Source organism: Phacochoerus africanus, chromosome 4 (assembly GCF_016906955.1).
Source record: "Phacochoerus africanus isolate WHEZ1 chromosome 4, ROS_Pafr_v1, whole genome shotgun sequence".
NCBI classification, from domain to species: Eukaryota; Metazoa; Chordata; class Mammalia; order Artiodactyla; family Suidae; genus Phacochoerus; species Phacochoerus africanus.
Window position 1 is genome coordinate 12,139,863 of NC_062547.1, and position 66,261 is coordinate 12,206,123.

The following is a 66,261-nucleotide window of genomic DNA, read 5'->3' on the forward strand; positions in this document are numbered from 1 at the left end:
AATATAATTTCTTAGAATTAATTAGAAGTCAAGGCCCGGAGATTTTAAGTAATTTTCCCAAGGCATATTGGACAGCCCAGTTTTCAGATTAATTCAAAATTCTTTCTGGCTGTTTTAAAAGGGTTTTCATGGGGAAGGCATGTGACAGAAAAGGAGATTGTGTGTCAATGTGAAAGAGGGGAAGGGAGAAAATGAGGAAATAAATGTTTTGGAAAAGAAGCCAAATGGAAGGAGAAAAGAGAAATGAAAGTCCATGTTTAAAGCTGTTGTGAGCTCACCTGGAATTTTCATGTGGAAAATAAGCAATGACAGAAAAGAGCTGGGCTGCACAAAAATCAAAAGGGAACAGGAAAAAAACCTCTTTTTTTCCTACCTGTGTCCAAATTTAGCCTGATTTCTTTTTGTCTTTTGTCTTTTTTTTAGGGCCTCACCCGCAGCATATGGAGGTTCCTTCGCTAGGGGTCGAATCAGAGCTGTAACTGCTGGCTTATGCCAGAGCCACAGCGACGTGGGATCCGAGCATGGTCTGCAACCTTCACCGCAGTTCATTGCAATAGCGGATCCTCAACCCACTGAGAAAGGCCAGAGATTGAACCGGCCTCCTCATGGATACTAGTCAGGTTCGTTAACCACTGAGCCACAATGGGAAATCCTAGCCTGATTTTTAACTTGTTCTTTCTCTATGATGGCATCCGATATTAAACATGGCAGAATATTTCAGTTGGATGGTGATAGGATTTATGTATAGCATAATTTATTTGCCAGGCATAGTGAATGCACAGCTGACTTGCAATTAGCAAAGTTGTAACATACACTTTATAGTAAGCACTATGTTACAACCTTGCTAAATGATAATGTATGCATATATGTGCATGTGGTGTGTGTGTTCTCACACATGCATGTATGCAGGCTGGCTACCTATTGTCAATTTAGTAGCACCACCACCTCCTTATAAAGCTGAGAACAATTTTTCCCAGAATCCCTGTGTTCTGCGTTAGCATTCGTCAATTGAAAAACTCCTAAGAAATTTGGAAGACCAGGGAGTTGTTCTTTTTTGGAAGACTGTGGCAGTCAGGACGGTGTAATATCTCCAGCAGCTCTTGTTTGTAGGTTGCATCTGATGCAGCAACTTTGCAACCTGTCTGTAAGTTACCACTTCACTATGGTAACAAGACAGGCACCCTCTCAGATGTTTCCACATCAATCAGCAGCTTCTCTTCCCCCTTCCAATACTTTAGGCCAACATCCTCCGGCTGCAGTTTTACAGATCTTCTCTTCCCCTGCTCTTTCCATTCTCATCTAAGCCCTAAGTCCTAGGTAAGTCCTTTATTCTTGTATATTTGTAGTGGCTTTATTCTCCTGACAGAATCCAGGCTGATAGTATAATTATATATACATATGCTAGATCACCCAAGACAGCCCCAATTTTCTGAACCCCCTGAAATATACCAGGCCTTTTGACAGTATTACTATGTCTAAAATTTTAAAAAAAACAAAACAAAAAAAAACTGACAATACCAAATGCTGGTGAAGATGTGAAGCAATATGAACTTCCATTTATTGTTGGTGGGAATGTGAAATGGTTACAGCCACCTTGGAAGAGAGTTTGGCAGATTCTTACAAAGTTAAACATCTTACTAGCCTAACTCATAGAACGGGGGTTACCAGGGCCTGTGGGGTAGGGGAAATGGTGAAATATTGGTCAAAGAGTACAAACTCAGCTATAAAATGAGTAAGTTCTGGGGATCTAATGTATACCTTGGTGACTATAATCAACAATATATTATACTCTTGAAAATTGTTAAAAAAATAGATTTTTAAAAACTGTTTTTCTTTAAATTTTTCAGGGCCACAGCTGCGGCATATGGAAGTTTGCAGGCTAGGAGTGGAATCAGAGCAGCAGCTGCTGGCCTACAACACAGCCACAGCAACATCAGATCAGAGCCACGTCTGCAACCTACACCACAGCTCTCAGCAATGCTGGATCCTTAACCCACTGAGCAGGGCCAGGGATTGAACCCACATCCTCATGGATACTGGTCGAGTTGCTTTCCACGGAGCCATACTTGGAACTCCAAAAGAGTAGATCTTAAGTATTTTCACCACAAAAGGAAACAATAATTATGTGAGAGGATATGAATATTAACTCATTTTATTATGGTAATCATTTTGCAATGTATAAAGTATCAAATCATCACACTGTACGCCTTAAAATAATATATGTTACATATCAATAATATCGCAATAGGAGTTCCCGTCATGGCGCAGTGGGTTAAGAATCCAACTTCAGAGCCTCAAGTTACGGCAGAGGTAAGGGTCTGATCCCCAGCCCAGTGCAGTGGGTAAAGGACATGGTATTGCTGCAGCTGCAGGGTAAATTGCAGCTGTGGCTTGGATTCAATCCCTGGCCTGGGAACTTCCACATGCCATGCGAGTGGCCATAAAATAAAAAATTTTAAAAAAGATCAGAGTAAAGTTAGGGGGGGAAAATAACCCAAAAACATATTACCATACAGTCCAATCATCACTCCTAGGAATTTCACCATTGAGTTGAAAAGTGATGTCCATTTGTGTACAAATTGGTACACAAATGCTTAGAGCAGCTTTAGATGATCACCCCAAACAGGAAGCAACAAGGTATCTTTTTAAAAAAATTTTATTGAAGTATAGTTGATTTGTAATGTTGTATTAGCTTTAGGATTGCAGCAAAGTGAATCAGCTATGCATATACATATATCCACACTTTTTTCCCATATGTTATTACAGACCATTGAGCAGCCCTCCCTGTGCCATACAGTAACTCGTTAATTATCTATTCCAGGTATAGTAGTGTATATGTGACAATCCTACCCTCCTAGTTTATCCCTTCTACCCTCCCACACAGTTGACCCCTCGTAACCTTAAATGTGATATTGAAATCTGTGAAGTCACAAATCCTTCCTTCCTTTTTTTTTTTTGTTTGTTTGTTTGTTTGGTTGGTTGGTTGCTTTCTAGGGCCACACCTGCAGCATATGGAAGATCCCAGGCTAGGGGTCAAATCGAAGCTGGATCTGCACTGTATGCCATAGCCAAAGCAATGCAGGATCCGAGCCACCTCTGCTACTTATATCACAGCTTACAGCCATGGCAGTTCCTTAACCCACTGAGCAAAGCCAGGGATCGAACCCACATCCTCATGGATACTAGTTGGGCTCTTACCACTGAGCCACTCGGAACTTCCTCAAAGATATCTTTCAAATGGCAAATAAGTAAACAAAGGTGGTATATCCATACAATGGGCTATTACTCAGTGATAAAAGGTAATGAGCTAGCTAACCATGAAAACGCACAGAGGAAATTTAATCGTGTATTTCTAAGTGTGTTGGGAAGCTGGAGCTGGTAGAATCGAGAAGAGGCATGTGATGACCTGTTGAATGAGGGGCACAAACCAGCCATACAGGGTCAGCAGGTAGCCTCCTCAGCATCCAAGCTCCCACTGCGGGGAAGGGAAGTGAAGCCCCTGGTATTTTTGGGATCAAAGGCATTAGTTTCAATATAGCCATATGAATCACTAACAGATTCACTAACAGATCACTAACAGAATCACTAACAGATCCTAGAAGCTGGGGTGAGGAGCAATATGCCAGGTTTGGCAGGGCTGCCCTCCATCCCAAATTATGAGTGAGTAGGAGACAGGAGGGTAGGGTAGCAAACATCTAGTCCTTCTAAAGCGGTTGAGGCAGAGGCTGTTATATATTGAAAACTGCCCCCTGTCCCCGAAGGGCGGGGGGGGAGACTGAAGAAAGACGCCGGTCACTCCAAAGTGGTGGGTTTAATAAGCGTGGGAATTTACACACATGTCTGGAGGGATCACAAGACAGATCTCTCCACCCTCCCACCAGAATCTATTTTTTAATTGAAATATAGTTGATTTACAAACCGTTAGTTTCAGGTGTACGGCAAAGTTGTTCAGCTCTTTTTTTCAGATAATTTTCCATTATAGGTTCATACAAGACAGTGAATATAATTCCCTGTGCTAGCTAGTAAATCCTTGTTGCTTATGTTTTATGTATAGCGATTTGTATCTGTTAATCTCCCAATTTGTCCCTCCCTTCCTCCCTTTCCCCTTTAGTAACCACAGTTTGTTTTCTATGTCTGTGAGTCTATCATGTACATAGATTCATTTGTATTATTATTCAGCTTCCACAAATAAGTGATATCCTATAGTATTTTAAAGATAAAGGATTTTCAAGGTATTGCATGGCATTTTAAAGTGAAGGAACAGCTCTCACCATGGGAACAGTAGGTAATGTGTACATTCCAAGGACAGAAGGGTCCAACTCAAGGGTCAGTGGGTGGTCCGTCCTCTTGATGACCTCCTCCAACACTGCACCCCTTGTGACTAGCTCTTACAATCTCACACGCCCTCCTCTTCCGCAATATGCCCTGAGTGGTCAACAAGAGATGTCACCAGTTTTGAGGGGGCTCGTCGGATGGCTCTCTGGCTGTACCGGAGGCAGATATCACAGCAACAATATAGGCATGTGCAAGAGAACACACAGATTAAGATGATTCCCCAGACAGGTAACAATTTTCTCCACCAAGAGCACCATGAGCTGAATCATTGATTAAGTCCCCTAGGCTGAGGGTGGGATCATTCAGGATATTCACTTGTGTCCTCCTGTGATTTAATAAGGATGACCCATTCGTAGACCCATCAGGTATGAAAACACAACAGTCTGCTTGGTTAAACAGCAAAGATACTTCCTTGTAGGGCAGCAGTAATGTCCAAAGCCATCCCATTTTGGAGCTTTTCTCATCAGAGACATTTCCATGTGCAGCAAAGACAGGCTTTGTCAGATATCATTTAAGTCTTGTTGGGTATATTTAGTAAAGACTTCTATGTGTGCTAGAATGTCTCCATGTAGAATGATTCCAAAATAAATTATGTAAGTACTCCAAGAGTATTCTTATAAGGAAGGGGAGCATAACTCCCCACTCCTTACCCATGGGTTATGCAAAATGAATTACTGCAAAGAGTACCCTGTAGAAAGGATGGGGAAAAGAGTAACTTTATAGTATCGAAACCTGATAAATACTACTTTAGCTCTGAATTTGGGGACGCACATATACCAACAGTTTTAGTAATAGGAGGATTTTGGAAATTCTAAAGAATTTTATTTGAGATAATTTCTTTTTTTTCTTTTTTTTTTGTCTTTTTGCCATTTCTTGGGCCGCTCCCACGGCATACGGAGGTTCCCAGGCTAGGGGTCTAATCGGAGCTGTAGCTGCCAGCCTATGCCAGAGCCACAGCAACTCAGGATCCGAGCTGTGTCTGCAACCTACACCACAGCTCACGGCAATGCCAGATCATTAACCCACTGAGCAAGGGCAGGGATCGAACCTGCAACCTCATGGTTCCTAGTCGGATTCGTTAACCACTGCGCCACGACGGGAACTCCTATTTGAGATAATTTCTAACTGAGCATTTAGATACTTGGTTAAGATTAAGTCTAGCTCTAAGTTTTGCTATTGATGAACCCACACATTTTCTAAGCACTTACTTTCCATGTACCAGACATTGTAGATAATGAGTTGAACAGGTCTTGGATCATGCTTAAGTAACTGAATTTGGGGGAGATAAGGAAGAAAACCCAACGATGGTTACATTAATCTTATTGTCATAAAACTGATTATTAATCTTATCTTTCTTTACATTGCTTGACATTAAAACAGGGATACTAACTCACCTCATAGAGTTGTTAAAACTAGTTTCTTCCTGTGCTTAGAAAAATACTCGGAACATAGGAAGTGGTCCATAATATTAATTATTATAATTATTTATGAGATTGACCATTTTGGAATTTAGAAAGCTATCATCATTGCCCATGGAATAATAATTCCATGGGCAATACCTTTAAAGCTGGTAAATAGACTGAATTCTCTCTCTTCTCCATTCTAAATACTCACAATTTCTACTTCCTATGGATTTACAGATAGTGTTTCATACCACCTTCCATGATTTTGTTTAATATGAGAGAGGATAGATTTCAGGGTAGAGCCAAATTCAATGATGCTGGAAGTCCCCTTCTGGTACTCATAAGAAAAGCCAGCAGTGAGCATGGCCACCAATGAAACCTCCGAATCAAACACTGGGGAGCCCGAAGACCCAACATAAAAAGGGGTGTTACTGGTAACTCCCTCAGGGTTGGGAACTATCTTCTGGAAACTTTTCTGAGTGTGCATATGGATATACCGCATGCCATAACCACGACCCTCTGCTTCTCCAGCCGGAGGTTGTTCCTGATCCTCTTCTTGTCGACCATGAGAGATCACGGCACAAGCATCCGTAGTTTTTGCCTCTCCGTCAGGATGGCCAATCATGTACACCAACCCCTTAGGTGGTTCAGGATCACTTTGCGCTATTTCATTATATAATCCCACAGGTACCTGTTGTCCATTTGTCTTCAGTTTCAGAACAACATAATCAAGATTTGCATCAAATATCTCAAACCAAGGTTCAATGCAAAAGGACTTCTGTTTTTCTTCTCCAGCCTTTTCATAAACAAATGTCACCCTTACATATTGACTAATTATGTCTTTCCATTTAGTTTTGTCTATTTCTTCTCTCACAATTTCATTTATTACATGCAGACAAGTGAAAATGTACAACTCTCTAAAGACAAAGCAAGTGGCTGAACCCTTTTCTCCTCTGTTGTCCCATGAGAGGTACCCAACCGACTCACTGCGATGACAAAGAAGTCTGTGTACTCTAACCAAAGTAGAGTTTTTCGTCAGGTTCCCAAAGTCTGTTTTATGCAATTTTTTCCCCTTTCCTCTTTCCATAGATTTCTTAAAGCTTTCTCTAATTTTATCACGTTCTTTTTTCAAACTAGGGTACTGGTCTGCAATTGTTTCTTTCAACACACGGGGGTTTATTTTCTGTGACTCAGAATTCCGAGTGGCATCTGCCCCAGTGCCCACTTGTCTGTCAAACTCAACCTGAAAGGACTTGCCATCTAAGTCATCAACCAATCGTGAGCTTTCTAAAACTACGTTCAGTTCTTCAATGAGTTTCCAATTATCATTCTTCAGGATGGAAAGAAATCTGCCATCCTCACACAGAGCACTCTTAATGCTTTTTCCTTTAAAAGCATAGACACAGAGGCGGGTCCCTTCTTTGCGAAGCCTCCCACATTTGACAATCTTTCTTTTAGTCTTCCCAACTGCATGAATATAAAATTTGACACAGTCAGTAGATGCGTTGTTATGCTGGCCAACAACACACTTCTCTTCCTGTTTCTCTTCTTGATCTTCTTCCTGATTCTCTTCTGTCTGCTGACTTTGACTTTTAGCAAAGTCAATTTTCACATGGCAGCTTTTGGGAAAACACCTGATGGGCATGCTAAGGTTTAAGTATCCTTCAATCCCTTTTGTGCCACATACCAGCATTTCTCGGCCTGAATGAGTTTTTATCTCGTCTGTGACAGCCTTGAGTTTCTTGAGTGCCATACACAAGGTCTCACCATCTTTAGAACTGACCTCGTATAGCCTATTTTTGTGTGTTCTATCGTTTACAGCAAAATGAACATAAATTACCTTGTTCTGGGACACAGTTTGGTCTTTGGGTCCTTCAGCCTGGGTGCTAGGTATACGCTCTGAAATATTTCTTGAGTCCATCTTCATTTGAGAAGTACTGCAATTATTCTGTTGGTTTTCATTGACCTAAACATAAACATTAAATACTTTAAAACTATGAATGCAACCTTAGTTTCTTGTTTCTCTTTTTAGCATGCCTTTCACAAAATTTATCTAGGAAACTCAGAACCAATCTCAAAAAGGCCAGGAAATATAATTAAATCAGAATTCGAGCTGGGATCCAAAATATAAGCTGAGTTTCTTATTTCATCAATCAGATAAGCTTTTAATACTGCCATGCTGGTGCATCTTTTTTTTTTTCCCCCCTGAGAAATATAAGGAAATAAACAACTTTTTTCCAGTTGCATTAGAAACACAGGTTCTTCTGTTAGCTCTGTTACAGTGTTACTTCAAGTCTTGCTTACTATTTTCAGCTCTAAAATATTTATTTTTTTCAAGCAAAGTGATGGACTGCACCAAAAATCTGTTCTTAAAGCACCAAACTCCACAAGAATAAGTAACCATGGTTTACTATCAGGCATTAAATGTTGAAAAAAATCATTTGGACATAATAATATAGTTATTCCTAATAATAAAAACCTTGATTCGCCCAGCATCTATTAGGCAAGGAACACTAATTATTTCCTCTATTGTAGCTATTAATCCCTAAATCCTACGAAATGAGGAGGAACAAATGTGGCCTCTCTGTCTTTTCCATAGAAAAACTGAGACACAGAAACTTTTTCCCGTAGGTGCCCATCCTAGGGTCACATAACAACCAATAAATGAACTCTGGTATCAGAACTCCAGTATTTTTTCCATTTCAATTTATCCTCTTTTTTGTAAGTTTCATGCCCATGATTCCTATTTTTATAGGGCATTATTTTAAAAACCAGAGGCTGGTCAGGGGTGAGGAATTACATGAGAAGGAGTAATCCAAAGCCAGAAATTCAATAAAAAATTTCAGAGCTTCTGGAGTTCCCACTGGGGCTCTGCAGAAATGAAACTGACTAGTATCCATGAGGATGCAGATTCAATCCCTGGCCTCAATCAGTGGGTTAAGGATCAGGCATTGCCATGAGCTGTATATAGGTGGCAGATGCGGCTTGGATCCTGCATTGCTGTGGCTGTGGCGCAGGCCAGCAGCCGTAGCTCTGATTCGACCCCTAGCCTGGGAACTTTCATAGGCCTTACCTGTGGCCTAAAGAAAAGAAAGAGAAAAAAAAAAATTTTAAGAGCATCCAATTCCTATGTGTAAAAGATACTCTTTTCCCAAGTTCTATCATCATGGCATGGGTGTCAGGAGACATGGGTTCCCGTGCCAGCAATGCCATTTGCTCTAATGGGACTAACAATGCCAGGATTGCTGTAAAGATTAAGTGTAGCGTCATGTGTGACAACACCAAGCACACTGGCACATTAATAGGTAAACTTTTATTTTCCTTCTTTAGTAATGGTACTAATATTTTGGATCCCAAAAAATCAGAACACGTTTCCACTGTGGTACAGTGGGTTAATGATCCGGCTTGTCTCTGTGGTATTGCCTGTTCCATCCCTGGCCTGGGACAGTGGGTTGAGGATCTGGCATTGCTGTGTGGGTGTGCAGATGCGGATCAGATGTGATGCCCGGCCCGGGAACTTCCCAAAGCTGAGTGTGCAGCAGAAAAAACAACAACAAAACCAAAAAGCCAAAAAAGGAACAAAAGGTGGTATAAATATACTCTGGGCATACACTCATTCTCTCAAAAAGGATCCCTTACTGCTGTCAGAAATATGCTTGTTGTATACCCTATCAGAGCGCCGTAATGGATGTCTGATTAGGCAGAAGATTTTTAGGCAGATTTAGACACTTTCTTTCAAAAGGGGATGGGGGGAGTACACATTTATCAGCTCGCTCGGTCATGGAGTATGACAGAGGAAACCAGATCTTGGCTTTTCTAGATATTTGGCTGTTCCAGTTAGAACAAGTATAAAAGAAAAGTTAAAGTCTCTTTTCTTTTCCTTTTTTTTTTTTTTTTGACCACACCCACGGCACGTGGAAGTTCCCAGGCCAGGGATGGAACCCACACTACAGCAGTAACCCAAGCCATAGCAGAGACAACCCTGGATCCTTAACACCCTGAGCCACCAGGGGACTCCTAAAGTTGCATTCTCGAATGCTTACTATTTCTTGGTCTACTTGTTGATTAATTAAGTACAAGAAAGTAAAACAGAAAGGGGTGGACCATATCAATCGAGGAGGAGGAAGAAGAAAGTCAGACCTAGAACTAAGCCAGGTGAATGGAGTATACAGAGTGAGGGGCAATGTTAGTTCCAGCCCACAAGCAGCCAGAATTCTCTCTTTCTCTCTCGATTTTTTTTTTTTTTTTGTCTTTTGTTGTTGTTGTTGTTGTTGCTATTTCTTGGGCCGCTCCCGCGGCATATGGAGGTTCCCAGGCTAGGGGTCGAATCTGAGCTGCAGCCACCGGCCTACGCCAGAGCCACAGCAACGCGGGATCCGAGCCGCGTCTGCAACCTACACCACAGCTCACGGCAACGCCGGATCGTTAACCCACTGAGCAGGGGCAGGGACCAAACCCGCAGCCTCATGGTTCCTAGTTGGATTCGTTAACCCTGTGCCACGACAGGAACTCCTCTTTCTCTTTTTTTTTAAGCGTTTTAGACTCAGTAAAGGAGATGGTGGTTTGATATGATAATAGAGCCCTGATGTCATGTCAGGAAACTTAAGTCTAAGTCTTCATTCCACTTGTACCATACACGACAATTCACTTCTCTCTCCTCAGAAACCAACTGAGGATGGTAAAATTCTCCCTGCCTGCCTAACAAGATTATGGTAAGAATAAACATTTAAAACATTGTTTTATAAATTAAAATTTATAATCTTACAATTACAATTTTATAAATTATAAATAAACCACTATGCAAAGGTAGGTTATTATTGCCATTGAATAGACCAGCCATGTGTGGGAAGGTATATATTGGCATGCTACGAAAGAGCACTGATTTTGTTTTTATTCCAGATGAAATATGTTACATTTGATTTTTTGTTCTTATTCAGGAAGTGTTACAATAGCTCTTTATTAAAGTCTTTTGATAGTTATCGCCAAGGTTTTTATTAAAACTCCTACCACCATGCTACTAAAATAAAAATCATAACATGGATGAGACAGACTTTATTTACTATTCCCTACATACAATGAGGTCATTTCTTGGCAAGAAGAACCGTGAAGTCCAGTGCCAAGGATGGCAAAGTCTAATATTGGTAGATGCCATAAATAGTATTTACAAACCTTATCTTAGAAAAGTAACGGTCACCTGTATTATTCTTTTCATCTGAGTTCATCTGTGACCTGGGCTCCTTAGCACTCATGATGGCTTGAAGATGAACAGACAATCCAGCTGAAGCACAAATTTCAAAAAGGGTCACGCTGGAGTTCCCGTCGTGGCTCAGTGCTTAACGAATCTGACTAGGAACCATGAGGTTGTGGGTTCGATCCCTGGCCTTGCTTAGTGGGTTAAGGGTCTGGCACTGCTGTGAGCTGTGATGTAGTTTGAAGATATGGCTCAGATCTGGCTTTGCTGTGGCTGTGGTATTGGCCAGCAGCTGTAGCTCCAATTAGACCCCTAGCCTGGGAACCTCCATATGCCTCGGGTACAGCCCTAAAAAGCAAAAAAAAAAAAAAAGATAATATAATATTTTTTAACCTAGCTACAAAACAGAAACAGACTCACAGACACTGAAAACAGACTTAGGGTTGTCAAAGGGGAGGGGAGAGGGAGTTGGATGGAATGGGAGTTTGGGGTTGGGAGATGCAAACTATTACATTTAGAATGGATAAGCAGGAGTTCCCGTCGTGGCGCAGTGGTTAACGAATCCGACTAAGAACCATGAGGTTGCGGGTTCGGCCCCTGCCCTTGCTCAGCGGGTTAAGGATCCGGCGTTGCCGTGAGCTGTGGTGTAGGTTGCAGACGCGGCTCGGATCCCGCGTTGCTGTGGCTCTGGCATAGGCCAGTGCTACAGCTCCAATTCGACCCCTAGCCTGGGAACCTCCATATGCCAAGGGAGCAGCCCAAGAAATGGCAAAAAGACAAAAAAAAAAAAAAGAAAGAAAAAGTGTCACGTTATAGCAGTTATCTTTATAGCTATCATTCCTTGTACAAAGGATAACATTAACGGGAACCCTTAGCCCATCTTTCCTGCTCAGCTCTAGCCTAACTTTCCCCAGTAGCCAGCTTATCCACTAATTATAATGCCCCAAACAATAAAAGCTCCTTTTTATAGAGCAGTATACCAAATACTTTACAAAAGTTATCTTGGATTGCCAATGCCTACACTTACCACATAGTTATTATATCTGCATTTTGCAGATGGGGAAAGAATAACTCAGAGAAAACAGGTGACCTGCGCAAGGCATACATGGAATTCAAATGAAGGTAAAAATACTCTGTGGGTGGATTTTCAGTTGCAGTTTTCAAAAGTGTGTCCTAGCTACACTGATGTTATAGTCTGGCCTCCACTGACGATGAAGATGAGAAGAGGGCATAATAATAGGGAAACAGATGGAGAAAAAAATGGGGTAATGCCAGGAAGACAAAATAAAACGAAAGTCCACCTGGGAAGACAGCGAGAAACTTTAGCTGCAACTTGAGTTTTTTGTTTGAAAAGCTACTTCCCTATCTATCTTCCCTCTGATGTCTCCCCAGAAGAGAATGAACAATGCACATAAAACAGTGAAATCTTTAATAGTGGTAAGGTAAACACCACTAGAAGGAAAACCATGGAGGGTAGTAGCCATCTGTCTTCAGAATCCCAACATCTAACACAAAGCCTGGCACAGGGCAAGCCCCGCTGCAAAAATATATTTACAAAGATACATTTAATGAATGAATAAACTGCACATATGAAGGAATAGGCCTGGTTACTAATTGCTTTTCATAAACCACCTCATGTAATTCTTATAACCCTGTGAGACAGGTATTATTAGTCCCGTTTCACTGAAAAAGACTTTGAACACCCAGATAAATTACATGATGTACTCAAGGTCACAAAGCCCCAGAGAGCCTATTTTTGATGACTTTTGATTATGAAGATTTTCAAATAGAAAAAAAAAAAAGAAAATAGTATAATGAGCCTCCATGTACTTATCATATACGGTAATGCACTCATTTTTTGCAAACTTATTTACATCCTCTTTTTATTTCATGCCATTATTTCACAGGGACATCATGACATTGTAACCCTGATTATCACTTTCACCTCTAAAAATGTTGGACTTTTTCCCTATATCATCCCAATACTGATTTATTTAGACCAAGATCCAAGTACATAAGTTGTTTTTAATTATCATCTTGAGTCTCTTCTATTCTAGAAAAAGCACTGATTTTTTGAAGAGAACAGAAAAGTCGTAGATTGTTCACCTACTCTGTTGCTTCTTCTGGTTGTTGTTTTAAGTTCTAGCCCCTGCATTTCTTGTCAAGAAGCAGTCATAAAGACTATGCTTCCTTTGAATGGAGGGATATTTATTATTATTATTATTATTATTTTACTTTGCGTATTTCTCAAATTCACTTCTTGACGGTTTTTACATATATATCCATGACATATGATTATATAATATAATCATATTCTCATTATTATTATAATGAGAAAATGTAATACTTTAAAAATAAAGACTAGATCCAGAAGAAAAAAAAAAGACTATGCTTATTCACTTCACTATTGCACAGTGGAGCAGGCTTCATCATTTACTGGAAATGAGCTAGTCAGGAAACTCTTCAGCCTCTCTGAGCCTTGCTTCCCCTTTGTAAAATAAGGGATTCTCTCCCTCCTCTCTCTCCCCTTCCTCCCTCCCTCCCTCTCCCTCCCTCCTGCTCTCCTCCTCCCCCCCACTTCTCTCCTAGTCCTTTTTCCGTATCCCTCCCTCTCTCCTCCTCTTCTCCCTCTTCCCCATCCCCCTTTTCCCTCTTCTCTGGCCTCTGCTGGCCAGAACCTAGCCTGGCCAGTGGTGGAGGGGCAGTGATCAGGTCGCCTCTGACCCTAGGCTATGTCCAAGTCGACCACCCCTCCCAGCATGCAACAAAATAAGAAGCTACAGAAATAAAAATCCTGTGCTTCTTCAGCCCCCCCCCCCCCCCAGTTGGAAGGCACGGTCTGGCCCAGGCCTGGAACCCCAGTCCCTTCCCTTCCCAGCCCCCAGGGCTGGCGCATACCGGCCTGCCCACTGCTTGCCTGCTCCAGGTCACAGCTGACCTTGGCTGCTGCCAGCGTCCAGCCCAAGTGGCTTCTTATTTAGGCGAAAGGTCTCTCAACTCTGCAGATTACTGGCCTCTCCCACTCCTGTTTTAAACAGGAAAGGAGGAAGGTGGAGCTAAGGCTTGAAAAGATTGCCTGACTTCTGAGAAGTACAGCTCAGCTCGCCCTTAGGGGAATTTCTCTTTTTCACTCCTCCCAGCTTCTTCCTTCCTAAGCCGCCACACCCTACCACCCTCGCATCTTTGGCTGTGGTGGCTACAATTCTTTGGACAACTGGGGAATTGGGAACCTGACTGTTGGGGGCCTCCGGAGGGGGCATATTCCATGCTCTGTTTGTTTCAGATGGTCCCTCCAAGCTGAAACAAAACCTTTTGAATGTCTGGTCCCCAGGACCAGCTTGAGAAACAGAGCCATCAGAACCTATGTCTGTTCTCTTCCCTATGAGTTTTCCTTTACACAAGTACAATGACGGTGGCGAGGAGAGAGACACACTTCAGTATTGCTAGTAAGGCAGATTTTCACAAAGCACAATCACAAGAGCTTTACACTGACAGTGATATCGGAAAGATGATACCAGAATCTGGGTTCTTGTTCACTGCAGCTGAAGAATGAACTCCAGGAACACACAGGCAGCAAACAAGCAAAGTCTTTATGAAAGGAAAGCAAACAGCTCCCAGGGCTGCTGGGAGCGGGGAGAAGAGCCCCCCTTTCTCTATTGTCCTATAAGGGGTTTTTATCTCTTAAAGGTGGGGAGGGTACCAAGGTGGGGTCCAGAGAGATGTGGGTTTTTTCTCCCACTGGCCTTGCTCAATTACCCATATCAGTCCTTGTCCAATAGGTTCTTAGGTGTGGAAATGTCCTATAAGTCTCATAGTTTCTTTGTCCTTTTCTTCCAGTAAACTGAGTCACAGGGGATTAGGGATTAATGTTCATCAGGGCGCAGGTACACTTCCTATAGTAAACAAGGCCTGTGGAGACATTACTCCCTGGAGCCCTTAAGCCACAAATGTTAATAAGTGGCCATGTCTAAGAATGCATCAAAGCCCATGTTCCTACACTGACTACCTGAGTTAATATTCTGTCTCAGTAGGTTCCCAGGAGCCCTACAGAGAGACAGGTACATTTTTCAGTTCCTCCATTTGTAATTCAAAACATTTGGCCCAGGAGTTCTCTTTGCGGCTCAGCAGGTTAAGAATCTGACTAGTATGCATGAGGGTGCTGATTTGATCCCTGGCCCTGCTCAGTGAGTTCAGGATCTGGTGTTACTGCCAGCTGAGGCATAGGTTATAGTAGCACCTCTGATCTGGTGTTGCTGTGGCTGTGGCATAGGCCAGCAGCTGCAGCTCTGATTTGACCCCTAGCCTGGAAACTTCTATATGCTGCAGGTGCAGCCACTAAAAAAAAAAAAAAAAAAAAAAAAATTGGCCCAGACCAGCCATTTCCCAACTTTACTGTCTAGAAGAAATACTTGGGACGGTCTTCAAAAAATGTAGATTCTCAGAGCCCACTCAATATGCTATAGTTCAACAGGTCCGAGGTGAGGCCTGGTAATCTGCACCTTTTAAAAATCACTCTGGGAGTTCCCCTGGTGGTGCAGCAGGTTAAGTATCTTGCATTGTCACTGCAGTGGTTCTGGTTACTGCTGTGGCACAGGTTTGATCCCCAGCCTGGGAACTTCTAAATGCCCTGGGATGGCCAAAAAAAAAAAAAAAAAGAAAGAAAGAAAAAAAAATCAGATTAAAAAAGAAGTTTAATTAAGTCCCATTTGTTCATCTTTGCTTTTGCTCCCTTTGTCTTAGGAGACAGATCTATCTATCTATCATCTATCTATCTATCTATCTATCTACCTATCACTACAATTTATGTAGGTTAGACCAACTTTAGAGCCAGTTGCTAATCAACAATCATTGCATGTTCTCTATGCCAGGCTCTGTTCTATGCACTTTTTACAATTTTTAAATAATCACGACACCTTTGTGAATTGGGGCCGAGGGGGAACCTGGGCCCTAGGTTTTAGCCTCTAGAATTAGCAAATTCTAATTCTAGAGGCTAAAATCCTTTCCAGTGGTTAGATCCGTGTCTGTGACACCAGACCACCTCAGCTCTTCCCTGCCCCGCTCTACTCAACATCCCATAGCCCTACCCTTACCTCTAAGATACTCTGGAGGTGTCAGCACTGCTGACTCAACAGATCACAGAAATGAGATAACGCCCACTGCTCCTCAACAGGAAAGTCCCAGGCTGAGTGCCAGCAGCAAAGTGTTTCTTCATCACGGGTGGAGTCCCAGCGCTGCCTGCAAATGGCGCCAGAGGATGAACTGGGAGGGCGAGCAGAGCTGGGGTGGGGACTGACATTTCTCAGGCCAGGTGGCAGCCGGAGATGGAGGTGGTTTCGCCAATCCTCAGGTCTCTGGGGCAGAGTTTGAAGCCTTTGGAAAGCTGCTTTTCCCTTGCTGGGTGTGGAAGAGATTAGCAGAGAGCTGGGAAGTTGGAGATCTGCTAGGTCTTTCTCGCTCGCTCTTCCAAGATCCATCTCTTGTTCTGAAGGTGCTAGAACTGAGATTGGCTTGGACTTTTGGGGACTGCTTCACTGCCTTTTCATTTTAATAATGACCTGCCTCACCTTCCCTGGGTAAAGAAAGTCTCAAATGCCTTTTTCTCCATCACTAGTGATACCATGGATTATTGTAAAAGTGTAAAGGGGATTCTTGGCTCATGGTTAAGTAGTCTGCTTTTATTAACCTAGCTGCCAAGTTGTCTGGCCCTGAAAAGGAAAGAGTAGGCTAATTCCTTAAATATATTTAAATTATTTCTCTTGTATATAAATACATGCTACCATTAGGAAGGTTTTTTTTTTCCTCCCTCATTAAACTTTATTGTTTCCATTAAAAAGTACTGATTTGGGGAGTTCCCACTGCGGTGCAGTGGAAATGAATCCAACTAGTTTCCATGAGGATGCAGGATCCGGCATTGCTGTGAGCTGTGGTGTAGGGTGCAGATGCGGCTCAGATCCTGTGTTGCTGTAGTGGTGGTGTAGGCTGGCAGCTGCAATTGCAGCTGCAGCTCTGATTCGCCCCCTAGCCTGGGAACTTTCATATGCTGTCAGTGTGGCCCTAAAAAGCAAAAAAAAAAAAAAATTACTGATTTTAAAAACTAGTAACTTAAAGCTGCCACACACAAAATAAGTGGCCCACAAAACATAAACCTTAGCTTTTCTTCCTAGTCTTTTTTGTTTTTTTGTTTGTTTTTTGTTTGTTTGTGTTTTTGTTTTTGGCTGCTCCAGACATCCAGAAGTTCCCAGGCCACAACAGTGACATCACTGGATCCTTAATCATTTGGCCACCATGGAACTCCCTTTCCTAGTCTTTTTATAGTAAAGCAATAGCTGAAAGCACACTGCAGTACCTAAGCCAATAGCAGGCACTTTCTGCAATTAATGTATTTTACCCTCCCTCTACTCCTTTGCTGGCAATAGAGGACATAGTTGAACCAGATTTTGTTTTGAGTGGCTGTCCATCTGTGTAACTAACCTTCACAATAAACAAACAAAAAGGGCTGAAGCCAGTGTGTCCAGTGAGGATGGATGGGCCTTGTATAGCTTCAGCAAGGTGTCAACCAGTCTCTGATTTTTTTCTTCCTGGCTGGCCTTTCCAAGGTTGGATGAAGCCCAGGAGGATCAAGCAGCAAAGACAGAATGGAGAGTGCTGGGGTAGCCCGAGCCTGGGGCCTCATCTTTAGCTGATTTGGATGGTTCCAATGCAGTTTTCTGTTGGGATAGAGGTCCCACGAATATGCTTTATGGGGTAGTTCTTACTCAGCTGTCATTGACCTGTGTCTAAGACTCCCCCAGGGTCTATGTGTTTGATTCCTGTACATTCCAATGATAAGCTACACCTACAATATCAGTGGAGAATGTGTTTTACTGTAACCACTGAGAACCACTGTTTGTCTGGCCCATCTGTTGGACCCATCTTTGGTTCAGAGAGATGGGGCAGTGATCTGCCTTACCTTGATGGGCAGGCAAGCTCAAGCAGTGGCATATGACAAGGCCCTCAGAATGGACACTGAGAGAGGCAGCCTACATGTACGTACTATTTTAAAAAATAAATCTGAGGATCTGATTCACCTAATTTGGAACTTCCAAGAATCATCTGCAGTGGAAATTTAGTTGGAGCATCAGGATCAAGTGATATGAAAACTTTGAGTGTTGGGTGGAGCAGGGTTTGACAAGAAGGCCCACAGCCTTATGAAAATGTCTAAGGGTATCCTTTTGTTGCATAATTGTTCCCCCCCCCCCCACTAAAACAGGAAATGTCAACCCACATTGTCTGGTAGAGAAAGAATGAGTTAAAGGTTGAGAGAAGGCCCTAATTCCCTGTTACTCAGGCACTAATCAAGAACGAAGGCTTGTTTCTTGGACTTCCTGTGTGGCTCACAAGAAAGAAGGCTTGTCTTTTGCATAAGCAAAGCCTTTAGGCTCTTGGATTGTAAATAATTATAATCTCATATATATCTCACATATTAGTATTGGATAGAAGACTGTGATCACATTTTTCTCATTAACTGCAGATCTCTGCAAATTTTCTTGGTAATTGGCAAATTGTCTTTGTCCTGCCACCCCCCCCCCCCCATATTTCTTGACCTTTCAATTATAAGATTTCTTTTCATTTTTCTGTAGCAAATATCATCTTGTAGAAAAAAAAATGATACTCAGGATGATATAACTTTCTCCAGAGAGACTTTACCATTCATTCTGGGAGGTGGCTGGGTGGGGGAGTCACTGGCCTGACCTCGGTCAGGTCATCTCAACTTAGTTGGGATTGAGAATGATTTTTAGTTGACTTGTGTCCCTGTGAAGGCTGGGATAATAGAGGGGTGCTGTTCTTACCCCTAACGTGCAACATTTTGTTCCCTTTCAAAATCCTGTGTATTTAGGGAGTTCTCATTTTGGTGCAGTGGAAACACATGCAACTACTACCCATAAGGATGCGGGTTCAGTCCCTGGCCTCACTCAGTGGGTTGGGGATCCCATGTTGCTGTGGCTGTGGCTGTGGCCTAGGTTGGAAGCTACAGCTCCAATTTGACCTCTAGCCTGGGAACTTCCATATGTCCTGGGTGCGGCCTTAAAAAGAAAAAAAAGTCCTGTGTGTTTACTAGAACCCTACCACTTGATAGGTCTTAAACTCTAACTTTTGCCCCTGCTCTTCTCAGCTTCACGACTCTTTTGAAACACCTGGTTAGCTACTCATATGCTCAGCCATCACCTCCAGAATTGCAGCCCTAACTATGGAGCCTACCCCTTTGGGCTTCCCTCCTCACTCAGATATTGACCCTTTACTTCCTAATTGCACCCATTTTCACCAATAAATAAATATCTGGAAAAAATTAAGCAGAAGAGGGAGGGAAGCTCACACATCAATAGGGACTTAAGAGACTCATAGAGCCAAAAACAATGGGGAGACTCTTTGGAATGTGATTTGAATGATCCAGATGGAAAACAAACAAAAATTAACAACAAATTAAGGAGAAGTCAGAGGAAGTTATACACTGACAGCATCACTAAATTTTATACATTTTATAAAAAATTTTCACATTTTATAAAAATGCTGCTCAGCTTTTAGGTTGGGTTACTCAAGTATACGGATTTATCAGAATTCAGACTTACTCAACAAAAAGGATGTATTTTACTGCACATAAATCCCAACTTAATAAAACTAAACATTAAAAAAGAGAAATGGCCACAGAAAACAGTAGTCAGACAAGAACAAAATCTGAAAGACAAAATCTGGGGCTTTGAGGGACAATGGTCAAGGCAGTTCTAGCTCCAAAGAGCACCCACCAATAGTTGTAACATGAACTAATCATAGATTGAATTCCCTGCTGGAGCAGGCATACTGGCAATTACTGCAAAACAGAATCTGATCATTGCTTTGGGATTGTGACTCTCATGTTTTCCAGTCTCTTTTCTGAGTGAAAAAACTTAAGGTATTAGATTCTGGCCATACTCCACGATGGTATATTGGGTGTGTGACTAGGATGAGGGGAAATGGGAAGATACATCTCTGGACCATGAGGAGCTGCATTCAGATGTGATGGAGAGAAATGCACATTACCCAGAAATGCAGGTTATCTTGGGCAGTGGGTAGGCGTGCTTCACATGTGGAATGAAGAGCATATAAAATACTAGAGAGGTTAGATGGCTAGAACAGTGGCTAAGCCTACTAGTTCACCCAATATCCATTTTCCTTTCATTCTGCAGTAATAGAATTTATGTTGGGCATCTGGTCAACCAGAATAAACACTACATTTCACAGCCTGATTTTCAGCTAAGTGAGCTATATGACCAAGTTGTCGGCACTGGGTGTAAGCATCTATGATATAGGCAGTTTCTGGATGGCGTTCTTAAGACGAATTGTGCAGTTTTCCACTTATCCCTGGCTGTGATGGTTGTGTGTTGGCTGGAAGTTTAGCAGTCATCTTGGACCGTGTTGCATATGGAAGGCTGGGGTGTAATGTGACCTGATTGGAGAAACCCAATACCTTGACAATCTGGAATTCCCACAGAGGATAGTATGTTTCGATGATTACATGAGGGAGAAATAAAGCTCTTTTTATTTTTGAAATTTAGCAATTGTTCCTCTATCTTTTCTAAATAGACCCACAGATCTAGAGTTTCTGAACTAACAGTTTCCCTGAGTCAGATTTCTGGCTTTGGCATGGCTGGGAGACTATTACACACTTGGACAATTCCACCCATTGCTCGTTGGTATGGAGGGTATGTCAGAGGTCATTGTAGGTAAAAGAGTTTTAACTGAAGTGGTTGGTGCTGGAGAACCTTTCGGATGACAAAAGCAGTGGCATTCAGAAGGCCAACCCTGGAATTATTGAGTTCAAGAATACATCCTCTTAGCTGCAAATACAGGAATCAGAAAGCTGGACAAGGAAGCTGTTACACATGCCTCTCCACAAGGTCTAAGTGAAGACCAGACACTGCAATGCTGATTCTGGCTGCTGATACTGCTTCTATTAGTCCTGAAACCCAGGAATCTTCTGACTAGACACTGACCCTGAATGTGGCTGACAATACTATCTCTAGACACTCACTTTTCTGTGACTTAGTTTGCCAGAAGATGGAGAAGAAAGATGACTTCCATTTTACTTCTGTCTTCTAAATAACATGCAAGTGCATCTATTTAGAGGAACCTGGTTTATATCCAGAAGCTTAGTTAGAATTTCTGAATATGACAGGCTGGGGATGCAGCCTGGCTGAGTCACTCTTTATATCTGCCAGAGAAGGACAGAACTAGAGAAAACAACGAAAAAGCTGGATTTTCTGGGGGCATTTATAATCAAGGCTGATGTCACAGGGGCATAGAAGGGAAATAAATTAAGATTACCAAGAAATTTTGGACTTTAGAGAAACAATACATTTTTCCCCCCTGTAACTCTAAAGGTGTATTTTCCCATTATCTTGTTATGTAGAGAATAACTAGTCATTTCACAGGTTACAAAGTTGGAAAGGATATGCCATCTTAGGCATTTAGAATGGCAGATACCAAACTATTTATATAAGTGACCTACTTAGTTTTAATTTTTTATATTTTTAAAAATTTTATACAATTCTTAAAGGTTACACTCCATTTACAGTTATAATACAACATCGGCTATGTTTCCCATGTTGTAGATAGGCTACATCCTTGTAGCCTATCTCACACCCAGTACTCTGTATCTCCTGACCAAAGTGTTTGAAGTAAGGCCCAAGATTGTTTACAAGAAAAAAAAAAAAAAAGCCAGTGAGAAAAAAAATCAATATTTATTTGAGCTCTAATACATTTTGTGTATCTACATGATTCTCTGGAACTTTTCTAAAAGAAATAATATCCATTATACTCTACAGAAACCACCCCAAATCACTGAATTTTGGGCATATTTTTTGAAAGCAGCATCCTTTTCCTAATGTTCCATGGGTTCAACCTGATGATCTCGAAGTGACGACTCCCGTGTATTCTCTCTCTCTTCTTCATGGTTCTCATTTTCCTCTTCTTCTAATAATTTGTACACGTGCTCATGTTTCTGTTTGATATCACTAAGAATTGAATCCATAGAATAGCCAAATTCAATAAGAGCATAAACCTTATTTTCATCTCTATAAAAATGCCCAAAGGAGTGCATAGCAACCAAACGGCCAGATGCATTAAACACTGGGGAGCCAGAGGACCCACTAGAGAAGCAAGTATCATAACTAAGTGTTGCACGGCTCCAAGCCTCTGTCAGGAAACTTCTTTGGGTAAGCACAGGATAAGCATTATAAATGGGAGCATGGGTTCCTGCCACCGTATCTCGATGATTTTCTGGGTAACTCTCTAACCGTTGCTCTAGAGGAATCACCACACAACCATCTATTTTCTTGATCTGGCCTTCTGGGTGACCAATTAAATAAATCAAACCACCTGATGGTTGAGGGGAAACATGTTGAAACAGGCCTGGAGGAAATCTATGTCCATTTTTGCTTAGTTTTAATACGGCATAATCTAGAGTTCCATCAGACACTGCAAACCATTTCTCAAGGGAAAACCAATCATTGTCTTTAGGGCAGAAATTTTTGTAAGAGAAAGTCACCTTTACACAATTGCTTATTATATCCAACTGCAAACTTGGATTTGTGTCTCTCAGGATGAAATCTAAAACATGTCGACAGGTGAAAATATAACCATTCTTTATGACAAAGCAAGTAGCATTGCCTGAGTTTCCATTAACGTCCCATCTCATAAACCCAACAGACTCGCTATGATGAATAAGACGTTCACAGGTTTCAACTGAAGTAGAATTTTCTGTCACTTTTCCAAAGTACTCTTTATATATGTTGAATTGTTCAAATGGTGGCAGGTTTCTCTTTTGTTCTTCCTCCAAATACTTTCTTATCCTAAGCACCTCTTCATTAAAAAATGGATATCGATGCATTATAGCTTTTCCCAAAATTTTTACATTCTTCTCCCAGGAATTAGTCGCTTCTCTTTGCCTATCCCTATAAAAAGCATATTCTATAGCAAGAGGGGACCTTAGCCTAACTTGTGAGGTTTCCCCCATACAACTTGTGTTGAAACTTCCATCATAATAACCTTTAATTTCGGAAATTGTCCGGTGTTTCTTACTCTCTAGACTTTGAAATGGGAGAATTTTTTCTCTGCTGTGTTCTGTGTCTTCAGTCTCTCCATTTGGCCCTGGTTCACGGACTGTGCTCTTAGACCGTATTGAATCACGGTGATTGATTTCATCAGTGGCATTTTCATTCCTCTGTTTAATTTTTGTACAGGTACCTTTCTTCTTATCCTTTTTTATTAAAACCTCCATTTCTAAAAGTTTTCCAGAGATTTGATCCACCGTGGACTCTTTCCCATAAACGTTCTGATGACCTTCTACTAATTCCCATTCGAGCGAGTCTAAGTCAGACCGAAATCGGCCATCCTTGCGGAGGGCTTCTTTGATAGTCTCACCCTTGAAGGCATAGACACAAAGGTTACTTCCTTTTTCATGAAGGTCCATGATCTTGACAATCTTCTTTATGTTCTTCCCAATAGAAAGAATGCGGAAAAGAATGCATTCAATGTCTGGATTTTCACATAAGCGTAACATCGGATCATCATTTTCCTGCTTACTTTTTCTTGGGACAATGGTTATTTTAAAATGGGACTTTTCAGGTAGGCACCTGAGAGGCATTCCTAAATTTACAAATCCTTTAATTGTTGTCTCTTCATAAGCCATAATGTTCCATTTAAACGGATCCTGCACATGTCTTCTGAAATGTTCATTATTCTTCAGAGCTGAGTCGATATTCTCATTGAGTCCACCGTGTGCTGTTTTCACAGTAAGATCTGACTTCCTGGAGCCTATCTGAAGCATAAAGGTGAAATCTTTTTTACTGGTGCTCAAATGTGGGTTCTGACTTTCAGGGGATATCTTCTGCTCACTGACTTCACTTTTAATCTTAATGATTCTGATGTTCTCTTGTAGGTTAGCCAGCAACTGATCAGCAGGTGTGTCGGAACACGTCTGTTGCATGGTAATATCCTTAAAAAAGGAAAGATTAAAAATTTAATAGGAATCATCTTTAATAATTGTTTCATGTTTTTCTAATAATAAGACTAAATTGTACTCTGCTGCACATGAGTTTGTTTTTTACCAAGCAGTCTTCCAGTCCTTCTGCATGTCATGAAACAACCTTTGAAAACACAGTTTGAGGGGCTATATGACAGTTCACTGTACAATAGTTTCTAATCCATTTTTCCGTTGCTAAGTATTTAGGTTGTTTCCAATTATTTACTACTCTAAGTATGAAAAAGTTTTCTATACATAAAACATTTTTCTGCAGTCTTAATATTTCCCTAGACCCAACTTCCAGCAGTGGAAATACTAAGATTATGAATGCACTTCACAGCACATCCACTGCCCAACTGCCTTGGAGAAAAGTTACTGCAACTCACCCTCTGCATTCTCCCCTGCTACTCAAGGAGATCAACATTATAGTTAATTCTTCAAAAGGATTTCAGTACTATTATTTTAAATGTTTGGCAATTGAGAGATGAAATGCCATTTCGTTTGTTTTTTTTAATAATAGCATTTATTTAATTACTAAATGGAGTTAGCACATCTCTTGGACATTTGAAATAGCACTTTTCAAAGATTCAAATTAAATATTTACTGTTTAATTTCTATTCTTTACTTGGTTTCAACAGCACTAAGAAAAGATACTAAAAAGATTAGTAAATCATAGGATTGGAGAGATATACAAATCCATAATCAAACCATTTACCAATACATACAAAATCAGTTGGCAATAACCCAGGAGAAAGTATTGACAATCGGACGGCAAAAGATTCTTTAGAGACATGCATATATGTAGTAAAAGCATAAATTGCATACTCTTGAGCTTCGCCTGTTTTTGATTTTATGTAAATGCATCCTTTGAATGTGCTTTCTGTGATCTGTTTCACCACTTTTTTGAGGCTCATTCTAGTTGATGGAGTTTTACATTCACTTTCACGGGTAAAGAGAACCCACTGAAGAAATCAACTGTTTACACACATGTCAGTTGTTTCCAGGTCTTTTTCTATTAAGCTAGTGCTACAGTTCTGCTGTGAATACCCTTGAATATGTTTCCTGATGCAAATGTGCAAGACTGCCTCTCAGGTATAGACGTAGGAGTTGAATTGCTTAACTTTAGGACATATGCGTACTCACCCTTACTAAATACTGTCAAATCATTTACAAAGGGGTCGTGCCAACTTACATGTCTGCCACAGGAAATGAGAGTTCTCACTGCTTCCACACCCTCATCAAAACTTGGTATTGCCCAACTTTTTTTTTTTCCCCTCTTGGGCCATGCCCAAGGCATATGGAAGCTTTCAGGCCAGGGATCACACTGCTGTGAACCCACACTTCTGCAGTGACAACGCCAGGTCCTTAACCCACTGCACCACTAGGGAATTCCTGATATTGCCCAGCTTTTAATGTTTGCCAATCTTGTGCGTGTGAAATGGCATTTTACTGGTAGTTTAACTATTAATGAGGTTGAACCCCTTTTTCATGCTTCTACCTGGACATTCTTTTACTAGTTTTTCTACTGCATTAGTTTTCTGTTATTGAAAGTACCTTATATAGTCTGCACACAAATTGTTTATTCATCATATGCATTAAACATATATTTTCTGAGCTTGTGTCTTGATTTTCCTACAATGATAATTCATTGTCCCAGCGCTATGAATGGAATTGTTCATCCTTTCTCCACTGATCTGAACTGTCACTCATGCCCTATAAGATTATGGGTTGAACTATGTCCCCCATCCCAATTTACATGTTGAAATTCCTAGCCCTCAGTACCTCAGAATGCTACTGTATTTGGAAATAGGGTTGTTGTAGATATAATTAGTTAAGATGAGGCAGTACTGGAGATGGGTGGGCCCCAAGTTCAATATGAATGATATCCTTATAAACAGGAGACATCTGAACAGAGATAGACATAAAGGAAAGATGAAGTGAAGAGATAGAGGAAAAAGATAGCCATCAACACAGCAATGACAGAGGCCTCATACAGAACCTTCCCTCGCAGAGTTCACAAGGCAACAACCCCAATGAAAACATGACCTTAAACTTTGAACCTCCAGAATTGTGAGAAAATACGTATCTGTGTTTAAGTTACCCAGGTTGTGGTATTTTGTTACAGAATCCCCAACAAAGTAATACAAAGATATTTTCATAGATTTCATGAGTCTGTCTCTGCTCTGTTCCAGTGGTATCTTTTTCCATATCTGTGCTAAATATTTTCTTAATTACCACCTTATAATGAACATTCATATCTGATCATATAAATTCACTGACTTTACTCTTTGTCTTCAGAAATGTATTGGTTATTGGCCCTCTGCTCTTCTAATAAATGTTGGTCATTTTCTTAAGTGCCAGAAAAGTAAACTGTTGGAGTTTTCATTAGGATTGTATTGAACCAATAGATGAATTTGGGGAGGATGGACATCCTAATAATAATGAGTTTTCCTACTCTTGGATATCTTATAACTTTTTTAAAATTGAAGTATAGTTGATTTTCAATGTTGTATTAATCTCTGCTAGATAGCAAAGCAACTCAGCTTTGCTATATACACACATTTTTTTTTCACATTACTTTTCACTATGGTTTATCTCAGGATCTCAGGATACCAAATATAGCTCCCTGTGCTATCCAGTAGGATCTTGTTGTTTATCCATGCTATATGTGGCAATTTGCATTTGCTAACTGCAAACTTCCACCCCATCCCTCCCTCACCCCCCCAGTTAGGTCTCCTTTCATGTCTTACAAAAAAAGTTTATAATTTTATTCATAAAGGACTTAAAAATTATTTTTTAAATTTATTCCTAGGTAACTGATATTTTTCTAGGCATAATAAAATGATTTTTTGATATTCTGCATTCTGATTATTGCTGATCAAAATAAATCCCTCTTTTGTAAATATCAGTCTTAAAGCTAGCCAACTGCTAAATTATCATCATTTCTAATATTGGTCCATAGATAATTTTGGTGTTCAAAATAGGCAGTCATATCATCTGTAAGTGTTTCATGAATATGCTTTGTTCCTTCCTTTTCAACTCTTAACTGTATTTTTATTTATTTTCCTTATCTTATTGTACTGGCTAGCATCACTAGTATAGTGTGATGTAATGATTATTATGTAATCATCAACTAACTAGAGTCAATAAGAGTGAGTATTCCTTTATTCTCCCTGATGGTAAAGGAAAGTTTTCTAATGATTATTTCACACAATATTTCCTGTAGAATTTTTGAAGATGTCCTTAATTAACTTTCTAGCATGTCACCACTTTTATTTTTAAGAATAACAGAAGGAAGTAGCCAAAATGACTTAATCTCATGATAGCTATTATTCCCAATAATTACAATGAAAACCTCTGGAAAGAATATAAAAAGCAATGTCTCAAAATTCTGCTCTGGTCAAGATGTAATATTAGACCCAATATAGACCTAATTTACATTCCTACCTGAAAGAACTAGAGAAACAGACAAAATATATGCTTTTCAAGACACTGGACATTAGGCAAGAAAGAATAGTGATCCTTGAGAAATAGGAGGAAAAAAAAAATGAAGCAAACCATATAATTGCTCCAGATCACTCTCTGAAGATAGATTCTGGGCCAACAGGGAGGGTAATCCAGGCAAAGCTCAGTAAATTCTCTCAGTTGAGGGGATAGAACTGAGACTTAAGGGAAGTCAATGGGTTTAACTTTTGAAAGGCAAAGCATTTGGGGGAGGGTGGAACAGAGAAATTCCCTGTGTGTCTTTAGTTGAGTACTGATCAATACATGCATCTGAAAAATCACTCAAGGCAGGGGAAAAAACTATCCAAAAGGATTGGAAGGAACAATTAGTGGAGATCCATCAAAATAGTTGCTGCTTCCATAATACATAAGGTAAATATCCTAATTCCTGGGGCATTGTGTACACTACTCTATCACAGAAGTGCAAATCCTTACAACAAAACTATAAACCACTACGTCGTCTTATGTATATAAATGTAAACATTCTAATACGTCATGACCAGCTGAGGTATATATCAATACAAGATTGGTTTAACTTGGAAATTTATCAGTGGGAATGTAAACTGATGCAGCCACTATGGAAAACAGTATGGAAATGCCTCAAAAAATTAAAAATAGAACTATCAGAGTTCCTGTTATAGCTCAGCAGTAATGAGACTGACTAATATCCATGAGGATGCAAGTTCGACCCCTGGCCTCTCTCAGTGGATTAAGGATTCTGCATTGCTGTGAGCTAAGGTATTGGTCTCAGTCACACCTGGGATATGTTGTTGCTGTGGCTGTGGAGTAGGCCAGTAGCTACAGCTATGTTTTGCCCCCTAAAGGCTGGGAACTTGCATATGCCACAGGTGCGGCCCTAATTAAAAAAAAAAAAAAAAGGAAGTACCATATGATCTAGCAATTCTACTTTTGGATATATATTCAAATGAAACAAAGTCACCACCTCTTTGATATTTGCAGCCCACGGTCATTGTAGCATTATTTACAATAGCCAAGACAAGAATACAACCTAAGTGTCTATCATTGCATGAACGGATAAAGAAAATGTGGTTTAGGGAGTTCCCTTGTGGTGCAGCCAGTTAAGGATCCAGCACTGTCACTCAGCAGTGGCTCTGGTTCCTGCTGTGGAGTGAGTTCGATCCCTGACCCAGAAATTTCTACATGCCATGGGAGCAACCAAAAAAAAAAAAAAAAAGAAGAAGAAAGAAAGAAAGAACATGTGGTTTATATATACCATGCAACTTGGACTTCCCATGTGGCTCACAACAATATATATATACCATGCAACATTATTCAGCCATAAAAAAGAGGGAAATTCTGCCCCTTGCTATAACATGGGGGGACCTTGAAGGCACTATGCTAAGTGAAATAAGTCAGGCAGAGAAAGATAAATACTTTATGTTCTTACTTACATGTAGAATCTGAAAACACTGAACTCACATAATCAGAGAACAGATAGGTGGTTGCCAGAGGTGGGCTGGGGGATGGGAGAAATAGGTGAAGTTGGTCAAGAGTACATACTTCAAGTTGTAAGACAGATAATTTCTGGTGACTATGGCTAATGACACCATATAGTATATTTGAAAGTTGCTATACGAGTAGATCTTAAAAATCCTCATCTCCAGAAAAAAATTTAACTCCGTGAGGTAAGGACTGTGGTGATCATTTTGCAGTATATACATAGAGCCAATCATTGTGTTCTGCACCTTAAATTAATACAATGCTGTATGTCAATGACATCACAAGAAAACCTGGGGACATTTTTTAAAAAGAAAATCTATCAATGTAATTAATCATATTGAGAGAACAAAAACGAAACATTTAATCATTTCAACAGACAGAAGGAAAGGAATTTGGCAACCTCTGACATCCATTTTTGATAAAAATGATTAGCAACCTAGGAACAGAAGGGAACTTCCTCAATCTCATAACAGTCATCTACAAAAAACTTACAGGTAACAGCATACTTTGCAGTGAAAGACTGAAAGTATTCCTAACATTATCAAAAAAGGAAGGGTGTCTGTTTTTGCCACGTCTGTTAAGCATTCTGCTGGAAATCCTAGCTAATGCAACAAAACAAGGGAAGAAAAGACATTCAGAGCATAAAGAAATAAGTAAGTCTGCCTTATTTCACTGATGATGGAACCCTCTACATAGAACCTCAGAAAAAACTACCAGAAAGAAGCAAATTTAGCAAAATTTCAGGCTGCAATCAGAAACATAAATTTCTTAAAAGTTATATTTACAATAACATCAAAAAACATGATATTTATAGGGATGAATCTGACAGAAGATATGCAAGACATTTATCCTAAAAAAATACCGCAAGAGATTAAACAAGACCTAAATAAATAGAGAGATATACTATGTTCAGGACTGGAAGATTCAACAGTGCTATTTATTTACGTCTTGTTTTCTTAGGTCTTTGTTTATGTCTTGATTTAGTATTATCATTGTGCATATTTTGAGTCAATCAGTGTGTTGGTCAAAAATTGGGCTCCAAAGTCTGATTGCCTGGTTGGAATCCTTGCTCTGAAGTCCATTCCTTTTTCAGTTTCATGAAACTCGAGTTTCAGTTTCTTCATTCGTAAAATAGGGACGATTATATCTACTGCACAGAGTTTTATTCAGTATTAAATGAGATAATCCATAGGAAACGACAAGCCTGATTCCAGTAATCTCTCAGGAAACATTAACTGCATTCTGCTTTTTGTCCATCTATATTTCCAATTATCTTAAGTGTCTATACTGTTTGTTGGTCTCCTTGTTGTCTAACAAGGTAGCTTTTGCTTTAGTTCATCACTATCATCTTGCTTTACACAAACACTTATACAGTATGATCTCTCTATATTTTAAACAATACAAGAAATGGGGTTATAACTTCCCTTTTTTTGTGGGTTTTTTGGTTTTTGGTTTGTTTTGTTTTTCGGTTTTTTTTTTTTTTTGGTCTTTTTAGAGCTGCACCTGTGGCATATGGAAGTTCTCAGGCTAGGGGTAGAATCATAGCTGCAGCTGCTGGCCTATGCCACAGCCACAGCAATGCCAGATACAAGCTGTGTCTACGGCCAGCGCCACAGTTCATGGCAACGCCAGATCCTTAACCCCCTGAGTGGGGCTGGGGATCGAACCCAAGTCCTCATGGATACTAGAGGAGTTCATAACCACTGATCCGCAACGGGAACTCTGATAACTGCCATTCTTTATGCGCTTACTCCCTTCCTGGACCCTAAAAGTAGTGCTATGGTTAGAGTGTGGCCTCAGTAGAGTTGTTAAAAAATAGACATACCTTTGAAATTTCAGGTCTGGTACTCAGGTCATTTCCTACAGTGCTGAATGACTTGTTCTCTTCAGCCTTCACGAAATTCATGATGATTCCTAAGAGAATATAACCACTGCCGCCACTGGCCAAGACAGAGAAACACGGGTTGGATTTGCCCTCCTACTTGAAATGACTAAAACAATAAAACACAAGATATATGAAACAATAAGTTTTGAACACCTGTTGTCAGGCAGGGCAGAGCAGTGGTGTCTAACCCCAGGAGAGGGTAATCAGAGGTAAGACCTCAGAGCTGTTAGCTTATAGCCTGGGGAGTGTTTCCAGGCTGTGTGTCAGGGAAGGGGGACACAAGCAGAGCCTGTCAGTTTCCTTGAGTTGAGAAGAGAAACTAAGAGTCACGGGAGGCCCAGGGGGCTAGAGTTTGTAGAGAAGAGCACTAGAAAGCTACAGCTGCCCAGATGGAGGAAGTGTGGCAGATCTGTACTGGGTACCCTTCCCTTGAAACCGCAGCTTAATATTGCTCAGTGCATGAGTGTAAGAAACTGCTAGAAGCCAGGAGAAGAACTGCCCAACAGGAAAAAAAGGAACAATTCTGAAGCTCACACAGGGTTGAGAATAGTTTCTGTTTCCCAAAGGCAAACCAGAAAACTTCATAATTCATAATATATCAGGCAGTCTCTTCAGAAAGGTATTGCGTCTACACTCAATAGGACAAAATTAGTCCTAGATAAAGGCCACTCTGATCTCAACTGACAAAGTTTAAAAGCAAGGCTTGGAAGGGTGACTCACTGTTTCCAAACTGTGCACTAGAAGGAAGTTCTAGAATATTGATAAGAATAGAAGCATTTCTTGAACACCCCCCCCCCCATGTGAAATCGGCAATGCTTGATGTCCAGTCAAAAATTACCAGGCATAAAAAAGAAGCAGGAAAATATGATCCACAATGAGGAGAGAAATCAGTGAAAAGGAACAGATCCAGAAGTGGACACAGCTGACAGAACTAGAAGACGAGAATATTAAGACAGTTATTACCTTAGACGTCTGGCCAAATAAAGTGCCAGGGACCGGATTTACCCTCCAGTCTGAAAGCAAAACGGACAAAAGTAGGCAAAATCGATGGAACAATAACTTCCAAGCGCCTCCCTCCCTCCCTCCAGAGCCCCACCGCACCTCGGTTGGAACAGCTACCTAGACTATCTCAAAGCCTTTCCAGGTGTAAAACTCTTGAGGCTGGGGAGTGGTTTACCACAACGGGAGGATGCCTCAGTCCCTCTCCCTCCAAAACCTCCTAGGATCTGGACTGAGATCCTTCTAACTAGCGCCCTTGACAACCATCCCCTAAGAACTCCCACCGGAGGAGCCACTCACAGAAGCTGAGAATCTGCCCCAACAGTGTCTGTGCCAGCCTTGCTGGGATCCAGAAGAGGGGCGATGACGGCGCTTCGCTGAAGCTTCCTGGAATGTTCACCCTGGCAAGTGAAAGCGAGCAATGCGCCAGGGAGTAGACCGTGGGGCGGGAAGCTGCAGAGGCTGTCTGCGCTCTTCCGACGGACACTCATCCACTTTGGAAGCCGATTGGCCGATTCCGGCCTCTGAGCGGGTGCCAGAAAAAGATGGGTGTGGACTGCATCACGCGGGGTAACGGGGAGAGACGTGCCCAGCCGCCCAGATGGCCGTGATTACCCCGCCCCGGTCCCGTTCATCCATTCCCTTCCCACCCTAGGTCCACAGCCAGCTTCCTTGCTCCGGGTCAAACTTGGAGCAGTTATTTCCCTTCATCCCTGCCCGCCAAAGCTGCATCCATTGTAGTCGGGAGAGTTGCTGAGCTAGCGGTGGGCGGTAGAGGGAGGAGCGTTCTGCCCGAGGCTCAAATTACACAGTGGCGGCTTGGGGTGGGAACAGTGAGCCCCGGAGTCGGAAGAGCAGCCCCAACAGCCTGGTCGCTGAAGCTGAGTGAGCGGCCATCGCATCCCCTCAGCCACTCCAGGATGGGCAGCAGCAGTGGACTGAGCTTCCCAGGAGAGGCTCCTGGCCCCGAACCTGCGGGGTTGTGGCCGTACACTTCATCAGCTTCCAGCGCATGAAGTGGCCCAAAGCAGGCAGCAGACTTGGTGTCCCCCGCAAAAGTGACAACTTCATCTAGAGGCTGTTGCACAGAAACTCTCCAACCAGGAGGCAGAGACCAGCAGCTGCCCTCTCGGTTCCCAGGACGTGCACTAGAAATTTCCAGTCCTAAGGGGGCTGCAGCGTTACCCATCTTCCAACTGATGACCAAAAAGTGGGCTTGAGAAAACTTTTTACTGTTTAAGAGACTGAACAGGAGGGGGTGCCTTCGTTTTGGATGCTATTTTTGAGAAGCTGGTCAAAGAAGGGGAAAATAGAATTGGTAGGTGATGAGTGACCGTTCCTTTTGAAGTAGAATGGATGTTTATGTAAAGGCTGATGGTGTTGGGATACTACTGACAGCTTTTCTGGACTTAATGTAAACTATATACAGAGAAACTGTGATCGTTGTTTAAATTCCAGGTGCTCAGTGGGGTTTGGACAGAGTGAACCTTAGAAGTGTAATTGTAAAAATAATATGAAAAAGCTGGAAGAAAAGAGAAAAACTATGATAATTTGATCAAATCACAGCTATTCTTTAAATCATCTTAAAGTGGTACAAGTGACTGGTACTAACATACACACAAGGAGGACAAATTTTTGCCCAAGGGGACTTGCTGATTCTCATTTCTTTGTAGACTGGAGATGTTAAAAAAAAGTTATGAAAAGTAAGAGGCGTAGGGGAGGGTGCTGTTGATGTTGCCTGATGTTTCTGAGGACGGAGAATTTGTCCTGGAAAGGATCATAACTTAAGGAGTACTCGTATTTGCCATGGTCACTAAGCAAACTGTAGGTTACGTTAAGGAGTCTGGATTTTATTACAAATGTGAGATTTATTCTAAACAGAGAGTTTGAAGCAAGGGAGTCATATAATCTGATTTTTTAAAAAAAATCACTGGCAGCTATAAGAGCGACAAACTCTGGGGGACAAGAGTAGATAGATACAGAAGGAGAAAGCGATTAGGGGGAGGTTACCCCAGGTTTCCAGAGATGTGGTAGGAGCAGGCTGCAGTGGTAGTGATGAAGGGGTGAATGCTGTTTTGATGCTGCATTGATTTTGAAGGGCACATCCACCGGTTTTGTTTACGGATGGGAAGTTCAGGAAAGCAGAGAAAAAGAGGGCTCAGTGATGATTCCTGGGCTTTTGAATGGAGCAACCTGAACAAGGATAAAGTCTCCATTAACTGGTATGGGAGATCCCAGGCAGGAGATGTTTCTTCTGCTGCTGCTGCTGCCGCCGCCACGTGTGTGTGTGTGTGTGTGTGTGTGTGTGTGTGAATTCTGCTTTGACATGTTGATTTAAAGATCCTAATCCATTCCAACTGTGTGACGAGGAGTGAAGTAAAAGCAATCACATTCAATATATGATAGTGAGTCCCCAGGGAGGGTCAGGAAGGGACAGGAGACTGAACATGCAAAGGAATAACATAGACCAAAGTGAAAGAGAGAGAGAGACAGAGAGACAGAGAAACTTGGACTTATGATGGTAATGATGTTGACCATTCACTGACAAGTCTATTTGAGGTGCTGTGAAAAGGAAGAGGCAAAAAAGAATTCAAAGGGAGATAGCTCAGCGGAAGATAAAGAAAAAAAACCTGCCTTGTGTCCTCAGATCCTCTGTTTCTTAGGTGACGTTGGAATGTTTACCTCCCAGTGGGCGTCTGCCCACTCGTAATGGCATCCCACCCAGCACAGGATCCTGCCAATCCCCAAATGCTCTGGCTTCCAGAGCCCAGCGGATTGCTGATGCTTGTCACTTCCTATTTACTGGTCATCGGAATAGCACCTGAGCCATATGTTTGCAACTTCTGGCCTGATGCCATTTGGGGTGTGTAGCCCAGCAGGACCCTGTGAGGCCTTCCTAGAGGGGACCCCCACTCAGGTCTTCCACCTGCCGTTTTGTCTGTAGAAAAACTTTAGTCAAAGAATCCATTTAATCAGGGAAGCGAGAAAATGGAAAACAGCCCAGCAAGACAGAAGAGTAATAGTTCAGCCATTCAGCAAAGTCAAGAACCTTTTGTTCTTCCTCCAGAACTCTAGATAATATTCCGAGCCATGCCCTTGGAACTGTTTTGCAGGTGCTGAAGCCCCCGCCAGGTGGAAGAATCAATTGCATGCTGTCCAGGAGCAGGTAGACCCCAGATTGGTTGGAACCAGAAGGTTGATGACACTGACTCCCAATTACCACCAACCAGTCCGCAGAATATCCCCAAGCTGACCAAGCCCTGCTCCTTGAACCCTGTAAGACTTCTCACTACCCCTTCAAGGGAGTGGGGAGCAGTGGTGGTGGCCACAGTCCTTGAAGCACTAGCCTGCTGTGTTCCCTCTTTGCCTGGCAACTAAAGCTACTTTTTCTGTCTCCTCCAACTCTGTCTCTGCATTCTGCTTGGCATCGGTGTACAAAGGCAGCTGATATTTTAGCAGCAGGTGTCAGTCTTCCACTTCTGCCTTAAGTGTAAAACTGACCCTAACCAAAAACAGCATAGCACTGCCTGAACCAGGACCTATAGGCCTGTGATAGGGCTCCAGTATTGCTTTCCCGGTCGAGGCTGTGCTCTGAGAGCTTGGCTGCAAACCCATTGCAGCTTGGCAGCAGTGACGGAATAGGGAGTGCTCAGGGAATCTGTTGAGCCACCAAGGAAGCTTCACTTTCAGCTGACGCTTATATGACACTTATATGTTGGCTGTACATAGTAAGTAGTCTGCATTTCATTATATATGTGACAAGAATACTTCCGGCCAAGTTGCAGGTGTTTGGATTATTTTACTGTGGTCAAACCATGATGAGTTCCCATTGCAGCTCAATGGGTTAAGGACCCAATGTAGTCTCCATGAGAATGTGGGTTTGATCCCTGGCCTTGCTCAGTGGGTTAAAGATCTGGAGTTGCCACAACCTGCTGCATAGATTGTAGATGCAGCTTCGACCCATTGTTGCTGTGGCTGTGGTATAGGCCTCAGCTGTTGCTCTGATTAGACCCTTAGCCCAGGAACTTCCATATGCCACAGGCGTGGCCTTCAAACAAAACAAACCAAACAAACATCATCATGTGGTAAAGACCACTCACAAGGTTTGGAGAGGTGAGAATTTATCAGATACTAAAGCCAAGCCTGAAAGAACCAGGGTATAAGGTCAGTGCTTTGGGATAGTGACTCTTTCATGAACCCTCAAAGATGCCTCTCGCCCCCACCACTGCCCCCCCAAATCCTAACAGAGTGGGATGATTTCTGTATTTAGAATTGCAAACACATGTTCTGGGAACAAAGACCCCATTACCTCTACCTGGGAGAGTATCAGAGATTCAGACTTGAACTCAATGGATGAGGAGGGGTAGGTGTTTTATGGTGGAGTTGAGGGAAGCTGTCATCAGATGCACAAAGGCAAAAGCATCTAGAGTCCTGGCCCCTGGGGAGAACTGGGGCTGAAGGCCTGGATATCCTAGTCCAGAGCTGACCCTGGATACACCAAAGCATGGCTGGGGCTGGGGGCAGGGGTGGCGATGGTCTCTTCCTCTTCCCCATGAGTTAACAGTGGGACCCCCCTCACTTTGGTTTGGAAGCTCTCCCCCCTTTTAAGGGAAGATCAGAGAGGGAGCTCTAAGTTTCCAGCACCAGCCTAGGGTCAGTCCTGAAGTCCTAACTGTACCCACCCTATGCTAGGACGATAATGCACCCTGGGAGGGTAAAGCCCTCCCTCCCAGAACACCAGCCACTCCAGTAAGGAGGCTGCCAGGAAGCCAGGAGGGTGTGCTCTCTCTCCATCATCTATCTATCTTTATCTCTTTATTTATCTGTCATCTATCTATCTCTTTCCAGTAAAAGAAATACAGGGTGGAGGGTGCCTGGGGCCAAGACGCCACTGTGAGCCCTATGGTTTCGTGTCCTCACTTGCACACTGGGACTCGGGAACCCCAGGCTGTGCTCATCTCTCGGTTCAGGGGATGGCTCAGGACTGGGCCAGCTTTAGGCCCATCTGAGAGGCCCAGTGATCCCACTGTCTCTTGGCGACTTGCATTTCCAAGCCTTATTTAATCATGGGAATTTCTACAAGGAGACCTGCCCCACAGGGTTCCAGGCCACTGAAGGAATTTCAGGCTCTGGGACTTGGACACACATGAACCCCTTCCCTTAATCCGTATCCCTAGTGGGGATTTTGTGGGTCTCACTGGATCTTTGCAGTCACCCTTTGAGCTAGGTCTGACTTTAGCCCCATTTCACAGATTAGGAAACAGGGTGGTTTACCGGAGGACTAGTTGGGAGGAAGGAGATGAGCTGGAGGAGTTTAACCCGAGTGCCTCAAAGCCTCTTCGGAGCGTGCAGGGAGACCTTAGAAAAGCTCCTTTGCCTCTTGAGGGTCTAGACTCCCTATTTGTTCATTAAAGAGGGCTGCCCATTTATGATTCCCTGGTCCATTCCTGTTCAAACTTAACACCTGAGTTTGAAAAACCACAGATTCTAGGACTCGATTACAGTATAAATTCAATAGGTCTGGGGCAAGGCTCAGTAAACTGCATCCTTTAAAAAGCAGAGGCATCAACAGGTCTGCCTGGGAAACTGAGACCAGGGCTTTGCAAAGTCTCTGATGCATCAGGATCCACTGGTGGGGATTCCCAGCTCCTGTGAGATCCTGATTCCCCTAAGGCTAGAGTGTGGCTGAGTGGGTAGCCTGCATTTCTCAGGAGGTGATGCTAGCGCTGTTGGTGACCTCTGTTTTCATTAAACAAAACCACTCTAAGGATTTTACAAATATTAACTAATTTTATCCCCACAACAACCATAGGAGGCAGCTGCAGTTATTCCCCTTTCAAAGGAAATTGTGGCCATAGAGATGCCAAGCAATTGGCTTCAAGACACAAAGCAATTAGCAGAGCCAGGATTACTACCCACGCAGTCAGGCGCGATGACCTCAGTCCTGAGATATTGCTTCTCTGTTCTAATCAGCTTCCTCTACCCCAGCTCACCCCAGCACTTCCTGTGTCCGCTCCCCTCCAGTCCTGCTCCCAACCTAATGTCCCAACCTGTCCCTCCGTGACTCTCCCTCACAGCTCCTGGAACCGAGATCAACGTTGGCAGTCCCTTTCCAGGACCGCCCTGGCACTCCAGCGGAGCCAGAAAGAACCTCCTCCAGCCCTAGGGCAGTGAATCTTGGCTGCCAGCGATAGCTTCTTCAGGGCGGATGACATTCCTCATGAGGCCTGAAGATGTCGCCAGAGGATCAGCCTGAGGAACGGGGAGGCGGGGAAAATCGGAGCTGCGTGAGGATTGACAGTCATTGTGGCCAATGGTAGCCTGTTGTGGTCCCCCCCCCCTTCCGTGTTCTGACCCCAAGAGCTTCCCACCCCTTTAGTGGGTGCAATCGTGACAGGGAATGGAGAGGTCGGGGTGGTAGATACTGTGTCGTGTGCTCCCTGAGGGTATCCCTGTTAGTTCAAGGTTGCAATAGCTCATGTTGACTACTCCTCTTCACCTCCCCCACCCCCTTCGCCCCCAACGTATCTTCCTCCCAGTTAACTAAGGCTCACCTCACCTGTTTTTGGCAAACTTATTTCTCCATCACTCTGGGTCCTCGCAGTTTTGGTGAAAGGCAGTCTGGGGGCAAAGCAGGCGCACTACTACCAGTCCTTGTTTTAGAGACTATTTGCAGCACTGACATTGTGGGGCAGGCTGTCCGGCGGTTAGGATGAAGAGATGAGAGTGAAAGATAACAGGTGGGAAGCATCCACTAAATGCATAGTGTTTCACCATTTCCATCGGAGTGTCTCATTACATCATCTTTTTATTTAATCCATTTCCTGTTTTACAGATTAGGAAACAAAATGAATAAATTGCCGGTGGCAGTCCTTGGATGATTTTAACTCGTCAGACGCCAATGCCCGAGGTCTTTTATTGTGCCAAGGCTGCTTTTGCAGTATTTCAATGCTCACGGACCCCGTGAATCACTTCTTCCTACACTGATTCATCCTTCCGATCGTCTCTTCATTTATTCATTTCTTAGGGGCCCTTCCCCCTGGAGACAGAGGCCTAGTTGCTTTTAAAAATATCCCCCTCACTACCACCAAAAATAGCACTCTGGGGAGTGCTGTTGTGGCTCAGCGGTCCCACTTTGTCCCTGCAGCAGCTCAAGTCGCTGCTGTGTGGCATGTTTGATCTCTGCACCTGGGAACTTCCACACGACAAGGACACGGTCAGGATATGCACACACAGATTATCGATACCTATTTTGTTTCAGATGATAGGATGGTGTCTGAAGATACAGACTCTTGCCTTTCCAGAGGCCATAGGCAGTAACTTTTGACCTTTTAATGTCCCATCCCTATAATTTTTATTTTTTAAATTTTTTTTCCATCCCTATAATTTTTAACAAATTGAGCATCTACCCATATAATATTATTTATATATGTACATATATTCTTTTATAATTAATATATGAAATGTTAGTTCATTTTATTTTTTGGATGAATGCATAAATGGAGGTTAAGGTATTTTTTTCATTCACTCCAGTGGACCATCTCAAACACTTCCTGGACTGCTTCCTCAGTCTGCAACACCCACTGCTGGTATGTGCCTGACTCTCTTGCTTCTTTCTTCAGATCTCTGTCAAATGCCAGGTTTTCAGAGAGGCCTTCCCTGGCCACTCCCTTTAAAATACTGTCCTCAGCCATACAATGAGACACCAACATCAAATGCTTTCACTGACATGTGGAATCTGAAAAAAGGACAGACGGAACTTCTTTGCAGAACAGATGCTGACTCACAGATATTGGAGAACTTATGGTCTCTGGAGGAGACAGTTTGGGGGGTGGGGGATGTGTTTGGGTTGTGGGATGGAAATCCTATGAAATCAGATTGTTATGAGCATTATACAACTACAGATGTGATAAATTCATTTGAGTAATAAAAAAATGAAAAAAAAATAAAAAAAATAAAAAATATACTGTCCTCCACTCCTCTGTAATATTCTGTCCCCTTATCCCAATTTTTCATATGCTACATTTCACCTTATAGCATATATGATTATTTTTTTGTTAGTTTAGTTTTTGTCACCTGGCATTGGAGACAAAATGTAAACTTCAAGAGAGGCAGGAAGGAGTTTGAACACTGGAGTCTTGGAGAGGAAAGCATCCTAGCCAGAGGCTTGGGGATGCAGAGAGAAAAAGCCTTGCCCAGAGCATCCTGAAAGCCCTTGGGACTGGGGCAGGAGTAGAGGGAAGATGGGGGACTGTTTTGTCATGCCTCCCCTGATTTCCTACAGTCTCGCAGTCCTCAAGGCCAGGATCACCCAGCCCTTCCCTCTCCTCAGAGCCTAATCTCCCCTCTTCTAATTATTATTATTATTATTATTATTATTATTTGTCTTTTTAGGCCTGCACCTGATGCATATGGAGGTTCCCAGGCTAGGGGTGAATTGAAGCGGTAGCTGCTGGCTGATGCCACAGCCACAGCAACACAGGATCTGAGCCTTGTCTGTGACCTATACCACAGCTCACGGCAATGCCGGATCCTTAACCTGCTGAGCGAGGCCAGGGATGGAACCCTCATCCTCATGGATGCTAGTCAAATTCGTTTCCTCAGCCACAACCAGAAACTCCTTCTCTCTGATTTTTAGTGAGGAATTGCACATTTTCAGTCCTTACCTCCACAAGTAGCAGAGGTAAAAGTCTGATACACAAAGACCCCCAGGGAGACTCAGCTATAGTTCAGAGAAGGACTCAATTGGTTGTCTCTCAGCACCTTCTCACTTGAGATATTTGAAGGGTTGAAGAAAGTGTTCTGGGCTAGGTGCCAGAAGACCTAATCTCTGTAACAGAATTGGCTTCTGAAGAAAGGCATAAACCGGATGGTTGGATACCCTATTCCCACACTCTCTAACGCCCCCCACCCCCATACATAGGAACGAAGGACACCCAGGAGTTGAACTTGGATTGAGATTCTTACCCCAAGCTGTCCTGAACTATTGAGAAAGGAGGAATCCTGCAGGGTTGCCACTTTCTATGTTTTGTAAGGAAAACAGGCTGAGAAACCTACAAAGGGTGTAGAGGTGATTTCTTATGAGGGTTGCAAGGATGGAAACCAGTCACATACCCTTGAAGACCTAGGGTGAATAGCAAGGTATGGAGGGTGGAGACAGGTATGAGCTTCCCTGTGCTGACCTGTGTACAAACATGCAGCCTCGCCTCCCGCAAGCTCTTTGCAGTCTTTTTCTTTCTTTCTTTATTTATTTTAGGGAAGCACCTGCAGCATATGGTAGTTCCCAGGCTAGGGGTTCTAATCAGAGCTACAGCTGCTAGCCACAGCCACAGCCAGGGTAATGGGATCTGAGCTGCATCTGTGACCTATGCCACAGCTGACAGTAACTCCGGATCCTTAACCCATGAGAGAGGCCAGGGATCAAACCCAAATCCCCTTGAATATTGGTTGGGCTCATTAACACTGAGCCACAATGGGAACTTCCACTCTTTGCAGTCTTACACTGTTTGAGCTTGAAATTGGGTTAAAAGCCCCATTCCCTATTCTATCCTCTGATTTTGAGTGTTTGTTGCTATCTGAGCCCCCCCAAACCCACCAGTTACTAGTCCTCTACTTCCTACTAGCTATGTGACCTTGAATAGGTTACTATCTTTCTTTGAGCCTCAATTTCCTCCTGTGTAAAATAGAGGGAAAAAATTTTGGTCAGTCTAAACCATGGGGTCACAGGGCATCAGTCCCCCTGAGAGTCAAAGAAAGATAGTGTGGATTTGGAAGCCTTCAGAAACTATATCACAATGTATTCATGCGTAGAAAATACTAGAGTAACAATTCTAACCACACATCAAATGAGTAGGAACAGAGACCTCAGATAGGAACAGAAAAAAAGGAGAGTAAAAAAAAAATCTGGCCAATTTTATGTGTGTAATTAAATCTCAATGGACAGTGACAGACTTTATGGGAATGTGTAATAAAAGTTTTGGAGAAGGATACTTTAAATGGAAAGGACTCGCTGCAAGGGAAATTCTATGGTATCTGGAGCTGAAACATCCACGGTGTGGCTTAGGGGGACCAAAAGTGGAGGAGTAGCGGCATTTTGTTTCATCCGTCACACTCTTCTGGATTTCAGGATGAATTGGGGGGGTCAATCTTTTGGAGAGATGTCATCTTATTTGGATATAAGTGGAAGCAGAAGGAGAATAACTGGCACTTTGTTTATATATAATAAGTAGAGAAATATGGAGTTCTCATTGTGGCTCAGTGGGTTAAGAACCAGACTAGTATCAATGAGGATGTGGGTTCAATCTCTGGCCTCACTCAGTGGGTTAAGGATCCTGCATTGCCACAAGCTGGAGTGTAGGTCTCAGATATGGCTCAGATCTGGTGTCACTGTGGCTGTGATGTGGTCTAGCAGCTGTAACTCAGATTTGACCTTTAGCCCAGGAACTTCCACATGCTGCAGGTGTGGCTGTAAAAAGAAAAAAAAAATTAGTAGATAAGTTTGTGTTTGAGCACTTAAAAATACAATTGATTGAATCAAAAGCTAATAAGAGAATATGATGAATAAATTAATTCACAAGGTTTCTTAGTGGGGGTAATATCTGTTGCCTTTCTATACACTAATAATGAATTATGAGAAAGAGAAAACAAAACAATTCCATTTATAATCACATTAAAAAATAAAATACTTAAAAATAAACTTAACTAAGAGGTTGAAAGACTTATACTATGAAAACTATAGAACACTGATGAAGAAAATTAAAGATGATATGAAGGCATGGAAAGCTATCCAGTGTTCTTGTATTGAAAGAATTAATATTGTTAAAATGTTCATACTACCCAAAGCAATCTGCAGATATAATGCAATCCTTATCAAAATACTCATGACATTTTTCACAAAAACTAGGACAGGAGTTCCCACTGTGGCTCAGTGGGTTAAGAACCCGACCAGTATCCATGGGGATGCAGGTTTGATTCCGGCCCTCACTCAGTAGGTTAAAGATCTGGTGTTGCTGCAAGCTGAGGTGCAGGTCACAGATATGGCTCAGATCTGGCAGTGTTGTGGCTGTGGCATAGGTTGGCAGCTGTAGCTCTGATTCCACCCCTAGCCTGGGAACTTCCGTATTTCACAGGTAGATCCCTAAAGAGACGAAAAGCAAAAAACAAAAAAACTAGGACAAATAATCCTAAAGTTTATAGGGAATCAGAAAAGACCCCAAATTGTCTTGAGAAAAAAAAGAACAAAACTGGAATTATCATGCTCTCTGACTTTAGACCATATAAGAAATCTACAGTCATTAAAATGGTATGGTATTTTCACAAAACCTGACACATAGATCAACTGAACAGGATAGAGAGCCCAGAAAGACCAACACACTTATGGTCAGTTAATCTATGTCAAAGGAAGAAAAATACTATTGGTTAAATAAAAAGCTAATAAGCAAAATTTACTTAATGGATAAGTAAATTCATAATATTCCTTAGTAGAGCCAATTTCCCCATTTAAAAAAATCTCACTTTTTTTTGGTCTTTTTAGGGCCATACTCATGGCATACAGAGGTTTCCCAGCTAGGGGTCAAAGCAGAGCTGTAGCTGCTGACCTACACCACACCACAGCAACTCAAGATCTGAGCTGCATCTATGACATATACCACAGTTCATGGCAATGTTGGAGCCTTAACCCAGGGACCAGGGATTGAACCCTCATCCTTATGGATACTAGTTGGATTCATTACCATTGAGCCACAAAGAAAATCTTTTTGTATTTCTTATCTTTTAAAGTTTTACTGAGGTTTAGTTAATTTACAATGTGATGATAATTTCAGCTAAACAACAAAGTGATTCAAAAAAAACCTTTGGGGAGTTCCCTTTGTGGCTCAGTGGTTAATGAATCCAACTAGGAACCATGAGGTTGCGGGTTTGATCGCTGGCCTTGCTCAGTGGGTTAAGGATCCGGCGTTGCCATGAGCTGTGGTGTAGATTGCAGACACGGCTCGAATCCTGCGTTGTTGTGGCTCTGGCGTGGGCCGGTGGCTACAGCTCCAATTCAACCCCTAGGCTGGGAACCTCCATATGCCGTGGGAGCAGCCCAAGAAATGGCAAAAACACACACACAAAAAATCTTTTGAATAGATACAGGGTACAATTTTCAAAAGGAAAAAAAAAAGCATATACAGGGGAAATGAATTAATTTTCACTCCATTCTTAAGATACTACTTTTCCAGAGATAATCTACGACTACACAAGCATAATAACTCCTTTCCAACATATTTCGCAGCAGCTAGGCAGTTCAGGGTTTATACATAAGAAGATTGGCTGGTATGGCAGGAAATGAAGAAACTTTTACCTTAGATCTGTTTTCCAGGAATAGTTGTGGGCAGTCAGCGAGTATGCTCAAAAAGGGATTCCCCAAGCCCTACAACACTTGAGTTTGGGACACAGAGAGCTAGAAATCTGGACTAAGTTAAGATGAGATCCAGAGCAAAAGTGGAGGTGTGTGTATGTATATGTGTGTATGCGTGTGTGTGAATGTGTGTGCATGTGGGTATGAGTGTGTATGGTTGTGTGTATATGTGTGTATGTTTTGGTAGGGACAGGTAGGTCCTCAGGGAGGCCCTTGGACAAACTGTTCTAAAAGGTTGACCGAGCTGTTCTAAAAGATTGAACAAACCATTCTAACAGGTTAAACAAACTGTTCTAAAAGATCGGTGCCCTTAACAGTTGTAAATATGTTTATTATTCCTCCTGGGGATATTGTTAAATTTTAGAAAATATCACCCCGGACACACAAGCTACTCTTCCCATGATGACAAGGTGAGGCTTGGTTGCCAAGAACTTCTGTTGGACTGTCCCTAATTTTCCTCTGCGAGAACAAGTGTTCCTTTAGGGAGAAGGAAATGGGAAAGTCTCTTGTTACTGATTCCCTCTCCCCATTCAAAGGATTTGAAAAGGGCCGAGCAGAGGAAGTCCGCTGGGATCAATTTTTAAAATGTCCCCTGTGCTACTGAGCTGAGGCCTTCACTGAAGGTAAAAGACTACTTACCATGTCATGGGAAGATCTGCAATGTAAAGCGTTGAGGCTTGGGTACCACTTCAAGGGAGTTCATGTCCATGGTAAGGGAGGATCGGCCCAGGTTCATCTGTCAGTCAGAGCAAGGGTATGAGGCAAACAGGCAGGACCTGATGCAATGGGGCAGGTGGGACCAGCCTGGGAGGAAGAGTGAAGAGAGAGACTGCTAGGAGTTCCCAAGTGGCCTTGTGGTTAAGGCTCAGCTTTGTTACTGCTGTGTTTCAGGTCTCTGCTGTGGTACGGGTTCTATCCCTGGCTAGGGAACTTCTGCATACCATGGGCATGGCCAAAAAAGACAAAAGAAAAAAAAAAAAAAGAGAGAGAGAGAGAGAATGCTGGGTGGGAAGGGGATCGAAGTGGTGAACCAAACACATGTCTATCTTTTTCACACCAATAATTATAGGAAACAATGAAAGAAATAAAAAGAAACAAAACCAGAATAAATCTGCCAAACAGAAGTACTGTCATTGAGCCTGAAATTTTGAGCGGACAGATGAACATAGAGGAAACACCAGATTGAAACACTCATGGGGGCTGATTGTTGCGGAGATAGGAGTTGTTAAAAAAAACAAAAACAAAAACAAAACCTTCAAATTTGGTTACAACAGAAGTAAGAAGTTTGGTGGGAGACGGCCTAGAATATCTAGTCAACCCCTCTCTTCCCTCCATCCTCACATTCTTGGTTTGCCCTAAGCATTTATCCACAGGCTTAAGTCTTCAGCATCAGCACTAGGCTAGAAATATAGAGCTTTCCCAATAGACAGCTGAGGGACCAGAAACAAAACTTAGGAACAAGTTTCCGGGGCTCCCCATGTGGCTGCACATCCGTCCCCTCCCCCAGGGTCCCTGTAGTCTGCTATAATGACCAGACAAAGGGGTGAACAGCTACCAAACACATAATAGATGGATAATCAGAAATCATCAAAAATACCAGGTTATAATACTATTCTATAAATCTGACTTAAAAAAAATTACTTGGAGTTCCCATTATGGCTCAGCAGGTTAAGGACCTGATGTTTCTGTGAGGATGTGGGTTCAACCCTTGGCCTCATTTAGCAGGTTAAGGATTCCACTGAAGCTGGGTGTAGGCCTCAGATGCGGCCCAGATCTGGTGTTTCTGTGGCTGTGGCGTAGTTCCCAGCTGCAGCTCCGACTCAACCCCTGGACTGGAGCTTCCATATGCCACAGGTGTAGCCATAAAAAGGAAAAATTACTTGATCTTTTGCTTCTGAGGAAAGTGTCCTGAATTCTTCACTATGACTGTGGATTTACCAGTCTCTCTTTGTATGTCTATGTATCTGTAGCTGTCTTTTCTTGTTAGCAAGATTCATGACCTATCTTGTGGGCGGACTCTGTTTATCAGGTGTTCACCTTAAGTTCTTTTTTTTTTTCCAGATATTGATGGTATTACCTTGCTTTCAGTTAAACATTTGTCTATCTTTTTCCATCCTTTTAACCCTCACATGTTGTTTGTTTCAGGTGTGCCTTATTATAGACTGGATGTTTGTGTGCTTCCTCCATCCAAATTTATGTGTTAAAACCCAATGTGATGGTTTTTGGAGGTGGGATAGGTGTCCCTCTAAGCAGAGGAAGAGAGACCACATCCCCTTTCTGTCTATTTCTCCATCGTGTGAGGAGGCAACCACCAATAGCCAAGAGCAGAGGCTTAGCATAAAATCTGCCTCGTGGGCACCTTGATTTTGGACTTCTCAGAGTCCAGAACAGTGAGAAATAAATTTCTGTTGTTTACGCTACCCAGTCTATGGAAGTTTGTTATGGCAGCCTGAGCAGAATACTTTGACTTTGTTTTAAACTCAGCATATGAGAGACCCGTAGTTTCCACTGAGGCACAGTGGGTGAAGAATCCAACTGCAGCACCTTGGGTAGCTGTGGAGGCACAGGTTTGATCTCCAGCCAGGCACAGTGGGTTAAAGGATCTGGCATTGTTGCAGCTGTGGCTCAGATTCAGTCTCTGGCCCGGGAACTTCCATACAGTGGGGATGTGGCCATTAAAAAAAAGGATCCACAACCTTGTCACCCAGTCTTTCTGTTCCCAGCAGCATCCCCCTTCTCCCTCCCTCTCCTCCCTCTGCCCCCTACCCTTCCCCTCCTCCCCTCAAAAAAAATATATGAGATCATTATTTCAATAGGAAAATTAATCCACCTACTTTTAATGTGATTATTGATAATTATATGCTTTTTTCCATATTAAAAAAATCTCCTTCTTACTTGCCATTTTTTTTATTGTTTCTTTAAGTCAGGTGGATGATAGGGTTTGGGAATCAATGTCTTAACGTAGGGTTTGGGAATCAATGTCTTAATGTAGCCCTTCAGTGTCAGCTGGACTGTGCTAAGATGGTCTGAACCTCAGACTGGATGATTGGATCCAGATTATTTTCTGGATGCAGGACTGCCTGAGGCATCATTTTGAAAAAGGCAAATGTTATTTGCTCTTCTTTTACCTTCTGTGTTTCCTGAATTTTGAGTGCCAGAATATAGTTGTTTTCCTATAACAATAAGCATTCGATTTTGTTTTTTTATCTAAGACTTCTCTACCCTTCATTGTCCAAAATTATATCTTTCCTTCCTATCTCAGACCATCCTTTCATTTAGTCAGTAACTATCACCCAGGTCTTGGGAGTTTAACAAGCCGGTTGGATGGATTTATATTAAGATGTGAGTGACAAACCTACCACAGACTTCTAAGATGAATCGAAGTTATTTAAAAAGCTTGTTAACTGACATAATTCTTTAATTGCTGGAAACGCACCCTTCAAAATCATACCAGGAGTTCCTGTTGTGGTTCAGTGGTTAACGAACCGACTAGGAGCATGAGGTTGCCGGTTCGGTCCCTAGCCTCGCTCAGTGGGTTGGGGATCTGGCGTTGCCGTGAGCTCTGGCGTAGGTCACAGACTCGGCTCGGATCCCGCATTGCCGTGGCTCTGCCGTGGGTCGGCAGCTGTGGCTCCGATTGGACCCCTAGCCTAGGAAACTCCATGTGCCACAGGTGTGGCCCTGGAAAAGAAAAATAAATAAATAAATAAATAAAATCATACCAAATATAAACATTAAATTCTGCAGAGATTTACTTTTTACGGAGAGATGAGGGTTTGCATTGAATAGTCATCCAAAGCCAATTTCTTGTTTTAGGCAATAGTTGTAGTGTCCACAATGGCCCGATTTCCAGTGCCAGGAAAAAAACTACAAGAGGACATTGCTATGTCTATGCTGCTCCTGAAGTGTATTGTTATTATTATTTAGATCAAGAATTCTGAGTAGGTATTATAAAGGTTTTGTTGTGTTTTTTTGTTTCATTTTGTTTTTTGTATTGTAAACTTATTGAATTAGTTCCAAGAATGTGTTACGTCTTTCATCTAGAACTCCCCACCTCTTTTTTGTCTGGATCATTCATACTCACTCTAATTTTCACCTTAGTTATTACTTTTTTTCCCAGAACCCTCCTGACATCAGATCTTACTCCTGGTGCAAACCTACAAGGCTGAGCAAACAACCAGACTCCCAGGAAATGCCTTACCCAGCATCATTAGCAAAGGGTAGGAGGAAGGAATCACAGCAAACACCACCTCTGCGACAGAGGCCCAGAGGCCATCAGATTCCATTCTCAGGATTCCATTTCCCAGGATGCAGTGATAACAGCTAATTGTGGGAGGAGGTCAAGTTAGCCTCTGGAAGTCATTTGTTTGGGACTTCACCTTTTATACCTTGCTAGTCACAAATCAGGAGACTGACTTCCTTTCTTCTGTGTGGCTTTGCCTCATAAATCCATAAGTAGTGTAATTGAGTCGAAGCTCCTACTGCTCTCTGTGTGAAAGGCCAATAAATCAAGAGAAAATTTGTTGGGGCAAGGAATAGAAAGTTTATTTGGAAAGCCAGCAAGCAGATCAAGGAGGGTAGTGTCTGGAAGAACCATCTTGCCCTGGTTTAGATGCTAACTTCTTTCCTAGAAGATGAGGAGGTGAAGAGGCAAAGTAAAAAGATGTTACCTTGTTGCAAATATTTCCTAGTTCCAACCAGACTCCTGGGGGGGGGGGGGGGATGTGTTAATTTCTTCCTCTCTACAGCCACTGGCAGGTGGGCCTGGTCAGGATGTTTCCTGTGAGCTTAAACCAAGGTATTTGAGCTTAACACTCAGGCATGGGAGGCAGAGTTCCTGGTGAAGGAAGTGGGCCATGATGTATACTTTAAGCTACAGGCAACATCCTTTTAGTGATTACCTTGTGGTAAAAGCAATAGAATGCAAAGGTTAATAAAAGAAACGGATCCAATATAGAGTCAGATTTGTTCTTCTCCATTATAGTAACAAGTGTATTTATAATAAGTCTTTTTAAAATGATTTTTATTTTTCCATAAAAATGTTCCATCAATGTACAGTGTTCTGTCAATTTTCTACTGTACAGCAAAGTGACCCAGACTCACACACACACACACACATTCTTTTTCTCACATTATCCTTCATCATGTTCCATCACAAGTGACTAAATATAGTTCCCTGTGCTACACAGCAGGATCTCATTTCTTATCCACTCCAAATGCAATAGTTTGCATCCATGAACCCCAGACTCCCAGTCCATCCCACTTCCTCCCCCTCCTAATTCTTATTGACAATTTTATTAAAGTTCCTTATTCATCTTCCAGATGGTAGATTCCCTCAATCCAGTTTCCTAAAGAATTCTCATTTCCAGAAGTAAAACCTGGCCCACGCTTCCCAGTCACATGTTGGCTAGTCACCCCTTTCTTTCCAACATCATTTAACATACATTTTGAAAGACTGTGTCACCACTACCACCCCTGCCAGACCATGAGTTCTTTAGGCTGTATCTTTTAACATCACATCTGCATTTTAGAAGAGTTCTTGGTGTATCATGACTGCCCAATAAACATTGGTTTATTTTGTGGAGTCTGCTTCAATATTAAGAAAGGACAGAGTTCCCATCATGGCACAGTGGAAACGAATCTGACTAGGAACAAAGAAGTTGCAGATTTGATCCCTGGCCTCACTCAGTGGGTTAAGGATTTGGCGTTTGCATGAGCTGTGGTGTAGGTGGCCGACAAGGCTCAGATCTGTCATTGCTGTGGCTCTGGCATAGGCCGGCAGCTATAGCTCCAATTAGACCCCTAGCCTGGGAACCTCCATATGCCACAGGTACAGGCCTAAAAAGACAAAAAGACCAAAAAAAAAAAAAAGACTTTCCCAAGATGGTTGAATAGCCTCATCATCTAAACAAATGGACCTAATTTCTTTTTTTCCATTTTTTTTTCTTCTTTTTACGGCCTTACCTACAGCATATGGAAATTCCCAGGCTAGGAGGAGAATCAGAGCTATAGCTGAGGCCTGTACCACAATCATAGCAACTCAGGATCTGAGCCACATCTGCAACCTATACCAAAGTTTGTGGCTTCCAACAATGCTGGATCCTTAACCCACTGAGTGAGGCCAGGGATTGAACCCACATTCTCATGGATCCTAGTCAAGTTCTTACCTACTGAGCTGCAATGGGAACTCCCAAAGAGACTAATTTCTGCAGGTCTATTGGTGCCGTGCGCATGAGGCCATGCACACAAAAAAGCCCACGTCACAAATTTTTGGGATTTTTTTCAATCCTCTGCCAGCACAGAGGGGTAAAATGGAATCTTCTCTTGAGGCAGCAATTTGATGTAGCACAACAGCAGCTGTTTCAGGATGTCCTTTTCTGGGTATCCATCCAAGGAGTAGGCCATCCCCAATTCACTAGTGGGGTCGGTGGCTGCCCATGTGACTGCAACCCCCTCCAGGCCCAGAAGACTGAATGCTGGCAGGGTCTGTGTGCATCGCAGGATGTGGTTTCACTCTGACCTGGTTTCCAGCAGTCACTCACCAGCAGTCACTCACCAGCAATCACTCACCCAGAATGAGAAGCATCCGGCTGGGAAAACTTCAAGTTCAGATCCTGATTGAGGAAACAAAACAAAGCACACAAAACTTTCACCCCTGCTCTTGTAATTTCTGGACACCATCCTGACACTAGAGCTCCCTGGCACTCATTTCCTTGATTAAATATCCACCTTTGCACAATTGCTCATTTTGACTCTTGGCAAACTTTATTCATCCCAGTGAATCTTATCTTCACTCCAAAACTAATTTATGAGAATTACAAAAATGTGTAAGAATTCACAATATTAAAAGGAAAGCCATTTTGGAATTCCTGTCATGGTGTAGCAGAAACAAATCCAACTATGAACCATGAGGTTGCAGGTTCCATCTCTGGCTTCGCACAGTGGGTTAAGAATCAACGTTGCTATGAGCTGGGGTGTAGTCGCAGATGTGGCTTGGATCTGGCGTTACTGTGACTGTGGCTTGCAGCTGCAGCTCTGATTCGACTCCTAGCCTGGAAGTCTCCATGTGCTGCAAATGCAGCCCTAAAAAGCAAAAAAAAAAAAAGCCATTTAGAATGGTTCAGCAATGAGACCCTACTGTATAGCACAGGGAAATATACCCAATCTCTTGGGATAAACTAGGATGGAAGATAATATGAGGAAAAGAATGTGTGTGTTTGTATATGTGTATATATATGTATATATGCCTGGGTCACTTTGCTGTACAGCAGAAATTGACACATCATTGTAAATCAATTACACTTGAATAAAAAATAATAACAATTTTGACCTTTTAATGGTGGCATTTTAAATGATTATTCCTTTCTCTGCAATGTTTCTCTTTATATTTTCAAAGATTAGCATATACAATTTAAAATATGATAAAGGTATCAAAATTGAAGCCCAAAGAGCGGGGTAAGCAATTTCAAAATGTACATATATTTAATAGAATCACTATAAATTTAAAAAATTAAAAAAAAAAAAAAGAAAAGCCACAGGGGCGATGAACCCATGTTTTCCATGCCTCTCAAACTCATCATCTGGGTGGTTTGCCTCACACCAGCTTCCAAGTTTGCTCTTATGGAAGGCACTGAGCTTCAGAATATCTTCTGTTACTTAGAAGATTACGTTCAGGTATTCCACTCTCACTGACTTTGCAAATGCAACTGTTCTTATCTCTTCATCCAAACTTTCCTGGGAAGAGAGGTAAGAAAGCAATACAGTCAGTGATTCAGGATTCTCTGCTTCTGCTGATCCCATCTGTATAGTAACTCAATACAGTTGCTTAGTAGTTCTCAGCTTCAAGCTCACATGACTCAGCTAGAGCCTTGTTATGCCACAACTGCTGTCCACCTCCCATCCCTCAGGCTTCTGACTCAGTAAGCCTGGGGATTTGCATTTCTCACAAGCTGATGCTGTGGGCTGGGGACCCATGTTGAGAACCAGAGCTGCTGCTCATCACCTCTGATTCGTGACCTTGGATTTGAAGCATTTGTTTCCATGTGGTGACTGCACACTTTTTAAAGATTTCCTGTAGTTTTTGAGGCTCTTTGGAGGATATATGGTATATGTTTATGTTGTGAGTCATCACCTGTATGGGATGAGGACAGGTCAGATTTTCCCCTGATCTTTTTCTTCAGCTCTCATTTATTGAGAATTTACAATTTCCAGGGCATGGCAAGATACTCTAGTGGACACAAACTTGCATGAAATGCTACCCTCACCCAATGCAATGGACTATCAACCTATTAGAATAGTAATACTTTGTTCAAAGCCTGAAGCTATATAATGGAATAAGGTAACAAATTTTTGGTAGTGCTCTGGGCAATTTTATGTGGTATTCTTATGGACTTGGAATAAAGAGAATTGGAATCACATTTTGGCAAGACAAAAGTTCCATGGGAAGATAAATATTTGTTTTTGGAAGGAAATATCAACCATAAGTGTGAGAGTTTTAGCAGAATATATAATGTTGGAAATTATATGATTAAAGAATAAAGAGTAAAATATTGTTATTCATTTTAAAGAATCCTTGTGAATACTAGCTGAGTTCATTCAAGAATCCTTCGGGAATTTGAAGGTGCTTATATAAATGCAGGTTTCTGAGTGTGACCCAAACCAAAATCTTAATGTACTCAAAAAAGTAGATATAAGAGGTCTGATTGGAAAAGAATGATCAGAAATAGACAAAGTATTCAATGATTTGCAAAAAGAATATCAAAATGAAAAAAAGAAAACAAAGGAAGCAGGCAATAAAAATGAGACCTGAAAATAATGAAATGGAGAACAAGACATAGTATCCATGGTATACAAAACCATAAATCCATTCTTAAATGGCAAGAAAAAAGATAAATTCCTGGTAAGAGTTTTTAAGGGAAAATAAGAGAAATAAAAACAACAATTATTGCAACATTGTAAATCAACTATACCGCAATAAAACTTTAAGAAATGAAAGAGGAAAGAAAGAGAAATAAAAAAAAGCATTAAAGATGAAGAAGCCAGAGAAGGGAATAATAGATTTATAAGAGAGGTTATATGTTACTTCAAGGCAAATTATTTACTGATAAAAGAAATGATTTCCTTCAAGGATAAACCATCAAAATTGACCTTCAAAGAAATCAAAAACCTCAACAGACTAATAGAAAAAAGAATGGAAATGAAACAAAATATCTACTATTTAAAAAGTGGCCAAGGCGTTCCCTTCGTGGCTCAGCAGTAACAAACCCAACTAGTATCCATGAGGACGTGGGAACCATCCCTGGCCCCACTCGGTAGGATCCGGCATTGCCACGAGCTGAGGTGTAGGTCACAAAGGCAGCTTGGTTTGACCACTAGCCCGGGAACTTCCTTATGCCACAGGCATGGTCCTGAAAAAACAAAAAAAACAAAAAAAACAAAACCAAAGGAAAATGGCCAAAACAGCTTGTTTTATTTACATTTAAGTTTTACATAAAAATGAATACATAATTATAACATTAAATCATAGTAACAGACAGGAAGATTCTCAGTCTAAAATCTGGTAAGGGACTAAAAGATTTTATTGAGCATTTCACTTATGAATACAGATGCAAAAATTCTCAGTAAGATATTCAATATTATGCCAAAGGAATAGCAGATATGAACAAGCAGAGTTTCTTTTAGAAAAGCAGGAATGGCTTAGAATCAGAACCTTCAGCGTAATAAATTAAAGGGGGAAAAACTACATGGGTATAGTAATTGTCAAACAGAAAAGAAATAAACAAATATGAAATAACATAAAATCCAGTTACTATTCTAAATACAAATTCTAAGAAAATGGGAATCATAGGAAAATATTCTAAACGTATAAAGGCAGAACCAAATATAATTCCAAATATGAATTACTAAAACATCTATCATTAAAATTAGGACTGAAAAATGGATAGAAATATTATTGTCATTTGATATTATTTTCTTAGGTTCTACTGTATGCAGTAAGGCAAAGAACTAAAAACCCAATACAGATACGGGAAAGAAGAAGCAGATTATCCTTGTTTGTATATTACAGTACCAGCATACTTTCTTTAAAAAGTAATCTTTTCCTCTTTGCTTCTATTTTATTTTATTTTGCTTTTTAGAGCCACACACACGGCATAAGGAGATACCTAGGCTAGGCGTCAAATCGGAGCTACAGCTACCAACTTACCCCACCGCCACAGCAGTGTAGGCATACTTTGTTTTATTGACTTTGCTTTAGTGCATTTCTCAGATAATGAGGTTTTTCTGTTTTTTGTTTGTTCTTTTTTTGGGGGGGGGGTTTCTAGAAACCTTGCATTCCATAAGTCTGCTGGTGCTGTTTTTCCAACAGCATTTGGTCATTTAGTGTCTCTGTGTCACCTTTGGCAATTTTTTGCAATATTTCAACCTTTTTCATTATTATTATGTTTGCTTTGGTGATCTGTGCTCCGTGATCTTCGATGTCACTACTGTCATTGTTTTGGGGTTCCACCATGTGTGCCCGTGCAAGAAATGAACCTAATCAAGAAATGCTGTGTATGCTCTGAAGGCTCCATCGACCAGCCACTTCCTGTCCGCCTCTTTCTCCTCCTGCTTTCCTAGTCCCTGAGACAAAACGATACTGAATTAGGCCAATTAACAACCCTACAAAGGCCTCCATGTGTTCAAGTAAAAGGAAGAGTTGCATGTCTCTCACTTTAAGTCAAAAGCTAGAAACGATTAGGCTAAGTAAGGAAGGCATGTCAAAAGCTGAGACAGGCTAAAAACTGGGCTTCTTGTGCCGCGCAGTTAGCTCAGTTGTAAATGCAAAGGGAAAGTTCTTGAAGGAAGCTAGAAGTGCTGCTCCAGTGAACACACAGATAGGAAAGTGAATCAGTCTTATTGCTGATGTGGAAAGTAACATAATGTCTTTCCTATCAAAGGAAATCTTGGTTACTTTATTTTGCTCAGGTTTCTGCCTGAACCACCCTCCTGGGACCCTCTCCTCTTTACCTCTTCTCCCAGCAACAGTTTGTTTCAATTAGCCAGCCGGGAAGAATGTGTGCCCCGACCTGGCCAATAGGAAGAGGACAGGCACATCACCTGCATGAGGATAAACAGGGAGGCTCTTTTTGGAGGACCCGTGCCCTCCTGCAGAAGTAAAGAGCCTTGTCGAGATCTCCCCTTATCCACGTGTCTCACTTTCCGACACTGACAACCTGAGCCAGAGTCATTTTATTTTCCCAACAGTGATTATGCAGAAAGTTTCGGTTCAGACAGAAGATCAAACCAGCCACATTTCCTTGATCCAAAGGCTAATCCAGAGCAAGACCTGAACGCTCATCAATTCTGTAATGCTGGAAGCTGAGTTTCAAGAATGGAATCTGCCTGATGACAAAGTCCAGGAGATTCTGAAGAAGGGAATCTGCCTGATGACAAAGTCCAGGAGATTCTGAAGAAAGGGCTGCAAAACAACAGGCTTGCCAGACCCCGGAAACTAGAGGACGTTATGCCTGAGGAAACATACCTTTAAGTTTCTGCTCTTTTGTAAACAATCTGTGCTTTGTTTACTGTACCTAACTCCCTGTCCCTTACCTCAAGAAAGGAATTTATTAACTTTTATTGTCTTTGCCTGCTAAACCTCCAACTTACCTCCGGGAGAATAGCTCCCCACTGTCTACATTCAAACGGGCCTCTGATTTGGCTTCTGTTTTTCACAAGATCTTAGATAATATTGGTATGCATTATTTAGCTAAAACTATTTTAAGTTTTTAGTATGTAATAAGTTTTAGGAATTATAGGTAGTTATTGATAATTATTGATTTATTGAATTAAGTATTTTAAATATATAAATCTATTAATAATAAAGTTAAAAGTAAAAATAGTTTTTAGGTTTACAATCAGATGATTGTTCTAAGAAAACAATATATTTGTAACTTTTACAAAGTTCATGTGTGGCTTATGTGATTCCTAGTTTCTGCTTGATTGTTCTTTTATCGTGTTCAATTCTATTTTATGCTTTTAGACTGTACTTTACCCAAATCATGTGCTTTTTAATCTTAAAGGTTTATCTATGTTTTTTGGAAAATTTTGAGATATTGATCTTCCATTGTTTATGTCGGTTTTAGCCTTTTCCCCTATATAATTTGCAGTTGTCCACCAATAAATTAGAGACTGCTTGAGCACTCCTCGAGAGTATCTGCGTCTCCATTCTTCTTCCTGCGCCTGCCTCCCCTCCTCTTCAGGACCTCCCCTGACCGCCGGGAAGGGACCCTGGCACTGTAAAGGCTGAGAGGGGTGAGGAATCTGCAGAAGAAAAGTTTGAATCCAACAGATGTTGGTTTATAAGGTGTAAGGAAAGAAGCCAGCTCCTTAACATAAAAGTGCAGGGTGAAGCAGCAAGGGCTAGTGTAGAAGCTGCAGCAAGTTATCCAAAATATCTAGCTAAGATCATTAATGAAGGTGGCTATGCTAAAAAATAGATTTTCAATGTAGAAGAAACAGCTTGATTTTAGAAGATGCCATCTAGGACTCTCATAGCTAAAGAAGAGAAGTCAATGCTTGGTTTCGAAATTTCAAAGACAGGCTAACTCTTTCGTTAGGGGCTAGTGCAGTTGGGGGCTTTAAGCTGAAGCCAGGGCTCATTTACCATTCCAAAACACTTAGGACCCTTAAGAATTATGCTAATTCAACTGCCTGTGCTCTGTGGAACAACAAAGCCTGGGTGACAGCACATCTGTTTCCAACACGGTTTACTGAATATTTTAAGCTCAGTATTGAGATCTACTGCTCAAAAAAAAAAAAAGAGAGAGATTCTTTTCAAAATATTACTGCTTATTGACAATACACCTGATCACCCGGTAGAGCACTGATGGAGATGTACCATGAGGTTAAGGTTGTTTTCATATCTGTTAACACAACATCCATTCTGCAGCCCACAGATCAAGGAGCCCTCAAAGTCAACTGAAAACCTTGTGGAAAGGATTCACCACTCTAGGTGCCATTATAATACTTATGAATCATGGTAATACTGGAGAGATGATACTGGAGTCTGGGTTTTTATCGCGGCTGTCGAAGAATGAACTCTGTGAACACACACGCAGCAAGCAAGCAAAGTCTTTATTAAAGGAAAGCAGAAAGCTCCCAGGACACCTGGGAGGAGGGGGGAAAGATCCCCCTTCTTTGTTGTCCTACAGGGATTTTTATCTCTTAAATGTGGGGAGGGGCACCAACATGGAGTCTCGAAAGATGTGGTTTTTCTCCCATTGGCCTTGTTCAATTACCTATATTGATCCTTGTCCAATAGGGGTTTTAGGGTTAGAAATGTCCTGTAAGTTTTACAAGTTTTTTGTCCTTTTCTTTCCTTAGATTAAGTCACCATTCCTCTCATTCCTTTTCTTTTCTTTTCTTTTTTTTTTGGTCTTTTTCCCTTTTCTAGGGCTGTTTCCCGTGGCATATGGAGGTTCCCAGGCTAGGGTTCAAATCCGAGCTGTAGCCACAGCAACACAGGATCCAAGCTGCGTCTGCAACCTACATCACAGCTCATGGCAACGGTAGATCCTTAACCCACTGAGCAAGGGCAGGGATCGAACCCGCAACCTCATGGTTCCTAGTCAGATTCATTAACCACTGCACCACAAGGGGAACTCCTCCTCTCATTCCTTTTCTGTCAATCGAGGAGTGGGCTAGAGATTCACATTTCTTATAGTAAACAAAGTCTGTGGGGAATGCGCATTTCCTATAATAAAACAAGGCCCGTGGAGTCCTTAAGCCGCAAATGTTAATCAATATCCCTATCAAAAGAATGTATCAGACCCCATGTTCCTACACTGATGACTTGAGTTAATATTCTGTCCCAGTGGGAAGAGGCAAAACATAAACATTAGTGGCAGTTTAGAAGAAATTGATTTCAATCCCTGTGGATGACTTTGAGGGGTTCATCACGATTTCAGTGGAGGAAGTAACTGCAGATGTGGTGGAAATAGCAACTGAAATAGAATTAAAAATGGTATCTGGAATGTGACTAGATTCCCACAATCTCATGATAAAACTTGGAAGAATGAGGAGTTGCTTCTTATGGACAAGCACAGAAAGTGGTCTCTTGAGATGGAGTCTACTTCTGGTGAAGAGGCTGTGGGTATTGTTGAAGGGACAACAAAGGATACAGAGTATTACTTAAACTCAGTGGATGAAGCAGTGGCAGGATTTGAGAGGTTCGACCCCCACTTTGAAAGAATTTCATCTGTGGGTAAAATACTGTCAAACAGCATTGCATGCTACAGAGAATTTGTCTGTGAAAAGAAGAGTCAATTGATGTGGCAAACTTCACTGTGGCCCTATTTTATAACAGTGCCACACCCACCCGACCTTCAGCCACCACCACCCTCGTCAGTCAGCAGCCATCAACAGAGAGGAAAGACCCTCTTCCAGCAAAAAGATTATGATGGGCCAAAGGCTTAGAGAGGGATTAGCACTTTTTAGCAATAAAGTATTAAACTTAATACATGCACATTACTTCTTTTTTAGATACAATGATATTTGACACTTGATAGACTATAGTGTAGTGTAAACATAACTGTATGTACTGGGAAAAAAAAATTCATATGACCGGCTTTATTGGGTTAGTCACTTTATTGTGGCGGTCTGGAACAAAACCTGCAATGCTTAAGGTATGCCTGTGTTACGTATTTACAAAACCCAAGAGACTGTGACAAACAATAACAGCAACAACAGACACACATAAATAAACAGTATCTTAAAAAAATCTTGTGGTATGTTTAGAAATTAAGAACACAGATAAAAATCAATAACAAAGTAATAATACTTAGGAATGGAAAAGGAAAAATAACCCCACCAGCAGTAGTGACAAATTACATAAAATATCCAAGGATAAATATAATGGGAAGTCATCGGACTTACCCAAGAAAAACCCTAAAATTTTCCCAAATGGTGTGAAACAGGAACTGAGAAAATTGAGATATATACCATTTTTTACATGAAAAGATTTAGTATCGTGAAAATATCAGTATTTCCACAATTATTTTCAATTAAAAATGAATCCAGGTCCATTCACAACTGCAATAGGTAGTTGGTATAATTGGAGGGCAAGTGGAAAAATTAGTGTAAGTCCACATAGCTCATAAGTTCATAAGAAAAAAGGGAAAATTTGAAAACAATGATGGAGGGAGATTTACTTTATGAGATATGGAAACTTACCATAAAGGCATTGAAATAACTTAAGAAAAGACCAGAAAACAAACACAGAAATAGATTTAAAAATATACAAATGTGTTATACAACAAAAGAGATATTTAAGTTTCAGTGGAATTATTTACATAACAAATAGTATGCACAATTAGCTAGCCATATGGAATAAAAATATAAAATAGCCTTAATTAATGCTATTCAAAAATATATTCCTGATGAAACAAAGATTAAAATGTAAAAAGTAAAAATTAACCTGTCATAAGAAAAAAAAATAGGAAAATATTTTTATAACCTCGGAATAGTAAAAATCTTCCTAATTAAAAAAAAATCTTTGAATTCATAGTGAAAAAGATATTTGATCATATGAAAATAAAAAATTTCTACATGTCAAAGCCTCCACTGGTGAAATAAATATAATTATAAGTTAGGGAACAAATTGGTAGCATACCTGCTAATGTTGGTATCCTTAATATTCAAAATACCCTTACAGAATTTTAAGAATGACACAGTGACCTGGTATTAAAAGCATCAAAATATATAAGCATAAAATTCAGGAGCGAATCCCAAATGACTGATAAACATGAAAATAGGTCCAACCTCACTAATCATGGAAATGCAAATTAAATCTATAATAAGATGCCTTTTTTTTTGTCTTTTTGTCTTTTTAGGGCCACACCTGAGGCATATGGAGGTCCCCAGGCTAGGGATCTAATGGAAGCTACAGCTGCCAGCCTACACCACAGCCACAGCAATGCCAGATCCGAACCGCGTCTGTGACCTACACCATAGCTCACAGCAACACCAGATCCTTAACCCACTGAGCAAGGCTAGGGATCGAACCTGCAACCTCATGGTTTCTAGTCGGATTCATTTCCACTGTGTCATGACGGGGACTCCAAGATGCCATTTTTTAATCCATGAGTTTGGTACACATTTAAAAGAGAGATAACGTCTAGGACTGGTGAGAATGTGGGGAAACATTTCTTCCATTTATTGCTAATGGGACTACACTGTGGCCGTCTTTGGGGAAAGTAATCCATCAGTGCCTATTGGATTTTAAAATGTACATGCACTTTGATTTGGTAATACCACTTTGGGGAATCAATTCTACTGGGAAATGTTTCAGGGTGTAGGGCTATGTATACAAGGATGTTTACTGAAGCACTGTTTGTAGTGGGAAAGGACTGCGAGCAATTCAAAGTCAACAGTAGAAGGGCTGACTAAAGTATAGAGCATCTACTCTACAGAAAATTACCTAGCTGTTAAAAGAATGTGTTAGTGCTATACTGATTGACCTGAAGGGATGTCCAGGCTTGTGTTAAAGGCAAATGAAAAAGTTATGAAAGAAAGAGATAACAAATTTCCCCGTATGTGTTCGTATGAGCAAGGAGAGTCATGACCACCTCAAGGAAGGGGTGGGAAGAGAGGAGAAGAGGGGAGATGAGAGTTTATTAACTTCCTAAAACACCGTTGGATCCATCCCACTTGGGTAATCAACATATTTGACCTTTGTGATTAAAAGTAACGAAGAGACATGTTTGCGTGTGGAATGGGGTGATCCACGGGGACCTGCGGTATAGCACCGGTAGATCTACTCAATGTTCTGTGATGATCTATAGAGGAACGGATGTGTGCATGTGTATGGCTGAATCACTTTGCGGTACAGCAGAAATTAGCCCAACATTGGAAATCAACTATACTTCAATAAACGAAAATAAAAAAGAGGAAAACATGTAAACCTTGTCTAGATATAGTCTCTTGCACCCCAAGAGAAGGTTCGTATTTGCTACATCTGGGGAAGACCTTAAAACCTGTAGTTTAAGTGAATTCCCATTGGACTCGGGTGCAGGGAAAACCCTCTATTTTTCAAACGAACTGAAGTACAGCAGAAAGACGACACCTTCCTGAGGTCAACTAGAGAGTGGCCACATTAAATGCAAGGACTAGTCCAGGGTTCGTTCTGCCCTTTCTGGCTACTGTTCCAAAGCCATGAGGGAGTTAACCAACTTTTTGGTTCTTTTAACTTAAAAAAAAATTATTTTTACATTATTTCACAGGAAATGTAAAAGTTACGCAGAAGTAGAAAAGTGCAGCAAACCTCCAATGTACCTGGGACCCAGCTTCAATGGTGATCAATTTAGGACGTTTTTTCTTTCATCTGTGCCTTCCCACTCCCAGCACCAGATTAGCTCATCCTTAAATACTTCTGTTTCAACAAATTTTGACATTCTTTTAGAAAACATCCCCAATGTTTGTGGAACACTTATTTGAATATTCTCTGAGTAAAGTTTCTGTATGCAAAGTTGAAATTTTGTAACACTGCAAAGTAATGTGGAATCTGGTCACATGAATAAAGGGAGATGGTCCAACTTCAAAACATAATTTGGGATTAAAATTTAGGGCTAAAGGTGATGACAGCAGGGTAGTTCAAGTGACTTCTATTTGCCCTCTACTTTGAAAGAAAATTTAAGGAATGTATAAAAGCTGATCTGGTTTTAAAAATTGGTCATAATTTCATGACAATTGGATTGACTTTTAAACATGAGATGCTATAGAATTAGACTCGATGCATGTACTCCAAAAGTGTATTACCTTATAACCATCCCAATTTTTGTACAATGGCACTTTTGTAAGTCAGTATTTGTATTTATTGACTAGTTTTAGAAATTAGCCTTGTTCAAAGCAACGAAGATGTGAAATCCTTGGTTTGGGGCTATAGTGACATTGCTCCAACATATATAATCCTGAAATTATTGAAATGAAAAGAACTATCCGACCAAGTGTACCACAATGGTAGATAAACCATTATTTAGCATACCACACTTTGAAAAAATTTGGCAATGGAATTTAATAAACTGTGTATAAGTCTTCAAATCCAACTGTCAGGAAGCTAGGAGATCAAATGCACATCCGTAGGAAAAGTGCCAAGAAGGAAGATACACGAAATGTCCAGCCAGCATGGTTTACCGGTTTCCTCAAACTGAAGTCACGTCATTACTTTCTGCACCAGGTCTATCTAACCTGGTTTTCAAGATCATCTTAGATTGGTTTATTATTACTTAGAGACACAGCCTCTGTACCCACAATAAAGCTGGCTTGCCTCAAAGTGACGCTTCACTGACTAGATGTCCATGGAATGGGGAACTTCATAGGCTTTAGGGCAAAAACAGCCCTAGGTGTACATTTCAGTTTAAACCTTTTCTCCATTTATGAGCTCAGCCAGTAACAAAAGTAGCATTTACAATCATGTGCTCTCTCTCTCTATATATACTAAGCTTTTTTTTTTTTCTTTTTTCTTTATATGGCTGCACTTGCAGCATATGGAAGTTCTCAGGCTAGGGGTCGAATTGAGGTACAGCTGCTGGCCTATACCACAGCCACAGTAACACCAGATCACAGCAGCATCTGAGACCTACGCTGCAGCAACCTGGGATCCTTAACCAACTGAGCGAGGCTGGGGATAAAACCCACATCCTCACAGACACTTTGTTGGGTTCTTGACCCACTGAGCTACAATAGGAACTCCTATAAACTAAGTTTTTTATATACTTATCAGTATCTCACTTAAACTTTAGGTCATTCTTTGAAGGTAGCACATTATTCCCATTTTACAGATAATGAGACTGAAGCTCAGAGAAGTGCCTGTGGTCACACAGCTAGTAAAACCAGCAGTCATTTAAACTTGAATTCAGGCCATCCCAGCCAAGGCTGGGCAGTGTTTGACATTCAGTCTTCCACAGCCACAGGACTTAATATCCCTCAGCACAGTTTCCTCATCTCTAAACTTGAGATATGAATGCTCCATTGATAAGGTTGTTCTGAGGATGACACTCACTAACTGGAGGCATTGCATCCATGTAGTTGAAATACATTTCATCCTGAGTCCAAGCCCTGTTTCCTAAGAGGCAGTTTTTAGGGTTGGACTTCTGCCCTGACATTTGTTTCTTAGTTGTTGTTCTGATATTTAGACACTCAGCTTTCCCTCTGGACTCTCCTATTTTCAGCCCCTGTCGCTGACCCCAGCCAACCTCAGTCAGCTCTTGTTTTACATCAGGTCAGAGGTGACCAGCCAGTGCCAGTCTTCTCCTCATCACGTTCTTCCTCCTCCTCCTCAAATCCTGCCCTTGCCCAGATGAGTTCTGTGCCGTGACAGGAAGGGAGGAGATGTTGAGCTCACTGGGTACCAAGTACTACAGGAGCCTTGTGAAAGCATACCACCTTCTCTTTCACCCCACAAGCAGCCATGGTGGGTCTGACGAACTAGTTCCTCAGCCCTTTGGGAGCTCATGCTTACCTGTTTCTGAAGCTGGATAATGACAGTCTGATACTTTGGCCGCGAGTCCACAGCACCTCCAGGTGGAAGGAGTCCCCATGATTGCTGTGATCAACAAAGCCATACTCCTGAAGAAGGACCACATCAGTGACAAGTCCTGGGTTCCAGGACTATACTGATGGAAGGGAAGTCACCAGAAGGCAGGTAGAACTCACAGTCATCCTCTTGATAATGACCAGCCTCTGGGCACTAACTGGGCACTAGCTGTACTCTGAAGACTTACACTGTATGGACCTCAGTGCTTACAACGATTTTAAGAAGACAGTGCTAACATTAGGTGAAGAGACCAAGGCGCAGAAAGGCAAAGTAACATGTCCAAAGCTATACAGCTGGAAGGTGGCATTCAGTCTGGTTCCAAAACCTCTGCCCTTAGCCACCGTCTTCCACCGCCTCTCCAAGCAAATAAAAAGGACTACTGAATGAGCCCTGTTGTTTCCTCCTGAGAAACAGTAGCATCTCTAGATGTATCTCCCCCTCCATCCTCTTTCGCACCTCCAACCCTCTGCTGAGAGGCAAGGATGAAGGACTGGAATTAAGGGCCGACTACGTTCCCATCCTCAGTACCCCACTTCCACACCTGACCTCTGCTCCTTTTCACTTTGAGAGATTCAGGGATGCTTCTGGCCAAAGATTTAGGTCAGCAGCTTCTGAGAATCACACAGCAGAAGCATGTGGCAGGATGCTTCAGTCTTTGAGTTCTTCAAGGAGAGATTCTGAAAAGATAAGTTAAGGGAGAGTGTTTGGAGACCAGAGAAATTAAAAATGCTCTTTTACACGTATCCACCAAGTAAGCCTCATGAGGAGATTATCACCATCCTCACTTTGAAGACATCAGAGCTCATCAAGACAAGGTAACTCCCTTGAATTTGTCCAGACATGAAAAGCAGAGTTAGATTTTCAAACTATAAATGAATTATTCCAAAACCCATTGAGACATGATCTTCTTTAATTTCTTTCAGCAATGTTTTGTAAATATATATATATTTTTTTTAACAGCCGTAACTGTGGCATATGGAAGTTCCTGGGCCAGGGGTTGAATCGGAGCTGCAGCTGCAGCCTACACCATAGCCATGGCAATGCTGGATCCTCAACTCACTGAGAGAGGCCAGGGATCCAACCCACATCCTCACAGAAACAACAATGGGTCCTTAACCCATTGAGCCACAATGAGAACTCCAATGTTTTGTACTTTTTAGTGTGTAAGTCTTACGCTTCCATGGCTAAATTTATTCCTATTTTGTTCTTTTTGATTATAAAGGGTAGTGTGCTCAGACCCCACTCTTCAAGGGCCAGGATTGAATCTAAATACTTTGATTTTATATTTAGGCTATCACAGATCTCAACTGAGCTTCTAAGTTTCATCTCTTCCTGTGTCCTCTGCACAGTGTGAATTCCAAGAAGACTCTTCTTATTAAACACACCATACAGTTTTGAAGCCCAGGAAAACAAAGAGCAAAGGAGCAAATATCTCCCCATCTTTCTCAACTGATAAAATCCCATGGACCCTTTCAGATTCCCAAAGTAAACAGGAAGAGTTTGAACTAAGAAGGGATTGAAGGTTCCTAAACATTCGGTTAAATTAAATTATACTTATTGATTTAAGCAAGTCCTAAAGATGTAAAGCAGTTTGCCAAATAAACCAGTCATCCAAGTAGTAGTGTTTCCAATACAGAGATAAAAAGCATAACCAATTTTCTTAAGAAGTTTACAAGTCTGCTGAAGAAAAAGAATGAATTTGTAAAAGACAGTTAAGAAGCATGACTCTCACCCAGGCAGGAGTCATTGAGAACACTATATATGAAAGCAACTATAATGACTCTATCAGTAAAAATCAAAATATAACTGTAATAATTCGTATATAGTGTCTATGCAAAATATGTATGCATGTGTGTCAGGACTTGAGTGGAAAAGTAAACATGACAATTTGGGGGGGGATAGTGTAACATGGGTGATTTACTTCCTATTTCAGAATTTTCTTTAATACAGTTGATATCTTTTAATTTTCATACAAATTAGAAAAAAAGATGTAAGATACCATAACTATAGTTAACCATCAGGATTATGAAAACAAAAAAAGTTTGCCTTTTCATCAATATAACCTTGTCCAGCTGAATCTCTTTTCTCTTTCAAAGCTATCAAAACTCTAGACTAGGGTGTTCCTGTGCAAACGGCTCACTGAGCTGTGAGCTCCGGCTCCGTGGAAACGAATCTGTCTAGCACCCATAAGGATGCAGGTGTGATCCCTGGCCTTGCTCAGGGAGTTAAGGACCTGGCATTGCTGTAAGCTGTGGTATAGCTCACAGACGAGGCTTGAATCTGGTGTTGCTGTGGCTGTGGTATAGGCCAGCAGCTACAGCTCCAATTCAACTCCTAGTCTGGGAACCTTCATATGCCTTGAATGCTGCCCTAAAAAGACAAAACAAACAAACAAACAAAAACAACTCTAGACTACATAACAGTTGGCAAGTTGGCAGAGGGGAGCCACCCCACAGATCCACGACCTTCCTCACATT

At 41.6% G+C, this 66,261-nt stretch overlaps 3 protein-coding genes and 1 long non-coding RNA gene across 6 annotated transcripts; 1 reads left to right on the top strand and 3 right to left on the bottom strand.

Moving 5' to 3' along the window:
* Positions 1 to 5,371: 5,371 nt before the first annotated feature.
* On the bottom strand, positions 5,372 to 14,016 carry FAM111A (FAM111 trypsin like peptidase A). The gene is made up of 3 exons (XM_047775656.1): positions 13,868 to 14,016; positions 10,933 to 11,016; positions 5,372 to 7,704 (listed from the first exon to the last, which is right to left on the bottom strand). The coding sequence occupies exons 2-3, from the start codon at positions 10,948 to 10,950 to the stop codon at positions 5,962 to 5,964; spliced, it is 1,761 nt and encodes a 586-aa protein (XP_047631612.1). The 5' UTR covers positions 10,951 to 11,016; positions 13,868 to 14,016; the 3' UTR covers positions 5,372 to 5,961.
* Positions 14,017 to 21,664: 7,648 nt separating this feature from the next.
* FAM111B (FAM111 trypsin like peptidase B) lies at positions 21,665 to 32,568 on the bottom strand. Of its 3 annotated transcripts, none has more exons than XM_047775659.1 (4): positions 32,115 to 32,568; positions 31,779 to 31,828; positions 30,756 to 30,844; positions 21,665 to 23,938 (listed from the first exon to the last, which is right to left on the bottom strand). In XM_047775659.1, exons 3-4 carry the CDS (start codon positions 30,834 to 30,836, stop codon positions 21,824 to 21,826), a joined length of 2,196 nt encoding a protein of 731 aa, XP_047631615.1. In that variant the 5' UTR covers positions 30,837 to 30,844; positions 31,779 to 31,828; positions 32,115 to 32,568; the 3' UTR covers positions 21,665 to 21,823. The 3 variants fall into 3 exon arrangements, with proteins under 3 accessions (XP_047631615.1, XP_047631614.1, XP_047631613.1); XM_047775658.1 differs by having other exon boundaries at positions 30,756 to 30,870; XM_047775657.1 differs by having other exon boundaries at positions 30,756 to 30,921.
* Positions 32,569 to 32,600: 32 nt separating this feature from the next.
* Positions 32,601 to 39,187, top strand: LOC125125134 (uncharacterized). Its single transcript, XR_007134367.1, has 3 exons — positions 32,601 to 33,132; positions 34,928 to 35,090; positions 37,892 to 39,187. It is a non-coding gene; the product is annotated as an uncharacterized LOC125125134 (long non-coding RNA).
* An 11,309-nt stretch (positions 39,188 to 50,496) lies between these two features.
* Positions 50,497 to 63,660, bottom strand: LOC125124412 (glycine N-acyltransferase-like protein 1). Its single transcript, XM_047774525.1, is given in 3 exon segments — positions 50,497 to 50,700; positions 51,751 to 51,948; positions 63,631 to 63,660. Coding segments are annotated over 3 exon segments (432 nt in total).
* Between the last annotated feature and the right edge of the window lie 2,601 nt (positions 63,661 to 66,261).

What these genes read in the sequence shown, in the direction of transcription:
- FAM111B (XM_047775659.1), bottom strand. Translation starts at nt 30,836, where the DNA reads ATGAATTTCGTGAAGGCTGAAGAGAACAAGTCATTCAGCACTGTAGGA. An exon ending in CCAGACCTGAAATTTCAAAG is followed by an intron (nt 23,939 to 30,755) that starts GTATGTCTATTT and finishes TCCTTTTTTAAG; the next exon opens with GATATTACCATGCAACAGAC.